The 72,089-nt window shown below is 42.7% G+C and overlaps 2 protein-coding genes across 2 annotated transcripts; both read right to left on the bottom strand.

The window, feature by feature from the left end:
- Positions 1-22,472: 22,472 nt before the first annotated feature.
- On the bottom strand, positions 22,473-35,752 carry LOC122925375 (carboxypeptidase A1-like). The gene is made up of 11 exons (XM_044276728.1): positions 35,688-35,752; positions 28,573-28,654; positions 28,085-28,219; positions 26,909-27,013; positions 26,703-26,804; positions 25,779-25,877; positions 24,446-24,556; positions 24,216-24,306; positions 23,719-23,918; positions 22,847-22,931; positions 22,473-22,660 (listed from the first exon to the last, which is right to left on the bottom strand). The coding sequence occupies exons 1-11, from the start codon at positions 35,750-35,752 to the stop codon at positions 22,473-22,475; spliced, it is 1,263 nt and encodes a 420-aa protein (XP_044132663.1).
- Positions 35,753-47,618: 11,866 nt separating this feature from the next.
- LOC122925374 (carboxypeptidase A1-like) lies at positions 47,619-57,432 on the bottom strand. Its single transcript, XM_044276727.1, has 11 exons — positions 57,368-57,432; positions 54,681-54,762; positions 54,239-54,373; positions 52,450-52,554; positions 52,244-52,345; positions 51,293-51,391; positions 49,710-49,820; positions 49,480-49,570; positions 48,195-48,394; positions 47,992-48,076; positions 47,619-47,806 (listed from the first exon to the last, which is right to left on the bottom strand). The coding sequence occupies exons 1-11, from the start codon at positions 57,430-57,432 to the stop codon at positions 47,619-47,621; spliced, it is 1,263 nt and encodes a 420-aa protein (XP_044132662.1).
- Positions 57,433-72,089: the final 14,657 nt, after the last annotated feature.

The following is a 72,089-nucleotide window of genomic DNA, read 5'->3' as shown; positions in this document are numbered from 1 at the left end:
TCTTTCAGCTGCACCTCGTCTCTGCAGAGTGTGACACATAGACATCTTAGCTTCCTCACTTTTCTATCATCATCCCCCAACCTGGAGTCTCCACAGTGTTATCCTGCTGCTCACTGTGCTCCCCAATACCCCCAAATACTATCCTGAAGAAAAATGAGTGCTGTACAGATAGCCCCTCCCCCATAGTAATAGTGCTCCTCATACAGTAGTCACACCAATAGTAATTCCATTCTAGAGTGTCCTCATTAGTAATACTGCTCCCTACAGTGCCCCCAATGGTGATAATGCTCCCCAAGAGGGCCTCTATTAGTAGAAGAGCCCTCATGTATTAATAATGCCCTCACAGACCCCATCAGTACTAATAAGGCCCCCATAGTGCTTTTCGTAGAAATAAGGTGGATCTATAAGTCACTCCTACAGAGCCCCCAGTAGTAATAAGAACGGCTAATGTCCCCTGGATTTAAAATGCCCCCACAGTGCCCCCATTATTTATATTGCCCCCTGCTGTTATAATGCTCTCCCCTGCAGTGCCCCCTGTAGTTATATTCCTCCTTTTAGTGTCCTCACAAATTATAATTCCTCAGCCCCTCCACCATACAGTCCCATGTAAATAACACTATTTCCCTCCCTCCGCCATAGAGTCCTAGAGTCTTATGTAAATAACACCACCCCCTCTCCAGCCACCATCAACATACAGTCCCATGTAAAGAACATCACACCATCTCTCCAGCCCCCTTCAACTTACAGTCCCATGTAAATACCATCACACTATCTCTCCAGCCCCCCTCCAATATACAGTCCCATGTAAATAACATCACCCCCTCCCCAGCCACCTTCAACATACAGTCTCATGTAAATAACACCACCCCCTCTCCAACCTGATCCAACATACAGCCTCATGTAAATAACATCACTCCCTCCCACAGCCGCCATCAACATACAGTCCCATGTAAATAACATCACTCCCTCCCCCAGCCACCATCAATATACAGTCTCATGTAAATAACACCACCCCCTCTCCAGCCTGATCCAACATACAGCCTCATGTAAATAACATCACTCCCTCCCACAGCCGCCATAAACATACAGTCCCATGTAAACATCACTCCCTCCCACAGCCGCCTTCAACATACAGTCCCATGTAAATAGCATCACCCCCTCCGACAGCTGCCTTCAACATACAGCCTCATGTAAATATCTTCACTCCCTCCCCCCTGCCACCATCAATATACAGTCCCATGTATATAACATCACCCCCCAGCCTTATCCAATATACAGTCCCATGTAAATCACTCCCTCCCCCAGCCACCATCAATATACAGCCCCATGTAAATAACATCACTCCTGAACTTTTAGTCCCATGATAGCATCCCTCCTTTCAGCCCTAACATACAGTCCCAGTTAAATAACCACAACTCCCAGCATTGCTCTGCCTCTCCCTTCACTTACCTCTCCGCATGTAGCAGACATCACCACAGCTTCTTCCCCAGGACTTCTCCTCTTTACTGCGGGCCTCTCCTGTACTGGTCACCTGATGGTGACATCATCGCAGGTCCTTCTCAACCTCAACGTGACTTGTGATGTCATCACAGGCCTTCAGATCTTGCAGTGCATTATATTCAATTGTATTGCCGTCCTAAGGATGGCAATACAGTTGTATCTGCCTGGCAGGCAGTACATTCGGGGCCTGGGACAAAACATCAGGGGCCCAGGACCTGAATGTTTTAGCCTAGCAACGCCCCGTGCAGCTTTAATCCCTTCAAGACAAAGCCAATTTTCATGTTTGCGCTTTCTTTTTTTCTTCCCCGCATTCCAATAGCCATAACTTTTTTAGTTTTCAGTTCACATACCAATAGCTTATTTTTTTGCGGGACAAGTTGTATTTTTTTATTTACAATGTCTTGTATTGGAAAACAGGAAAAAAAATATTTGTGGGATAAAATTGAAAAAATCCACAATTCTGACAAGGTTTTTGGGATTTTGATATTATAGCGTTCACTGTGTGCTACAAATGACATGACGTCCTTATTTTTTGGGTCAATATGATTACTTCAATAACAGACTTGTATAGTTCTTATTTTGTTTTAATACTTTAAAATACTTTAAAAAAATCTTTATTCTTTGCATCACCATTTTCTGACAGCCATTTAAATTTTGGTCTACAGAGCTGTATGAGGGCTTGTTTTTAACGGAACAAAATCTAGTTTTTATTGGTACCATTTTTTGGGTACATACGACTTTTTAATTACTGGTATTCAATTTATTGGAGGGACAATGCATCTAAATAATGGTGAATTGTGTGTTTTTTTACTTTGTTTCCATTGCAACGTACACCGCACAGGAAAAATATTTTTATATTTTAATAGTTCAGACATTTTCAGACGCGGCAATATTTATTTATTTTTATTGCTTATTTATTTTTATGTGTAAAATTGGGAATGAAGGTGATTTAAATTTTTTATGTTTTTTTTAACTTTTTTTTTACTTTTAACAATGTGATGTTGAATAATTTTGTGTTAATAAATACAACAGTATTAAGATATAAAAGTAATACGGTAAGCCTTTATAGGCTAGCCAGAAAAAAACATATTGCAAGCTTTCAGAGCACAAAGGCTCCTTCTTCAGGCCAGATTACAAATGAAAGACTGAGAAATAGGCACAATACTTATAGGATGTTACAGCAAGACATGTACATGGGGGATGCATAATTAAGATAAATGGTAAAGCTGGTCAGCACTTACTAAGTGCATTCTGCAAGGAAGAAGGAGAAATCTCTTACAATCAATTAGTAATCAATAAATACCAGCAGTTGTGTCTTTGCAATATAAATTTATTCCAGAGATGTCCTACAACCAGGACACGTTTCGGCAAACATGCCTTTATCAACAAGTACATCTTAATGAACATGCAGAGTATATATATATATATATATATATATATATATACAGCCCAAAAGTTTGGACACACCTTCTCATTCAAAGAGTTTTCTTTATTTTCATGACTATGAAAATTGTAGATTCACACTGAAGGCATCAAAACTATGAATTAACACATGTGGAATTATATACATAACAAACAAGTGTGAAACAACTGAAAATATGTCATATTCTAGGTTCTTGAAAGTAGCCACCTTTTGCTTTGATTACTGCTTTGCACACTCTTGGCATTCTCTTGATGAGCTTCAAGAGGTAGTCACCTGAAATGGTCTTCCAACAGTCTTGAAGGAGTTCCCAGAGATGCTTAGCACTTGTTGGCCCTTTTGCCTTCACTCTGCGGTCCAGCTCACCCCAAACCATCTTGATTGGGTTCAGGTCCGGTGACTGTGGAGGCCAGGTCATCTGGCGCAACACCCCATCACTCTCCTTCATGGTCAAATAGCCCTTACACAGCCTGGAGGTGTGTTTGGGGTCATTGTCCAGTTGAAACATAAATGATGGTCCAACTAAACGCAAACCGGATGGAATAGCATGCAGCTGCAAGATGCTGTGGTAGCCATGCTGGTTCAGTATGCCTTCAATTTTGAATAAATCCCCAACAGTGTCACCAGCAAAGCACCCCCACACCATCACACCTCCTCCTCCATGCTTCACGGTGGAACCAGGCATGTAGAGTCCATCCGTTCACCTTTTCTGCGTCGCACAAAGACACGGTGGTTGGAACCAAAGATCTCAAATTTTGACTCATCAGACCAAAGCACAGATTTCCACTGGTCTAATGTCCATTCCTTGTGTTCTTTAGCCCAAACAAGTCTCTTCTGCTTGTTGCCTGTCCTTAGCAGTGGTTTCCTAGCAGATATTCTACCATGAAGGCCTGATTCACACAGTCTCCTCTTAACAGTTGTTCTAGAGATGTGTCTGCTGCTAGAACTCTGTGTGGCATTGACCTGGTCTCTAATCTGAGCTGCTGTTAACCTCCGATTTCTGAGGCTGGTGACTCCGATGAACTTATCCTCCGCAGCAGAGTTAACTCTTGGTCTTCCTTTCCTGGGGAGGTCCGCATGTGAGACAGTTTCTTTGTAGCGCTTGATGGTTTTTGTGACTGCACTTGGGGACACTTTCAAAAATTTTCAAATTTTTCGGACTGGCTGACCTACATTTCTTAAAGTAATGATGGCCACTCGTTTTTCTTTACTTAGCTGCTTTTTTCTTGCCATAATACAAATTCTAACAGTCTATTCAGTAGGACTATCAGCTGTGTATCCACCTGACTTCTCCACAACGCAACTGATGGTCCCAACCCCATTTATAAGGCAAGAAATCCCACTTATTAAACCTGACAGGGCACACCTGTGAAGTGAAAACCATTTCAGGTGACTAACTTTTGAAGCTCATCAAGAGAATGCCAAGAGTGTGCAAAGCAGTAATCAAAGCAAAATGTGCTACTTTGAAGAACCTAGAATATTACATATTTTCAGTTGTTTCACACTTTTTTGTTATGTATATAATTCCACATGTGTTAATTCATAGTTTTGATGCCTTTAGTGTGAATCTACAATTTTCATAGTCATGAAAATAAAGAAAACTCTTTGAATGAGAAAGTGTGTCCAAACTTTTGGTCTGTACTGTATATATATATATATATATATATATATATATATACTGTATTTATATACAGTTGCAAAAAAAAAAAATGTGAACCCTTTGGAATAATATGGATTTCTGCACAAATTGGTCACAAAATGTGATCTGATCTTCATCTAAGTCACAACAATAGACAATCACAGTCTGCTTAAACTAATGACACACAAAGAATTAAATGTTACCATGTTTTTATTGAACACACCATGTAAACATTCACAGTGCAGGTGGAAAAAGTATGTGAACCTCTAGCCTAATGACATCTCCAAGAGCTAATTGGAGTGAGGTGTCAGCCAACTGGAGTCCAATCAATGAGATGAGATTGGATGTGTTGGTTACAGCTGCCCTGCCTTATAAAAAATGCACACCAGTTCTGGGTTTGCTTTTCACAAGAAACATTGCCTGATGATGTGAATGATGCCTCGCACAAAAGAGCTTTCAGAAGACCTACGATTAAGAATTGTTGACTTGCATAAAGCTGGAAAGAGTTATAAAAGTATCTCCAAAAGCCTTGCTGTTCATCAGTCCACGGTAAGACAAATTGTCTATAAATGGAGAAAGTTCAGCACTGCTGCTACTCTCCCTAGGAGTGGCTGTCCTGTAAAGATGACTGCAAGAGCACATCGCAGACTGCTCAATGAATAAGAATCCTAGAGTGTCAGCTAAAGACTTACAAAAGTCTCTGGCATATGCTAACATCCCTGTTAGCGAATCTACATTACGTAAAACACTAAACAAGAATGGATTTCATGGAAGGATACCACAGAGGAAGCCACTGCTGTCCAAAAAAAACATTGATGCATGTTTACAGTTTGCACAAGAGCACCTGGATGTTCCACAGTAGTACTGGCAAAATATTCTGTGGATAGATGAAACCAAAGTTGAGTTTTTTTAGAAGAAACACACAACACTATGTGTGGAGAAAAAGAGGCACAGCACACTAACATAAAAACCTCATCCTAACTGTGAAGTATGGTGGTGGGGGCATCATGGTTTGGGGCTGCTTTGCTGCATCAGGGCCTGAACGGATTGCTAACATTGAAGGAAAAATGAATTCCCAAATTTATCAAGACATTTTGCAGGAGAACTTAAGGCCATCTGTCCACCAGCTGAAGCTCAACAGAAGATGGGTGTTGCAACAGGACCACGACCCAAAGCATAGAAGTAAATCAACAACAGAATGGCTTAAACAGAAGAAAATGCGCCTTCTGGAGTGGCCCAGTCAGAGTCCTGACCTCAACCCGATTGAGATGCTGTGGCATGACCTCAAGAAAGCGATTCACACCAGACATCCCAAGAATATTGCTGAACTGAAACAGTTCTGTAAAGAGGAATGGTCAAGAATTACGTGACCGCTGGGCATGTCTGATCTGCAACTACAGGAAACGTTTGGTTGACGTTATTGCTGCCAAAGGAGGTTCAACCAGTTATTAAATCCAAGGGTTCACATACTTTTTCCACCTGCACTGTGAATGTTTACATGGTGTGTTCAATAAAAACATGGTGACATTTAATTCTTTGTGTGTTATTAGTTTAAGCAGACTGTGATTGTCTATTGTTGTGACTTAGATGAAGATCAGATCACATTTTATGACCAATGTGTGCAGAAATCCATATCATTCCAAAGGGTTCACATACTTTTTCTTGCAACTGTATATATATATATATATATATATATATATATATAAGAAAATGTACCGCCTACAAGGACGTCCAATCACCTCAGATTGAGGGGGTGGAACGATCAAGATGGTATTCAATTAAACTATAATAAGAACGTATTGGGAGAGAGCATACAAAAAAAAACAATAAGAAAAAAGAAAAACAGTAGAGAATTCTACCTTACATAGTTTCAATCACTGTCACATATGAGTATCCAAGATTCTTCACTAAGGGGTTGAAGTCTAGAAAAAATATATACAAAAAATCATGTAGTTAATGATATCATAAAGGCATCTCACAGGAATACCTATAGGTGCATGATTTCATAGTCCCTATTGAGACCTTTTGGATGTAACTTACCCAATGTGTGGATCCAATAAGCTTCTCTACGTAGTAGGAGCTTTTTTTTACATCACCCACTCTCCTCTGTCTTTTAATCTGTTCCAAGACTTGAAATCTTAGTTGGGCTATAGTTTTTTTGCATTTGTCAAAGTGGTTAGGAATAGGTAGCATCAGAATCTTTGTCCTAATAGTAGATTTATGTTTATTGATACGATCCCCAACTGTCTGCATTGTCTCCCCTATGTACAATAGGCCACACGGACATTTTATCAGGTAAATTACATTCGCTGATTCACATGTAAAAAAAACGTTCACCTCAAATGCACGTCCTGTATGAGGATGATGAAATACAGGGCCTTTAATTATATGTGAACACTGGAGACAATGCAGACAGGGAGTACCTTTACGTGGTGTGGACAATACTTTCTGACGTGAAATCTGACTCTTGCTACCCAGGTCAGCATGGACCAATTTGTCTCTATAATTCTGATTCCTCTTATTACATATCAACGGTGGATTTTTAAATTCTTTTACTTGAGGGTATGCCTTCTCCAATAAGTGCCAATATTTGCAGACTGAATAATCAAAACCTGTATTGTAGGGGTGGTATTTGTGTATAAACGTTATTCTAGATGATTTATTCTCTGTATCAAAATCTGCCTTTCTCACCGATCTTTTTTTGGCTTCCTCCAAGACAGATACAGGATATCCCCTTTCTTCAAATCTTTCTGTCATTTCATCAAGCCTGATATTCCTTATCTCCGGGTCAGTAACTATGTTCTTCACCCTCTGATATTGTGATTTAGGAATGGCCCTCTTCAAAGATGGCGGATGGGAACTAGTATAATGTAAAATACTGTTTCTATCAGTTCCCTTCCTATAGAGATCAGTATATAAATGGCCCTGTTGGTCCTTGATCACTCTGGTATCTAAATAACGCACTACATTTTTATTGTAGACCAATGTAAATTGTAGACCTGCACAGGCTGTGACCAGGGCCGGCTCCAGGTTCATGTGGGCCCTTGGGCGATAAATCCCAGTGGGCCCCCATGAGGCATTTTTTTTACATTGACATGTCCCCCTGTGGCTCCCACACGGTATAATGACCCCCAGTGGCCTCTATACAGTATAATGACTACTAGTGGCCCTTCACACAGTATAATGAACCCCCAATTCCCCCCCCCACTGTATTATGACCACCTGTGGCCCTGCATTCAGAATAATAACCCCCAGTCGCCCCCATTCAGAATAATGACCCCCAGTAGCCCCCACACTGGGGGAATACTGTATGGAGGGGACTGTGGGGGTCATTATACTGAATGGAGGGTCATTGGTGATCATTATACTAAATGGGGGACACTGGGGGTCATTACACTATGTAAAGGGCCCTCACAGTATAATGACCCCACAGTGACCCTCCATTCAGAATAATGACCCCCAGTCGCCCCCACACTGGGGGTTATACTGTATGGAGGGGGCACGAGGGGTTATTATATTTAATGGGGGCTCTGGTGGTCATTATGCTAAATGGAGGGTCAATGGGGATCATTATACTAAATGGGGGGCACTGGGAGTCATTATACTGTGTAAGGGGCCCTCACAGTGTGATGAATGACCCCCCAGTGGCCCCCTCACATACCTATCATTGCAGGGGAGCCGGCGTCCTGTCCATCACTAACCGCAGCTCCCTGCGCTCCTTCTCTCCGGCGGCCCGCTGCAGCAGTGAGCCAGGCCTGGAGGAGAGAAGGAGATGTGCAGTGATGTAGCTAGAACTGACTGGGCCCCACAGCAAATTTTAGTACGCCCCCTCCCCCCCAATGTGTGTTCACATCACGTTTTTCCTATCGGTTTGATGTATACAAATGTGCAGCACTCCACGTTTTTGTATCCTGCAGAGTCAAGTAAAAAATGCAGACGTTAACGTATATGGTTTTTTACAATGGAACTGTATGGTGAACGGACGCCACTGTACGGCATCAGTCTGAAGATTGTATGGTGAACGGACGCCGCTGTACGGCATCAGTCTGAGGCATCTGGTAACGCAGACATTTTTGGTATACATTAAATGGATGGCACAAATGGGATGTGAACCTAGCCCTAGTGTCAGAATAAGCCCCAGTACACAGCAGAGCAGCGTGGCAGAGAGAGGAGGCCGCCATGTACTGACAGAGCGCTAACTGGTCCTGGTGGTCAGGGGTGAGGACTGTGCTTCCCAAGGATCATTTTCTACTGGGAAATACAGGGCACGGTATAATACACTAGAATCTATATACTATAAAGATATTAGCCCTCCCCCGAATAATAATACAATTAGGGGGTCATTTATTACATAGAAATACGTCTATGTTAGGCTACTTTCACACTAGCGTTCGGGGCTCCGCTTGTGAGCTCCGTTTGAAGGCTCTCACAAGCGGCCCTGAACGCATCTGTCCAGCCCTAATGCATTCTGAGTGGATGCGGATCCGCTCAGAATGCATCAGTCTAGCAGCGTTTGTCCTCCCCTCCGCTCAGCAGGCGGACACCTGAACGCTGCTTGCAGCGTTCGGGTGTCCGCCTGGCCGTGCGGAGGCAAACGGATCCGTCCAGACTTACAATGGAAGTCAATAGGGACGGATCCGTTTGAAGTTGACACAATATGGCTCAATTTTCAAACGGATCCGTCCCCCATTGACTTTCAATGTAAAGTCTAAACGGATCCGTTTGCATTATCATGCAAACGTATCCGTTCTGAACGGATGTAAGCGTTTGCATTATAGGTGCGGATCCGTCTGTGCAGATACCAGACGGATCCGCACCTAAACGCAGGTGTGAAAGTAGCCTTAGGCGTATTTCTGACACAGATTGTGGCACAAAGGTCCTTAGCACCGCAATCTGTATCTTTTCCCGCTCATGCCAGGTCTAAAAAAGGATGGCGTGGGCAGGGAAGGGGATACAGTTATGGCCATGCAGTTATTGGATACCACCGCCATATAGTGATAACACCGCCATACAATGATAAAACCACCATACAGTGACCGGATAAAAGGGTATAAGAGGGCACAGTACAGGGAATGACTATGGGCACTGCACAGGGTGTGGTAAGAGGGCACAATGCAGGGTATAAGTGGGCACAGTACGGGGTGGGGGGCACAGTCACATGACCCTGTGACGTTAGAAGGTCCTTATGGTGAATGCGGTTCAGATGCCACCATAATGAGAGGCAGAGGAGTGAGACAGGGGCCCTGGATGGACAGGAGGGGTGGACACAGCAAGTAGGTGGAAGGGACCCTGAGGGGAATTCATACAAGAAGGGGCAGGAGGTCTGTGCAGGGCAGCAACAGGAGATAGGAGGGTGAAACAGGAGCTCTGGATACATGAGGGAGGAAAGGAGACAGCAGGGGCCCCATGAGGATGAGATAGGACAGGATATGGGGGGGCAGGTATCATGGAGGCAAACTGCTTAATGAAACAGTAACACAACTAAATAGAATGAAGCAGCCGATCGAAGAGTCCCCCCCCCCCCCTTCTGTCCCACAGACAAGAGACAGACAGAGTGCAGACTCACTCACAGCTCCAGCCCTCCGGTCTCTCTCCTCAGGCAGCTGTGTCCTACTGTCCTGTGTAGAGGGGGCGTGTCTGAGTCTCTGCAGCTCAGGGGGCGTGTCTGAGTCTCTGCAGCTCAGAGGGCCCCACCAAAGGGGTACTGCGTAAGTGAAGTGACAGCAGTGAGAGCTCCCATCTGTATTGATGGAAGTGCTCATAGCAGCTCAGTGGGCCCCCCCAGGAGCATTGGGCCCCGGCACTTGCCCGGGGATGCCGGGTTATGACGCCGGCCCTGGCTGTGACCCTGCCCATATGCAAAAAATATCGTCAATGAATCTTGAGAACTATTATCTATGTTTGAAAACCCTTTTTTCTTGCAGAAACTGGGGACTGCGATGGGGTCGAATGTGGCCCCGCACTATGCAAACACGTTTATGTCGTTTTTTGAAGAAACCTACGTATATAACACTGAATTATACAGGGACCATGTCCTTGTATGGAAAAGATTCATTAACGATATTTTTTGCATATGGGCGGGGTCACAGGAGACCCTATTGCTCTTCATTGATCCTTTGAACACAGCCTGCGCAGGTCTACAATTTACATTGGTCAACAATAAAAATTTAGTGTTTTTTTAGATCAAAAGGGGCCAATTGACCTTGGCAGCAGCTGCCTGTCACTGGTTTTTACTGCTTAGTTTGCTGTTTATTAAAATTCCTAGGTCCTTTTCCATGTCAGTGTTACCCAGTGTTTTACCATTTAGTATGCACTGGTGACTTGCATTATTTCTTCCCATGTGCATAACCTTACATTAAACCTCTCCTTCCACTTATCTGCCCAAGCCTCTAATCTATCCAGATCCATCTGTAGCAGTATACTGTCCTCTTTTGTGTTACTGTGGCGAAACCAACCTCGCCACTGGGTTTTGGAGGGGCCTGGCTACTAGCCTCTTGCCCCAGGATTATGGGCCCTCTCATCAGCCAGGCCTCCTTTGTTCACAAAGGACTTGGACTAACTTGAACCCCTGGTCTAATTCGTGCCATTTTGGGATGTTAAATGTCTATGTGTATTGAAAAGGGTGGGACATTGTATACGTTGAGTAGTGAGGTCTGTTCCATTGTCTCTCTGTGTGTATTGGCGATGTCCTTTGTCCTGAGAGATAATTGAATTACTTCTCGGTTGTCTCCAGGACAGAGGATATTGTGTATTCGCCTGCCTGTGATGATTGCATCAACCCAGTGTGAGGTAATTCTATCACGGGCAGAGGGGAGGATTTTGTGTGGGAGTTTCTGAGTGTATTGTACGTGGTTATTGGCTGTTTTTACAAAACCGTGTGGGTGGTAACCTTGTTGGAAGATGTGTCTAAATAATTGTTTGTGTGTTCAAATAAAGAGGCTGCTTTATACCTTCATGAAGTTTTGGCTCATGTTTGGGGAATGGGATAACTACACTCTTGGGGATTGCTATATCACAATACTCCCCTGAGTATAAGCTCTTGTAAGAGCTTGTTCATGGTTCCTGCTCTCTGGATGTAGGAGAGGTTCACCCACTGGAAGCTGAAGCCCAGTCTTGGGTCCAGGGCCGTCTTTACCAAGGGGCAAAAGGGGCAGCTGCCCCGGGCCCAGTTGCTCCTGGGGGGCCCAAGGCAGCTGCCTCTTGAGCCCTGCTAGCTACTGCCCCGGGTGTCAAGCTGTCTGTGTACTTTAATGTTGTGATCTAGGACCTTAGATGACATCATCACCATGTGACCAGTAACCTACCAATTACTGGTCACATGGTTATGAGGTCATCACAGGCCCTAGCAGGAGTGTTGCAGAAGTTAACTGTGGAGCTTTTTTGTGTGAAGATTACATCAGAAAAAGGTGACAGGGGCTGTTATGTTAATATACTGTAAACTACTGTATAGTGGGGTGCTGTATACTGTGGGGGGCTGTATATTGTGTGGGACTGTATACTGTGTGGGGGCTGTATACTGTGGGGGGCTGTATACTGTGGGGGGCTGTATATTGTGTGGGACTGTATACTGTGTGGTGGGCTGTATACTGTGGGAGCCTGTATACTGTGGGAGCCTGTATACTGTGGGAGCCTGTATACTGTGGGGGCTGTATACTGTGGTGGGCTGTATACTGTGGTGGTCTGTATACTGTGTGGGGGCCTGTATACTGTGGGGGGCCTTATACTGTGTGGTGGGCTGTATACTGTGGGGGGGGGCCTGTATACTGTGTGGGGGGCCTGTATACTGTGTGGGGGGCCTGTATACTGTGTGGGGGGCCTGTATACTGTGTGGGGGGCCTGTATACTGTGGGGGGGGTGTATACTGTGGGGGGCTGTATAGTGTGGGGGGGCCTGTATAGTGTGGGGGGGCTGTATATTGTGGAGTGCTATACTGCCGTACTGTATACTGTGGGTGCGGTATAGTGTGGAGTGCTATACTGCTGTACTGTATAGTGTGGGGTGCTGTATCGTGTATAGTTTGGGGTGCTGTATACAGTGAGGTGTTGTATACTGTGGGGTGCTGTTTACTGTGGGCTGCTATACTGCTCTACTATATACTGTGGGGTACTGTATAGTGTGGAGTGCTATACTGCATACTGTGTGGTGCTGTATACTATAGGGTGCTATACTGCATACTGTGGGGTGCTGGGGTGCACTGTAACACTAGGGTGAGCCGAGCCATGATCTCCTTTCTGCAGAGCGGTGCCCACTTCCAGCCTGAGCCCAGCTGCCCAGAACACTGATCCTGAGCTGCTGGTGTCTTCAGAACTGGAAGTATTTACAGTCATTCACTGTACTCTACAAGATGTGTAGATTTTTTGTGTGTGTGTTGTGGTGGAGGGCGTGATTGCCTGCTAAGGTGTGGGAAGGCGGGATCCAGGGGGCCCAAGTAAATTTTTGCCCAGGGTCCAATCAATATTAAAGACGGCCCTGCTTGGGTCCAGCGTAGGTGGACGATTTTGTCCCCCACTTGGTTGTGCAGGGAAGGGATGGCTCGCCTGGAAAAGTAGTGACGTACTGTGGGACAGCCACCGCCATAAGGCCTTTAAAACCATCTGTCTCCACCAGACGGAATGACAGCATCTCAAAGGCCAGTAATTTTGAAATGCTGGCATTCAGGGCTAGGGATCGCGGGTGGGTAGGGGGGTACTTCCTCTTCCTCTCCAGTGTTTGGGAGATGGAGAGCTGAACACTTCCCTGGGACATTGTGGAGATGCTTGGTGACCCAGGTGGTGGTGTTGCTGGCAGATCCTCTGCGGGGTGGCAGGTGGCACTGAAACTCCAGAGGTGGATGAAGAGGCTGAGACTGCAGCAGAAGAGGAAGCAGGAGGAGCCAGAGACCTTTCTTGGTTTTTGAGGTGTCTACTCCACTGCAGCTCGTGCTTAGCTCTTAAATGCCTGGTCATGCAGGTTGTGCTCAGGTTGAGAACGTTTATGCCTCGCTTCAGGCTCTGATTGCACAGCGTGCAAACCACTCGTGTCTTGTTGTCAGCACATTGTCTGAAGAACTGTCACGCCAGGGAACTCCTTGGAGCTGGCTTTGGTGTGCTCGGTCCAGTGCTGCGGTGGGCAGTAGCAGGCGTACTGTCTAGAGGACGGCCGCTCCGCTTTTGCACCCTGCTTCCTCTTCTGCTGTGCTGGTGGCTCTGTGCGACCACCGTCTCTTCCTCCGAACTACACAGGTCACTCGCATGACCTTGATTCCATGTGGGGTTGAGGACCTCATCTTCGTCCACATTATCTTCCACCCAATCTTCACCCCTGCCCTCCTTGTCGGTCTGCACACTTTCGAAAGCCCCAGCAGTTGGCACCTGTGTTTCGTCATCATCCGAGACGTGCTGCAATAGTCCTCCCATGTACTCATCTTGAAACATAAGTGGTGGGGCATCAGTGCACTCAATCTCTTCCACTTCTGGGGCAGGGCTAGGTGGAAGGACCTGGGAAACCCTGCTAACAGAGTCATCAAAAATCAGAAGAGATTGCTGCATGACTTGGGGCTCAGACAGCTTGGCTGATTTGCAAGGGGGTGAGGTGAAAGACTGATGGACATCGGCTGCAGGTGCCAACTCTGATCTTTCAGCAGGAGACTGGGTGGGAGACAATGTGAAGGAACTGGAGGCACTATCAGCAACCCAATCTACTATCGCCTGTACTTGTTCAGGCCTTACCATTCGTAGAGCCGCATTAGGCCCGACCAAATACCACTGCAGGTTCTGTCGCCTACTCGCACCTGAGGAAGGGGTTTCACTTGTGCGTGTAGCTGGCACAGATCAACCACGTCCTTTCCCTGCAACAGGAGCTCCACTATCAGCACCACGACCTGGGCCACGTCCCTTATTTGACTCTCTCCTCATATTTCTCAAATTTAGGATCTTGCCCTAAATGGGTGTTTAATTAATAGCAGAATAGAACAACAGTATGTACAGGGTGTATCTCACACGCCCTGATCCAGACTAGGCCTCAATTAAATTTGTTTGCCCAAAATGGCTGTATTTCAAATACCTGAATAGAACCACAGTATCTAAAGTGTGTATCTCACAATGACATATGCAGCAAAGGCTGCAAAATAAACTTTTTTTTCTGCAAATGGGTGCTTGTTTAAAAACTGAATATGACAGCAGTATATAACCCTGGAATTTCAAACGTGCTGATGCTGCAAGGGCAGAAAAATGTTGTTTTATTAATACAAAAATATAACCCCTGTATATAAAGGGTGTATCTCACATGCACTGACCCACACTAGGCCGCAATTAAAGATTTGTGCCCAAAATGGCTGCGTTTCAAATAACTGAATATAACCCCTGTATATAAAGTGTGTATCTCACACGCCCTGACCCACACTAGGCCACAATTAAAGATTTGTGCCCAAAATGGCTGTATTTCAAATACCTGAATATAACCCCTGTATATAAAATGTGTCTCACACACTCTGACCCACACTAGGCTGCAATTAACGATTTGTGCCCAAAATGGCTGTATTTCAAATACCTGAATTGAAACACAGTATCTAAAGTGTGTATCTCACTATGACATATGCAGCAAAGGCTGCAAAATGAACTTTTTCTCCCCAAACGGGTGTTTGTTTAATAACTGAATATGACAGCAGTATATAACCTTAGAATTTCAAACGTCTTGATGCTGCAAGGGCAGAAAAATTGTGTATTTTGCCCAAAAAAGGGTGTTTTATTAATAGAAGAATATAACCACTGTATATAAAGGGTGTATCTCACACGCCCTGATCCACACTAGGCCGCAATTAAAAATTTGTGCCCAAAATGGCTGTTTTTCAAATAACCGAATAGAACCTCAGTATGTAAAGGCTGTATCTCATATGCCCTGATCCAGACTAGGCTGCAATTAAAGATTTGTGCCCAAAATGGGTGTTTGTTTAATAACTGAATAGAACTCACAATGGTCAAACAATGGAGGGCACTCAGATGGATGGGTATATATATATAAGGAGTCAGGTGTGGTATATAACCATAAAATTTATTACACAATACACAGCCTTCAGCAAATCACTGAATGACTCAAACGTGCTAATTGGTCACAATTATATATGTCCTCCTATAGTTGGGAGGAAATACAAACTTGCACAGAGATTATAAAATCAAATAAAATGAAATAAGAACCTACTATTGCAGGTGATCAGTCTGCATGTAGGTGCTGCATAAGTGTACACTGGGTGAACTTGAATTAAAAAGATAAAGTTTGCACTGATGTGCAGTTGGTTATTTATCCCAAGGATCGGTGACTTTAAGAGGAGGTGGAGAAATCAAATAATCTTACCCCGTATAGCCGAATTCCAGGAGGCTATTGTAGGGGGATGTCTTTCTCTGGGAGCGCTCCGGTCCTGTGTGTCTTTGGTGCACACGTGTTCCTCTGCCTCCTCGGCGTCCTCGGTGTCCTCGGTGTGTTCCTCTGTAACCGGATGTACTCTCTGCAATACAGGAGGTTACAGATTCTAAGATCGGAAGTGACGATTTATTCCTCCGGTCAGCTGGAAGTGACGATTTAATCTATTTTGCCCAAAAAAGGGTGTTTTATTAATAGAAGAATATAACCACTGTATATAAAGGGTGTATCTCACACGCCCTGATCCACACTAGGCCACAATTAAAGATTTGTGCCCAAAATGGCTGTATTTCAAATACCTGAATATAACCCCTGTATATAAAATGTGTCTCACACACTCTGACCCACACTAGGCTGCAATTAACGATTTGTGCCCAAAATGGCTGTATTTCAAATACCTGAATTGAAACACAGTATCTAAAGTGTGTATCTCACTATGACATATGCAGCAAAGGCTGCAAAATGAACTTTTTCTCCCCAAACGGGTGTTTGTTTAATAACTGAATATGACAGCAGTATATAACCTTAGAATTTCAAACGTCTTGATGCTGCAAGGGCAGAAAAATTGTGTATTTTGCCCAAAAAAGGGTGTTTTATTAATAGAAGAATATAACCACTGTATATAAAGGGTGTATCTCACACGCCCTGATCCACACTAGGCCGCAATTAAAAATTTGTGCCCAAAATGGCTGTTTTTCAAATAACCGAATAGAACCTCAGTATGTAAAGGCTGTATCTCATATGCCCTGATCCAGACTAGGCTGCAATTAAAGATTTGTGCCCAAAATGGGTGTTTGTTTAATAACTGAATAGAACTCACAATGGTCAAACAATGGAGGGCACTCAGATGGATGGGTATATATATATAAGGAGTCAGGTGTGGTATATAACCATAAAATTTATTACACAATACACAGCCTTCAGCAAATCACTGAATGACTCAAACGTGCTAATTGGTCACAATTATATATGTCCTCCTATAGTTGGGAGGAAATACAAACTTGCACAGAGATTATAAAATCAAATAAAATGAAATAAGAACCTACTATTGCAGGTGATCAGTCTGCATGTAGGTGCTGCATAAGTGTACACTGGGTGATCTTGAATTAAAAAGATAAAGTTTGCACTGATGTGCAGTTGGTTATTTATCCCAAGGATCGGTGACTTTAAGAGGAGGTGGAGAAATCAAATAATCTTACCCCGTATAGCCGAATTCCAGGAGGCTATTGTAGGGGGATGTCTTTCTCTGGGAGCGCTCCGGTCCTGTGTGTCTTTGGTGCACACGTGTTCCTCTGCCTCCTCGGCGTCCTCGGTGTCCTCGGTGTGTTCCTCTGTAACCGGATGTACTCTCTGCAATACAGGAGGTTACAGATTCTAAGATCGGAAGTGACGATTTATTCCTCCGGTCAGCTGGAAGTGACGATTTAATCTATTTTGCCCAAAAAAGGGTGTTTTATTAATAGAAGAATATAACCACTGTATATAAAGGGTGTATCTCACACGCCCTGATCCACACTAGGCCGCAATTAAAGATTTGTGCCCAAAATGGCTGTTTTTCAAATAACTGAATAGAACCTTAGTGTGTAAAGGCTGTATCTCACATGCCCTGATCCACACTAGGCTGCAATTAAAGATTTGTGCCCAAAATGGGTGTTTGTTTAATAACTGAAAAGAACCACACTATGTAAAGGCTGTATCTCACAATGACATATGCAGCAAAGGCTGCAAAATTAACTTTTTTGCCCATAACGGGTGTTTGTTTAATAACTGAATATATATGACAGCAGTATATAACCTTGGAATTTCACACAAGCTGATGCTAAAAGGGCTGTAAAATAGTGGATTTTGGAAAAAAAAATGTTTTTAAAAACCCAGAAAATGATAGCTGTATTTCTAGCTTGCACACTGACTAATCCAGATGTTGTATATTGCAAAAAAAGTGTGTTTTTTTGTAACAGAATATGAAAGCGGTATATATTAACCACTTCAACCCCCCCTAGCTGAAACACCCTTAATGACCAGGCCACTTTTTACACTTCTGCACTACACTACTTTCACCGTTTATTGCTTGGTCATGCAACTTCTTCTCACTAATAGAGCTTTCATTTGGTGGTATTTCATTGCTGCTGACATTTTTACTTTTTTTGTTATTAATCGAAATTTAACGATTTTTTTGCAAAAAAATGAAATTTTTCACTTTCAGTTGTAAAATTTTGCAAAAAAAACGACATCCATATATAAATTTTTTGCTAAATTTATTGTTCTACATGTCTTTGATGAAAAAAAAATGTTTGGGTAAAAAAAAATTGGTTTGGGTAAAAGTTATAGCGTTTACAAACTATGGTACAAAAATGTGAATTTCCGCTTTTTGAAGCAGCTCTGACTTTCTGAGCACCTGTCATGTTTCCTGAGGTTCTACAATGGCCAGACAGTACAAACACCCCACAAATGACCCCATTTCCGAAAGTAGACACCCCAATGTATTCACTGATGGGCATAGTGAGTTCATAGAACTTTTTATTTTTTGTCACAAGTTAGCGGAAAATGATGATTTATTTATTTATTTATTTTCTTCTTACAAAGTCTCATATTCCACTAACTTGTGACAAAAAATAAAAACTTCCATGAACTCACTATGCCCATCACGAAATACCTTGGGGTGTCTTCTTTCCAAAATGGGGTCACTTGTGGGGTAGTTATACTGCCCTGGAATTTTAGGGGCCCAAATGCGTGAGAAGTAGTTTGAAATCAAAATCTGTAAAAAATGACCGGTGAAATCCGAAAGGTGCTCTTTGGAATGTGGGCCCCTTTGCCCACCTAGGCTGCAAAAAAGTGTCACACATCTGGTATCGCCGTACTCAGGAGAAGTTGGGGAATGTGTTTTGGGGTGTAATTTTACATATACCCATGCTGGGTGAGAGAAACATCTTGGCAAAAGACAACTTTTTACTTTTTTTTTTATACAAAGTTGGCATTTGACCAAGATATTTATCTCACCCAGCATGGGTATATGTAAAATGACACCCCAAAACACATTGCCCAACTTCTCCTGAGTACGGCGATACCACATGTGTGACACTTTTTTGCAGCCTAGGTGGGCAAAGGGGCCCAAATTCCTTTTATGAGGGCATTTTTAGACATTTGGATCCCAGACTTCTTCTCACGCTTTCGGGCCCTTAAAATGCCAGGGCAGTATAAATACCCCACATGTGACCCTATTTTTGAAAGAAGACACCCCAAGGTATTCAATGAGGGGCATGGCGAGTTCATAGAATTTTATTTTTTTTGGCACAAGTTAGCGGAAATTTTTTATTTTTTTTTCTCACAAAGTCTCCCTTTCCGCTAACTTGGGACAAAAATTTCAATCTTTCATGGACTCAATATGCCCCTCACGGAATACCTTGGGGTGTCTTCTTTCCGAAATGGGGTCATTTTATACTATATTTATACTGCCCTGACATTTTAGGGGCCTTAAAGCGTGAGAAGAAGTCTGGAATATAAATGTCTAAAAAATTCTATGCATTTGGATTCCGTGAAGGGTATGGTGAGTTCATGTGAGATTTTATTTTTTGACAAAAGTTAGTGGAATATGAGACTTTGTAAGAAAAAAAAAAAATTCCGCTAACTTGGGCCAAAAAAATGTCTGAATGGTGCCTTACAGGGGGGGTGATCAATGACAGGGGGGGTGATCACCCATATAGACTCCCTGATCACCCCCCTGTCATTGATCACCCCCCTGTAAGGCTCCATTCAGACGTCCGTATGATTTTTACGGATCCACGGATACATGGATCGGATCCGTAAAACACATACGGACGTCTGAATGGAGCCTTACAGGGGGGTGATCAATGACAGGGGGGTGATCAGGGCGTCTATATGGGTGATTACCCCCCTGTCATTGATCACCCCCCTGTAAGGCTCCATTCAGACGTCCGTATGTGTTTTGTGGATCCGATCCATGTATCTGTGGATCCGTAAAAATCATACGGACGTCTGAACGGAGCCTTACAGGGGGGTGATCAATGACAGGGGGGTGATCAATGACAGGGGGGTGATCAGGGAGTCTATATGGGTGATCACCCCCCTGTCATTTATCACCCCCCCTGTAAGGCTCCATTCAGACGTCCATATGTGTTTTGCGGATCCGATCCATGTATCTGTGGATCCATAAAAATCATACGGACGTCTGAACGGAGCCTTACAGGGGGGTGATCAATGACAGGGGGGTGATCAATGACAGGGGGGTGATCAGGGAGTCTATATGGGTGATCACCCCCCTGTCATTGATCACCCCCCTGTAAGGCTCCAGTCAGACGTCCGTATGTGTTTTGCGGATCCGATCCATGTATCCGTGGATCCGTAAAAATCATACAGACGTCTGAATGGAGCCTTACAGGGGGGTGATCAATGACAGGGGGGTGATCAGGGAGTCTATATGGGTGATCACCCCCCTGTCATTGTCACAGAAGTCACATGTAGTCATATTAGACATCTTATTGGCTGTGAGTCATATAAAACAATCCCCCAGCCCCCTCCAAAGCCTCTCCTCCTGAAGAAGTTTTACTGCGAAACGCGCGTAGAGGGGAAGTCCGCCATTGCGCATGTGCAGTTTAGGTATGTTATGACTTGTGAAGGGTTTCTTTGCCTTGTAGATATCGCAATGTATTATACTGATTACCTTTAAGATGCTGTTATGGGCTGATGTATTAATGATCCAAAATAGGATGTTTAACTGATAGGCCTTTGCACTATTGCTATACTTCCAATTTATGGATATAATATATTGCAGGTGATATCTTTTAATGGTTATAGACCATTGTTATAGGCATAACCTTTGATATCTGTTTGTTACTATATGTGACCGCATTTGGTATGATGCAGTAGTTTCCCTACAGTCACTATGAATTGTTATGTATTTAAAAATTATTTAATAAAATTTGTAATATTTTATAAGGACTTTGGTAGCACTCTTAGTATTTTGTGATTAGTTAAAATATCTGTGGCGTCAAAATGCTCACTCCACTTCTCAATAAATAAATTGAGGGGTGTAGTTTCCGATATGGGGTCAGTTTTCGGGGGTTTAATTTATTATTTCACCCCAAAGCCTCTACAGTTGTCAGCACAAAATGCATAAATCACCACGATATGGCTCAAATGTGCATGGTGCTCTTCCACTCCTGAGTCCTGTGGTATGTCCAGGCAGCAGAATAGGGCAACATGTATGATGTTTATAAAACCAGGAAGCACGGTATAATAATATGTGGATTTCACACTGGTACACGCTGGGCACAATACATTGGGCACCAAAATGGCATATCTGTGAAAAAAGTGCAATTTTTCACTTTGTACCATCTGCTGTGGATTAATTTTTGCAGAACATCTGTGGGGTCAAAATGTTCACTACATCCCTTGGTACATATTGTGAGGGGTACGGTTTCCAAAATAGGGTCACTTCTTGTGGGTTTCTTTTTTTATTTCACCTCAGAGCCTCAGCAGTTATCGGCCAGTGCAGTATTAATCACCAATCTAGGTCTCAAATGCACATGAAGCTCTTTCTCTTCTGAGCCATCCAGTGTGCACATACAGCAGTTTATGATCACAGGATGTTGCCGCATGCAGTAAGAAATGAGTAACAAATTGGGGGGTCCTTTTTCTCCTGTAACCCCCCAAAAAATTAAAAATCTGGGCCTAAAGGAACATTTTCTTGTAAAAAAAAAACTGAAAACCATTCCATCACAATCTGCCCTCCAAAAACCATGTGACACTCCTTCCCTTCTGATCCCTGCTGTGTGCCCAAACAGCAGTTTTACAACCACGGTTGTTTTACTGTTATCTCTTGCCTTACAGGAGAAAAAAATTATTAAAAAGGAAAATCTGCAAAAAAAATTGAAACTTTTGAAATTTCACCTCCATTTTCATTAAATGTTACGGAAACATGGGTTAATAAAGTTTGTAAAATAGTTTTGAATAATTTAAGTGGTATAGTTTCTAAAATTGTTATTTAGGGGTGGTTTCTACTATGTAAGCCTCACAAACTGACTTCATAACTGAATTTGTCCTTAAAAAAATGGGTTTGAAAATGTTCTTATAAATTTGTAAAAGCTCTTCTAAAATTCTAAGCCTTCAAACGTCCTAAAAAAACAAAATGACATTTACATAGTCTGACGGCTCTTACCGTAAAGAATCCTCTTCTATGTTTGTGTACAAACCTTATTTGTGAAAGTAGCCTTACACCTGTTTTAGACTACATTTATTATTTGCGACAATTTCAAATGTTGCAAAAAAGTTGCGACCTATGCCAGGGACACCTGATCTACTTTTACACATATAAGTGTAAACCACATTGTGGTCACGCCAAAAATATTATTAAGGTGCACCATTTCATAAATTTGGTGCAGACATAAAATGCAAAGAGAGACTTAAAACGTAGACACAAAAACAACCGCAAATGATAAATAATAAATGTTTAGTTAGTTAGTCTCAGTAAGAATCTTTATTGTATTGTATGGTTCATGTTACTTAATAAGGGTTATCACGAGTATGCTCAATGAGTTTAGTAAGGGCCAGCCAGGTCTCCTCAGCAGTTGGGATAATCTGGTTAGCTGGCAGGGCAAAACCATAACGGCCAGTATCACGAAGCTCAAAGGTGTAAGAGTACTTGATGCCCTGGTTGTAGGTCCAGTCTATGGTACCGCCGCTAGCCTGGTCTGTAGAGCAAGAATTTTCAGTGGTTAACGATAGAAGACATGAAGAAGAACAACACATATTATTCATATGTTCATAACATATCAATACAGACAGCCATTCTAGCTGATTGTCTTCAATGGAAGTAGGTTTTTACCATATTTTTAAGTAATTTCAATCACAAAATACCAAGTAAAAGCAGTACTTACAGATGGTGGTAATAATGTCTCCATATGTGTACTGTGTTCCATACAGGGATCTCAATGCATTAACTGCTTCTCTAGAAACACTGTTCTGTATACAAAAAGGTAGAGTAAGATATATAATATAACAATAAAACTAAGATTCCCATATCTTCATATACAATCTGGTTTCTTACTATAACCACTGTAGGAGAGTACCTGGGGTGGTAGTAGACGGGAGGTACGTGCCACCGGGGGTCCTGGCCCCGGTGGAGTAAGAGCCAGAAAAGTGCATTTTGCAGCGGTTATGCTGTTAACACAGCGGATCCGGGTCGGCTCTTATTGGGAGCAGGCAGATATGCGGGCGGGTGCCTGTCTCCCCACGGTCCAGGCCAGGTTTTGCAGGGAAGGGTTAAAACCTGACCAGCAACAAGGGTGTGGTGCGCAATGTGGAGCTTCTGTGTTCTCTGGCTGTGAGAGTGAGACGTGGAGGTGAGCTGGGCTGTGTGCTGAGGCCTGTGGAGGACTGTGCAGGATCCTGCAGCTGAAACCAGGAGGGATCCGTGTCCTGTGGCTAGAAGCAAGACCCATGGGACTTATTCACCAAGGAGAAAAAGGTGACATTACTCCTGGCTTTAAATAGACTTTGCTTTATGTGACTGAAACAGGCCTCAAGTAGCCTGCAGCAGGGACTTGCTGTGTTTGAACTATTATTTTGCTGTTGTGTGTGACCACCCTCCCTATGAACTGCACCGTCTTTCACAAATATGCACCGTGTGAATAAACAAAGCATCGTGTTTTACACCAAGACCATTCTGTGTTGCCTATATACTGCACTCGCTACCACTGCCTACCAGAGCGGATCCCCACACCACTAATAACATGAATAAAGAATGTACCAATTCAGCAGCATCTTTAGCAGGAGCAGTGGTGTAGCCATATGGGTAGAGGAGCATCTGGGAATAACTATGGATGGAAACAAATCCCTTGATTTTGCCATGGCTCTTCACAAAGTCAACAATAGCCTTGACCTCTGGTTCAGAATGTGCAGCACGTCCTCTGTAGGTCTCAGTGCAAGGGTTTGAGCTTGATCCACCACCTAGATTTAAAAAAGAAGGAGTTGTACAGAATTAGAAATACATGGCTGCTTTCTTCCGGAAACAGTGCCACACCTGTCCATGGGCTGTGTCTGGTATTGCAGCTCAGCTCCATTGAAGTGTATAAGGCTGAGCTGCTATAGTACACACATTAGTTTTTTTGAAAAAACAAAAAGGAATGAGAAATACTAACTGCTACATTATTGCCGTACCCAGATGATCCCACATATGAGGCGCTGCCTTTGTCTTTTACTTTTCTATTAAGACAGAATGTAAAATAGAGCATTCTGCATTGTTACCTCCAAAACCGGCATCCCAGTTTCTGTTAGGGTCAGTTCCAATACAGGTTGAGCCAGGATTGGGGGATCTGGTCTTACGCCACATACGGTCCTGTAATAAAATAATGATAATGGGTGAAGTGCTTAATTTAGAAACTCCACCGCATCTGCGAATCTGATGGCATGTAAAGGAAGAAGACATGAAACTGAGAAAATAAAGCTTTAATTATAACCAAGTATGGGATATTTACTCTGGAGTGGGTGTAAGCATAGCCATCAGGGTTGGTCACAATTTCCAAGAGGATGTCCAATTTGTTCAGGGTGGAAGTAAGAGATGCGTCACGTCCATAATCTGTAACAATCTGCAGATAATAAAATGCATGTGATAATTGATATCTCGCAATATAGATACCTTTTCTGTCTTCCATATGTTGCTGAAACCATTACATATACGGCTTTCTACTACATATATACAAGTTTCATTATTTTTCCTGATGTCCTTGTTCTAAATTTTAACTTTTGTCCCAGCATTGAAAAATTTAGGCGGTCATTTATTATCAGATATACGCCATAAGATATATCAGATATACGTATATCTGGCACAGATTGCGGCACAAAGGTTATTTGGGCCGCTATCTGCGACTTTTCCAAGCTCACGCCAGGTCTAAAATAGAGGACATGGTGTGAGCGGAAGAGGGCGGGCCGCCGAGCCCATCTCATTTATCATTTTCTAAGCCTGTTTTAGGCATAGGAAATGTTCTAAATCTATGCCAGCAGGGAAGCTGGCGTAGATTTAGGCCAGTGGTGGATGCTCCAAAGTGATGTAGAGACTGGCGCCTGTACATCACTTCAGCAGATCCACCGCCAGTGCAAGGGTTATAAAGACCGGTGTCTAAAACCCCCTTAGTGTTTAAAATTAGGCCTTTATAAAAAATATACTAGGGAAATGATAACTATGGATGCCTTTGATGGCATTTTTATTATTCCATTCTACTCATTTTGGTCTAAAATATTTTTTTTCAATTGGTCCTTATTAGACATTTTTAACAGTTTTTCTTCTTTCATTTTCTATGCATTTGCAGACTAGCAGGCTGGATCTGGAGCCCTTACCTCTGAACTCCTCAGTTGTATCTGTAGCCCTTATCTCTGAACTCCTCGGAACTTCTGACAGTTCATAAACACTCATTTATGGTAAATTGTTATCAAACTTATAAGAATGTAGCTATGGTGAGTGTTTAAAAGCTGTTAGGAAGTACAGATAAGAGATACAGATTCAGCTGACAGAGCAGTTCTCCGATGGATTCAGTATGAAGCAGAGAGCCTGCTAGTCTGCAAATACACTGTAACTGAAAGCTGTAGAAGAAACACTTTTGAAACATTTTAATAAAGAACAATTGAAATAAGTGATTTTTAGCAAAAAAGAATTGTAGAATACTATAATCATTTTTAAAATGTTGCCCCAAAGGTGTCCATAGCCTTTAAGAGGCTATGATTAAAATAACAGTTGAGGCACGATACATATTATAACACATTTTTAATTCCACAACTCATAAACACACTGCAAAATGAAATGTCATGTCATACCTTCTTAGCAAACCACAGACCACTGGCCTGAGTAACCCACTCACGAGAGTGAATTCCAGTATCAATCCAGAAAGCTGGGCGGTTAGCGCCAGTGCTGAACTAGAAGAGAATATAGAATACAGAATTAATGTAATAACCACTGAGGTTTTTCTTTTCATGAACTCCATAGTTGGCCGATCCATGCTTGTTTATGATTTGATATGAAATGAGCATATAGAATCTAGTACTACCCACCCCTGTATGACTTGAGTGTCCTATGGATTTATGTCAAAACTATACTTTGATTAAACAAACCAGCCTACTGAGAACCATCAAATTGTGCGATCCACCACTATACATAACTATAAAGCTACAACTGAAAAAGTTCAATAATGCAATCTCCAGGGGCAAACCTTGCAGAAAAATAGTGGCCTCAATGTAACACGTGTAATGGATAAGGTTAATATCATGTATGGAGAGAAAATAGATGCTTTGAGATTCGATAAAAGATGCAAAGTATGAGGAAGTTTTGGGTTGGGTCCATGGATTAGCTACTGTAATGACTTGTTCTTGAGAAGACTGGTGCGATTATAACATTAAAAGTCAAAAGAAGGGTGGAGGATTGGAGGAACCGGAAGAAAAGACAAATACGCCTTATTTTTTATTTTTATATTTTTTCTTGTTTTGTTTCTATTGGGCATGTTAAATGGCAATTTGAATGTGATATAGGTAGTAACTTTCATACAAGCTCTGATCTGTATATGCTTGAAAGCGATAAAATGTAATGTGATATATAGGAAATTAACTTGTCATAAATCATTAAAAAGAAAAAATATAGGCATCATTGAGAGATGCATAAAAAATGTCATATACAAAGTGGAGACGAAAATACACATGAACTTACGCCGTATGTCTAAATGTACCCAAATCATGGATCAGTCTTACCTTCAGAACATTCAGAGGGCGACCCTCATAGCTTCTGCCAATCACGATTTTGCTCACCAAGCCAGGATTTTCAGCCACCAGAGTGTCAATAAAGTTGTTGATCTGTGAACACATGACATGTAAGCATTACATTGTCTATGTCGGCGTGTATTTGGTGAAAAAAGAGAGCCTAAGGGCTGTAGTAATGTGCAGACATCAACCCTAACCTCATCAAAGGTGTGGTACGTGGCATAGTTGAATGTGTCAGTAGAACGGGCATTTTCCATGGCACGTCCAATCTTCATGTCTTTTCTTTCTTCATCCAACAAAGTCTGGTAAAATAGGAAAATATATATTTAAATGAAGATATTCTGTTTAATACATTCACCAGTAGATTTCACTATCAATGCTAAGACATTGTGTCTACTTTATCTAAATGCAATTGTGCACATTTTAAAATGTAGAGCAGTCGTAGCGGTAAATACACCACTAGATATAGGAAGCAGTCGGTCCTTACTAATTAACTTTTTCAAAGCGTTACTTTTAAAAGTGTTAGGGTGCATGCACACATGCGTATTACACGCGCTTTTTGTGCACCATAATAACAGTTCCAGCAAAGTTAATGTATGTATGGACAATGACATGTGATGCGGCTTTGTCAATTGTTTGCATCCACGGTGGATGTATTTTGGTTGTTCCCCATAGACTTCAATGGGGTTTTTAAAATACACAGAAAACCCGCAGGTTGACAGTTTGGTCCAGATTTCAATGCATTTCAGCAGCGGAACCACACCAAAATCCACAATAAATTGTGCAGATTTCTGTGTGTTTTTATTGCATTTTTCATGCAGATTTTGCCCAAACAAATCCCCACCATGTACATATATCCTTGGAATACTGCCACATGATGTGGTTAAACTAAATTCTTCAGCGGAATTCTGTACAAAAAACTCCAAAACATCAGTATAATACAAAAGCACCGATGTGGATGAGATCCTTATCTACATACTACAGAAAATTTCTGTAACGGAATCTGTGCATAACTTGACCTGTGGATTTCTCAATTTATGGAGTTGGTCTCACCCCTTCTTTGCAGTGCAGGGGGTGAAATCTGAGGCAGACCCGCACCAATTACAGCATGTATTCCGCAACAAAATCTGCGCCATGTGGTTTGGATTGTGCTGCTGCAGATTTGCTGCAGATACACTTTGGATTTCTCACACTCTTTGTGTAGTTGGCTTAAAGAATCAGTGAATAGCTAGACTTCGAATTTTCATACTTTTCCTGAACAGCACTGAACATGTTTATATTCCTATGTCTTTGAACGACTTATGAGGTTCAATTCATCCAAAATGAAAATGAGAACTCTAATTTTACTTTTCTATGCTGAGACCAACACCTACCTGCAGGTCTTGGATCATGATGCTGTACTGGATATTGTGAAACTCCAGATAGATCTTTACATCCTGCAGACTGAAGAATGGCACACGGATGTCAATGAATCTATTGGGTCTGGAGGGTCCCTGCCAGAAATCAATCTGTAAAACAAAACATGGTTAATTTAACCATTGAGTAGAAACAAAACTGCAGCATCGGTGCTCGGCACAAAATGCCCTAATAAAATGCTATAGAAATCTCAGAAAAGGAGATTTCTTAAGACTTTCATACTGCTCTGAAGAAGGCTTGGGGGGGGGGCTAGTCAGAGCTTATAAGGTAGTGAGCACTATAGCCCCTAACACAGGAAAACAAACAAGGAGCTATCCACCACCACTTTTTTGTAAAAAAAAAATAATTATTTTTCATCAAATTATACAAAGAATTGAATAATTGCCTTTATAAATTTCACTTATTGATATATTATATACACTTTATACTTGATTGAGTTTGTTACCGTCAGATCCTCAATGTTTTCCAGGTCCCGAACCAGGTTCACCTGCTCCTCATTGGTTGGGAGAATTCGCAGGACTTGTTGTCTGTAGAAACATTAGGGAATAATATAATGTTACTGGTATTTATTTATCAGTGTTAGCATTTCCAATGATGCAGTAAATCCAAGCAATACAATGACAATAAAAACTGAATTAAAGAATCATGTTAAAGTGAGTTTTGGTGCACATATCGATGTTATTTGGTCAGATACTGTGTGAATTCACACAACCAAATAAGTATAGTCAACCAAATTCTTAATATTTAGAACTAAACCCTTAAATTAATCACCAAATCGCAAATAGTGGGTAGCATTATAAAACTTAACATTTAATAATATCATCAAAAAATAGGCCCATAAAGTTACAAAAATAGTATTACATTGATAACAACTGCAAGCTGCATACGTATTAATTCACACAGGCAGAGTGATCAAAAGGGACCCAATTAAGGGATAATGGTAAATGATAGTTGAAGAGGAAATACTAGACAGAGGGACACAATGCTGGGTCTCTTACCCTAGGTGTCCCTAATTCTGCCTATATCAGATCCTCACTACCAAACCCTAGAACAGTGATGGCTAACCTTGGCACTCCAGCTGTGGTAAAACTACAACTCCCAAGATACCCCCCCTTGCTTGGCTGCTCTCAGAACTGTATAGAAATAAACAGAGCATGCTGGGAGTCGTAGTTTCACCACAGCTGGAGTGCCAAGGTTAGCCATCACTGCCCTAGAACATCCCTGTTGTCCGTTTTTGACTGCCCAGCTTCGTCAGACAGATGTGAAAAGGGTCCAATCACTCCTGACGCCACTGGGAATCACATAAATGGAAGCCTTGCCATATAAAGCATTTGCAACTCTGTGTTCCTGCCTAACTTGGTCAGACATATATAGGATAACACCTGTGTTGCTATACGTAACAGGGTAATAAGGTATCCCTATAATGCACAAACAAATGTCCCGACGCGTTTCATCGGCATCTGCCAACTACTCGGGGGACTAGTATGCTATTATGGCCAAATAATGCCAAGTCATGTTTCAAAAAGGGATGATCAATATTCAAAATAATGTTATGTCTTGATGATCCCCAAATCAGCTACAAGCAAGGATGATGTGATGTGATCAACCTAGGTAAGCTATAATCAATGCTCAAAAATAATATAGTAATCAATCCTGTAAACTGAATGAATCATTATGGCCAGATATCGCCAAAAAATATTCCATATACATTCAGTAAGGTATGCCCAAATGCTCAAAGCAATAGTTTGATGGCACAAGATCACTATTTTATTAGTATACTCATATGTTCAATGTTCGATCTGCATTGCTCAGAGGAAGGTGGTGCAGGTGTCCTCCATAGCGTCTTGCGTATGGCAGCGGCGGTATGGATACACTGGCGGGCCAGTTTAAAAAGCTGCACTACTCCGCTCCATCCACGCCGCCTCTACGTCACGTGACCCGATCACATGTTAGATCATGTGCTCATCCCGCGGTCACGTGATCGGACGGATCCAGGAAGTGCTTCAGATGCGACAGTGCACTTGTAACCTGGCAACTGCCTAAACTTATGACGTCGCAGGTGGGCGAGGTAGTCGCGATGGAATGGGTCAGCCTTTTGGGCAAAAGTAGTCATCCCCATGCATTGCTGAGATTGGAAACGTGCCCTGGGGGTCCGCAAGAATAGAGGTCCTCAGGGAAATATCTCAGAGTTTATTAGGCCGATTCATAGTCTTTTTCTGGCATAGCAAAAATTACCTGCAAAACGTAAATATCACAACGGCTGTTATGCAGGGAGGAAATGAAAGACAAATACTTATAGTCCAGTTAATGATCTTATGATAAATGTAGAGAATCAGGTTCATAATAGAAAACACTGATCGCTCTAAAGAATATCATGGCAGGGGGGAAGAGGGGCCTACTAAGCTGTAGGGTACACCCGTAATGATGTTAAAACAGGTTCACTCAGGGGATCAATTAAAGGTCAATATAACAGCCAAAAGACAATTGGTCATTTAGCCCCTCTGGGTGTACCGTCTTAAGTTGAAAAATCCACCACGTTTCTCTCTGTAAGACCCTCCTATCCCAATCTCCTCCTCGTCCTGGTCGCGGGACTGTCTCAATCCCTATGCATTTTAGATTTGAGAAGTCACCATTGTGCACAGTATCGATATGCTTAGTCAACAGTGTTTCTCTTTTATTTCTTATATCACCCAGGTGTTCGCCTACCCGTCACCTCAATTCACGGGTGGTTTTGCGTATGTATTCCAGGCCACAGTCAGTTTGCACCCCCTTAGTGCGGCAGTTTATAAAGTGTCTGACCTGATATTCTTTATCTGTAACATTACTCCTAAAAGTCCTAAATGTTCTAGTTTGAATCACACCCTCTGGGCCCCTGGATATCTCAATGTCTAAAAAAGGAAGAACATCCGTTTTGAAATCTGATGTAAATTTCATATTGATTTCATTGATGTTCAACTCCTGTACAAAGTCAACAAAGTCTTTCTCTTCGCCCTTCCAGATGACAAATATATAGTATATAAACCTAGCCCATATTATTACTCTTGTAAGGTGTACAATAGGTATATTGCCAAATACCAAGGTTCGTTCCCACCAGCCCAGGAACAGGTTAGCATATGATGGGGCACAAGAACTCCCCATCACAGTGCCCCTGAGCTGGTGGTAAAGGACACCATCAAACAAAAAGTAATTTGTCGTCAAAGTAAACTCCAATAGGCACAAGACAAATAGGTTATGGCCCTGGTATTGTCAGCCTCTTGTGTTGAGAAATGTCTCTACTGCTTTCAATCCTAATGTGTGTGGAATGGAGGAATACAGTGCCTCAACATCAATAGAGGCTAGAGATGTGTCATCTTCCAGTGAGACTCCCTCAAGACGGCCCAAGAGATCACTAGTATCTCACAAATACGAAGGTAGTGTTTTCACACTATACCTATTGTACAAGAGTAATTTTTTGGGCTAGGTTTATAGACAATATATTTGTCATCTGGAAAGGCGAAGAAAAATACTTTTGTTGACTTTGTACTGGAGTTAAACATCAATGAAATCAATATGAAATTTACATCAGATTTCAAAACTGATGTTTTTCCTTTTTTAGACACAGATATCCAGGGGCCAAGAGGGTGTGATTCAAACTAGAACATTTAGGAAGCCCACCTCCACGAACTCTGTTACATTGGAGTAGTCATCATCCACAGTCCCTTGAAAGAGGGATCCCGGTGGGGCAGTACCTGAGAATTAGGAGGAATTGCTCCACTAGGGAAGATTTTAAACAACCAGCTGACGATTTACGACAGAGATTTCGGGAGAGGGGCTATCCCGACTCAGGTCTTAGGTCAGCATTTAGAAGAGCATGCGACAGTAGTCGTATCGAATTGCTGTATCCTAAACCTAAAGGGACAGAAAATAGCCCCATACGCCTCATATGGAACTTCGATGGTGTATCAGCGGAGGTCAAGGAGGTCCTGAGCAAACATTGGGAAATTCTCCAACTTGATCTTGACATTAAGAAAGTGATTTTGGTGACTGCACAAGTGACATATCATAGGGGTCTTAGCTTAAGAGACCGTCTGGTCCACAGCCACTTTAGTGAGCCACCGAGTAAAACTGAAATGTGGCTCCATCGTCCTATGGGATGTTATCACAGCAGTGATTGTGTGGCTTGTCCACATAACACCCAGGGACGCTCTTTTAGGAGTAATGTCACAGATAAAGAATATCAGATCAGACACTTTATAAACTGCCGCACTAAGGCAAACTGACGATCTATAAGGCAAACTGTGACTGTGGCCTGGAATACATAGGCAAAACCACCCGTGAATTACGGCGACGGGTGGGCGAACACCTGGGTGATATAAGAAATAAAAGAGAAACACTGTTGGCTACGCTAAGCATATCGATACTATGCACAATGGTGACTTTTCAAATCTAAAATTTATAGGGATTGAGACAGTCCCGCGACCAGGATGAGGAGGAGATTGGCATAGAAGGGTCTTACAGAGAGAAATGCGGTGGATTTTTCAACTTAAGACGGTACACCCAGAGGGGCTAAATGACCAATTGTTTTTTGGCTGTTATATTGACCTTTAATTGATCCCCTGAGTGGACCTGTTTTAACATCATCACGGGTGTACCCTACAGCTTAGTAGGCCCCCCTTCCACCCTGCCCTGATATTCTTTAGAGCGATCAGTGTTTTTTATTATGAACCTGATGCTCTACATTTATAATAGGATCATGAACTGGTCTATAAGTATTTGTCTTTCATTTCCTCCCTGCATAACAGCTGTTGTGATATTTACGTTTTGCAGGTAATTTTTACTATGCCAGAAAAAGACTATGAATCAGCCTGTTGAACTCTGAGATATTTCCCTGAGGACCGCTATGCTTGCAGACCCCCAGGGCACGTTTCCAATCTTAGCGATGCATGGGGATGACTATTTTTGCCCATTAGGCTGAACCATTCCATCGCGACTATCCCGCCCACCTGCAACATCATAAGTTTGGGCAGTTGCCGGGTTACAAGTGCACTGTTGTATCTGAAGCACTTCCTGGATCCGTCCGATCACGTGACCGCGAGATGAGCACATGATCTAACATGTGATCGGGTCACATGACATAGAGGGGGCGTGGATGGAGTGGAGTAGCGCGGCTTTTTTAACGGGCCGCCAGTGTATCCATACCGCCGCTGCCATACGCAGGACGCTATGGAGGACACCCGCACCACCTTCCTCTGAGCAATGCAAATCGAACATTGAACAGATGAGTATACTAATAAAATAGTGATCTTGTGCCATCAAACTATTGCTTTGAGCATTTGAGCATACCTTACTGAATGTATATGAAATATATTTTGGCGATATCTGGCCATAATGATTCATTCAGTTTACAGGATTGATCACTATATTACTTTTGAGCATTGATTATAGCTTACCTAGGTTGATCACATCACATTATCCTTGCTTGTAGCTGATTTGGGGATCATCAAGACATAACATTATTTTGAATATTGATCATCCCTTTTTGAAACATGACTTGGCATTATTTGGCCATAATAGCATACTAGTCCCCCGAGGAGTTGGCAAATGCCGATGAAACGCGTCGGGACATTTGTTTGTGCATTATAGGGATACCTTATTACCCTGTTACATATAGCAACACAGGTGTTATCCTATATATTTCTGACCAAGTTAGGCAGGAACACGGAGTTGCAAATGCTTTATATGGCAAGGCTTTGATTTATGTGATTTCCAGTGGCGTCAGGAGTGATTGGACCCTTTTCACATCTGTCTGATGAAGCTGGGCAGTCAAAAACGGACAACAGGGATGTTCTAGGGTTTGGTAGTGAGGATCTGATATAGGCAGAATTAGGGACACCTAGGGTAAGAGACCCAGCATTGTGTCCCTCTGTCTAGTATTTTCTCTTCAACTATCATTTACCATTATCCCTTAACTGGGTCCCTTTTGATCACTCTGCCTGTATGAATTAATACGTATGCAGCTTGCAGTTGTTATCAATGTAATACTATTTTTATAACTTTATGGGCCTATTTTTGAATGATATTATTATGCGTTAGGTTTTATAAAGCTACCCACTATTTGTGATTTGGTCAGATACTGCCCCAGAGCTGATGCACTTGTTCTTGCTATCCACTCATTGAGGGTACGGGTATGGCCAAACATGTGCTACGGAGTTTGCTCTGCAGAACTTCATGCGGAAAACAGCATTTACAGTATAAACAAAGTGGATGAGATTTCATAAAAGCTGCAATGTAAACTGACAAGTGCTGTGGGTTTTCATTCTACAGCATCTCAGTTAATGCTAGGGGTTTTACTTGTGGATTTTAGCATTCATGATGCAAAGGTTGAAAGCAGAAGACCTGCTGCAATTATGAAAGCAATACCTAGTCCTTTTCCAGCAGATGAAACACCGGAGGATTTTAGCAAGATCTGCTGCACATTTTCCCTACTGTGGTCGGAGCCTATGTCGCAGATTCTATCAAAAAGACTAAAAACTTTATGTCCGGTATAAAAACAGGATCTCAAACAGAAGCTGAACAGACTCCATTGTAGTCTCGGTTATGTACCTATCACGATCGGCGTGACTATCACATACGTGACACAGAGGGAGGGAAAGAGGAAGGCCCTGCCCAAGTGAGAGGGAAGGTGGTGACCCCTGACTCACCTTGCGGCTGGCACCTGGCTGCCCTGACGTCCCTAGACGGGTTCCTCACCCGTACGCCGATCACGTGCCTAAAACCCTGGCTTTCCCTAAGATGAGCCCTAGATAGTGAACAGGGCGGTGGGAACACTAGTCCGCACCACTAGCTCTAAAGGAAAACACCAAGGGGAGGACAGACAATACAGACTCAACATATAATCCCAGGTGGGCGACAACAGGAGACAACAAAAAGCCCAACAGGGATCTGGAGGGTAGCACTCTGGAACAACAACCAGGATTCACAGCTCCAGTGGGTCAGTATAGAAGTCCAGGCAGGAAGCTCTATAACTGGCAACTAGAGAAGTGTGAGAGGAGAATATAAGGAGGTTGGGAGTGGCAGACAAGAAACAGCTGAGGAGGAGAAGCTACGGATCCCTGAGTGAGACAAAAAGGATTGCAAGGCAAACACAGAAAACAATCACTAAGAAACAACGTGATCTTTAGACATAGAGCGCTCAGCCACCCGCTGCGACTTCCTGACCCCGGGTATAACGGAGTCAGATGTGGCTCTTGACACCCTCGTGACAGTACCGTTATTTTCATTGTTCTGTTCTTCTAATAGAGCAGAACGGAAATCAGGAATGGTGTTGTCAAAGACCCTGGTCTTAGTTTGGTCTTTGAGCATTCATGGTTGGCCAGTCAGCAATTCCTGCTCACTACTGGCACGATCAGCTTCGTCAGTTACATGTATTAGTATATGAACTGCTGTTTTTATGATAGCATTTTTAAGCTTGAAAAATAAAAAGCTTTCACAGCAGGCAAAGAAAAAACATGGCTTTAGAACTTCTACATATACCTCAATGATATAAGGAGTGGACAGTATACCTAAAGACGTGGAACTTACCCGCTGTAATTCTCCATGCTGGAGACAGCTGCCACCAAGGCAAGTAATGCCAGAACACCCTTCATCTTGGAATTGCTAGCATACTGACATACAATGCACTGTATATATACTTGTCTGTCTTCATAGACTACACTGAGACTACTGTAGGATTGGTCAGTGGCTTTTGGACACCTGTTTTTATTCCCACATATACCTCATTAACATGGCGGGAACAAAGCATCTGTTCGTGTGCTTACTATATTTAAATGCTGTTTTTTTTATCAATAGGAGGCATTTCCTGCTAATGCAATTTCAAGCAATATTCTGGTAACATACGATTCTGCACTTTGCACTAAGTATAGATGTGTGTATGTGTCTGTAAAAATATAACAGTTACCGTACTTCTTTTTGGTAAACTATATTTTTTATGAATCATCTAAAAAATTTCCATTTCATATCTTTAACTTCTTCAGGACATTTTTACCTTAAAGACAGAACCTATTTTTGCACGTGTCACGTTATGTGGTAATAACATTTTTTATGCTTTTAGGGTACTTTTACATTAGCGGCAGGACGGATCCGACAGGCTGTTCACCCTGTCGAATCCGTCCTGCCGCTATTTCGGAGTGCCGCGGGACTGCCGCTCCGTCCCCATTGACTATAATGGGGACGGAGTGGAGCTCCAGCGCAGCACAGCAGTGCACGGCGAGAGGCCACCGGACTAAAAAGTCGCAGTACTTTTAGTCCGATGGCCTTTTGCCGTGCTGCGCCGGAGCTCCGTCCCCGTCCCCATTATAATCGATGGGGACGGAGCGGCAGGCTGGCGGCACAGCAAAATAGCGGCAGGACAGATCCGACAGGGTGATTGGCCTGTCAGATCCGTCCTGCCGCTAGTGTGAAAATAGCCTTACTTATCCAAGCTATTGGCGGGTGACGCTAGGGAATCTCTTCCCCGTCCCCACCTGCCATTGGCTGTTCACCCAGACACCAGATGTTTTCATCCGCGCACGGGGAGAAGCTGCAGTGGTGGTGCGGGGACCAGGTAAGTATATTCATTGTGAGGGGCCCGGGCATATAGTCTTGGATAACTCCTTAAAAGGTAAAAAGAAAAGTTGGAGACAGACATTTATAGAAAACAAACAGCGGTGAATGCCCTCCTACATGCAGAATCAGTGCACCCACTATTGATGGAATCCTCACAGGTCAGTTCCTGAGATTAAAAAGAATATGTTCTAATAAAGTACAGTATAAGAATCGGTCTATAGACCTGAAGAGACGATTTCAAGAAAGAGGATATAGAAATAGACAGATCAAATAAGGAATTAGAAATGTGCGCCAAAAAACGAGGGAAAAACTATTAGGTCCTAATGAAACAAATAAAAAGGCTAATGGACAGGAGATAAGATTTATAACGAATTACAATAAACAATGGAGACAGATAAATGATATACTAAAGAAACACTGGGAAGTTTTGAAAACAGATACTAATTTAAGAAGATGTATAACAGATAGACCACTGATGACTACAAGGAGATATTAAAATCTAAAGGACATTCTAGCTAGTCCATAACCATTATATACCAGAAACCACGGCTGGAGTTGGGGTACAAAAATTAGGCTCATACCCTTGTGGATCGTGTAAAGCAATATAGTCCACCTAGGATTAAGAGGAGGCGATAAATGGAAAAAGCTGGCACAGCTGGAAAGTAGGTGGATATTTAGATTGGGTACTGTTGCCCCTAAAGGGCTTAATGAAAATGTGGGGTTTAGTACTTTCCTTTAAGGTAGTATCTTTAATAAGGGGATTTTCTGTGTAGTTAATTCTTTTGAATTTAATAAAAAAATTATTTTATGGTTTCATATTTTTTATTATTATACTGATAATTAGAAGATTTTTCATGGAGAACAGAAAATATGGGGACACAAGTGCAGCCATTGAGACAGAAAAAAGAAGGATCTAAGAGATGAAAAAAGAAAGAAAAAAATAAGATAAAGAAAGTGCAATTATTAAAAGATTGTGAATGAAGGAGCAAATTTTTTATTTTTTTTTCACTATGACACTAATGCTGTGGTTTTTGTTTTTCAAGTTTATTGGCGATATAGCATTGAATTTATTTATTGCACTAGCATTTTAATAATTATGGAATATTGATTATATTTTTATTGCACCTTTTTTATTATTAAAGGGTTTCTGTGACTTGAAAAATGGGTGTTAAGCTGGCTGACATTAGCGATGTGCTAATGTCAGCTGAACATAACTATATTAGTGCCATCTCACTGCCTAAAGCCTTTATTAAGAAAAACTAACTTTTATAATATGCTAATTAGAACCTAAGAGCTGGGGGGGGGGGGGCATGTACCTGCTCCTAGAGGCTCCGTTTGCCCACCTCGTTTCACGCCCTTCTTCTCTTGATTGACAGGGCAAGGCAGCGCTGCTCTCCTGCCGGCCGTGTCTGCAGTGTAAATCTCGTGCCGTTCAGTATTCGGCGCAGGCGCAGTGAGGAAAGGACGTTCAGCGGCTGCTAAAAAATAAGAACTAGCCTATTTGAGCTGCCACAGTCCCGGGCACTAGAAAGGCCAGTGCTTTTTCCTATAGTGTGCAAGCATGGGCACCGCTGATGGATTGCAGGGTGGTCGTAACCATGGAAACGAGCAGTGTATAATGTGATGGAAAAATGAATCCAGCCAGCAAAGGAAGCAATATGGACAATCACAGTACAATAGTTACTGATTTGTACTAACTTTCTTTACATGAGAAATTCTATTTGCTGAAGTGACAACCCATTTAAGGTGAAAATTGGCTGGGACCTTAAATGGTTAATCTCATCACACACAAGGCAAAACATACTTGGGATCAAAACAGACTCGCAGTTTTAATCTGCTTATAAGGCCTCTTTGACACGAACATAGAAACATAGAAACCTAGAATGTGTTGGCAGATAAGAACTATTTGGCCCATCTAGTCTGCCCAATATACTGAATACTATGAATAGCCCCTTGCCCTATCTTATATGAAGGATGGCCTTATGCCTATCCCATGCATGCTTAAAGGGAACCTGTCACCGGGATTTTGTGTATAGAGCTGAGGACATGGGTTGCTAGATGGCCGCTAGCACATCCCCAATATCCAGTCCCCATAGCTCTGTGTGCTTTTATTGTGTAATAAAAAAGGATTTGATACATATGCAAATTAACCTGAGATGAGTCCTGTCCCTGACTCATCTCACTTACAGGACTCATCTCAGGTTAATTTGCATATGTATCAAATAGGTTTTTTTAGACAATAAAAGCACACAGAGCTATGGGGACTGAGTATTGCAGATGTGCTAGCGGCCATCTAGCAACCCATGTCCTCAGCTCTATACCCAAAATCCAGGTGACAGGTTCCCTTTAAACTCCTTCACTGTATTTGCAGCTACCACTTCTGCAGGAAGGCTATTCCATGCATCCACTACTCTCTCAGTAAAGTAATACTTCCTTATATTACTTTTAAACCTTTGCCCCTCTAATTTAAAACTGGACTTCTTGTAGCAGTTTTTCTTCTTTTAAATATTCTCTCCTTTTTTACCTTGTTGATTCCCTTTATGTATTTAGAAGTTTCTATCATATCCCCTCTGTCTCGTCTTTCTTCCAAGCTATACATGTTAAGGTCCTTTAATCTTTCCTGGTAAGTTTTATCCTGCAATCCATGTACTAGTTTAGTAGCTCTTCTCTGAACTCTCTCCAAAGTATCAATATCCTTCTGGAGATATGGTCTCCAGTACTGCGCACAATACTCCAAATGAGGTCTCACTAGTGCTCTGTAGAGAGGCATGAGCATCTCCCTCTTTCTACTGGTAATGCCTCTCCCTATACACCCAAGCATTCTGCTAGCATTTCCTGCTGCTCTGTGACATTGTCTGCCTACCTTTAAGTCTTCTGAAATAATGACCCCTAAATCCCTTTCCTCAGATACTGAGGTTAGGACTGTATCACTGATTGTATAATCTGATCTTTTTATGCCCCAGGTGCATTATCTTGCACTTATCAACATAACATTTTAGTTGCCAGATTTTTGACCATTCCTCTAGTTTTACTAAATCCTTTTCCATTTGGTGTATCCCTCCAGGAACATTAACCCTGTTACAAATCTTTGTGTCATCAGCAAAAAGACACACCTTACCATCGAGGCCTTCTGCAATTTCGCTGATACAGATATTAAACAATATGGGTCCCAGAACAGATCCCTGAGGTACCCCACTGGTAACAAGACCATGGTCTGAATATACTCTATTGACTACAACCCTCTGTTGTCTGTCCCTCAGCCACTGCCTAATCCATTCAACAATATGGGAGTCCAAGCCCAAAGACTGCAATTTATTGATAAGCCTTCTATGTAGGACAGTATCAAAAGCCTTACTAAAGTCCAGATAAGCGATGTCTACTGCACCTCCGCCATCTATTGTTTTAGTCACCCAATCAAAAAAATCTATAAGATTAGTTTGACATGATCTCCCTGAAATAAACCCATGCTGTTTTTCATCTTTCAATCCATGGGATTTTAGATATTCCACAATCCTCTCCTTAAGTATGTTTTCCATTATGTTCCCCACTATTGATGTCAGGCTTACTGGCCTATAGTTGTCCGATTCCTCCCTACTACCTTTCTTGTAAATGGGCACAACATTTGCCAATTTCCAATCTTCTGGGACGACTCCGGTTGCCAGTGATTGGTTAAATAAATCTGTTAACGATACAGATTGTGTAAGGATCTGTTCAGGAAAAAACTGATGGTTTGGCGTGCAAGTTCATTCAGTTTTGTCTGCTATTGTATTCAGTGTTTTTCCGCGCAGGTACAATAATTTTTTTTTGTGAACTGAAAAAGCTACATCTCCTAGCAACCATCAGTGAAAAACGCATTGCATCTGGAATACATATACATTGCATCTGGGTGCAATCCATTTTTCATACAAGCCCTATTCACTTCTATGGATCCAGGGCTGCGTGAAAAACGATAAATATAGAACATGCTGTGATTTTTCCTGAACGCAAAAATGATGCGTGCAAAACGTACACAAATGTACAACGACCCATTGAAATGAATGGGTCAGGATTCAGTCCGGATGCTATGTGTTTGCTTCACGCATCACACCCTTACATAAAACTCACTCATGTGAAAGAGGCCTAAAGCTGCTATCCACTCAGCTATAGTCAGCAGATATATTTTTTTCAAAGGACCAGGAGGAAGGTTCATTGTATGTGCTGGTGTATTTTAAATATACGGCAATTTGTAGGATATAGGGGGTGTGGGGGATAGCTCTTCTCCGGGGGGGTCATTCACACATGTGTCTTCGCCAGACACCAAGTTTCATGTCCAAACATCTGTCATGCTGGACAGGATACAACAGAATACCACCAAACAAGTGTCTAGGCAAGAAGCTGGGGATAAAGGTCACCTCCTGCCAAATCCCTACCAGCTTTCCCTAGACTTCTTTGCCTAGACAGACCCTCAAGGTGGGAATGAACGTGTCCCCGTGCCTAGGCTGAAGATTCCCTAAAATCCCTAAGATGGTGAAAGGGGGAAAGAGGCAGGCTGCTCCCTCAGGACCTAGAGGGGGCAGGCGTCTCTCTAACAGCCTAGACAGACAACCACAAGAAAAACAAAACAAACTTATCTTGTTACTGAGCAGGAACAGCAAATCCTTCCTTTCTTCCACTGAGCAAAACAGAAGCTATAACCCGCACAGGACACTGGGAGTGGGCGAGATTTAAACTCATACCAACGACCTCACCCAGTGCACCTGAAGGGAGGCGGATCCAGCTCAACTCCAAAACAAAAACAAAAGGCTACACACGTGCTGCTAACCTGGCAGACCTCCGCACATAACCTGAGCAGGGCATGACAGTACCCCCCTTCTACGGGTGACCTACGGACACCCCGGCCCAACTTTATCCGGGTGGGATCTGTGAAAAGCCCTCACCAGTCGGCTGGCACTAACATCCACAGCTGGAACTCACATCCTCTCCTCAGGGCCGCATCCCCTCCAGTGTACCAGGTACTGAAGGATACCCCGAAGAACTCTTGAGTCGAGAACCCTAGAGATCTCGAACTCTAAATTTTCATCAACCAGAACAGGGGGAGGAGGCAATGGCGATGGTTCCACCGGTTTCACATTTTTCTTCAGTAAAGACCTGTGGAACACATCATGGATCCTTCAAGTCTGCGTAAGATCCAGACAAAACGCTACTGGATTGACCACCGCAGATATTTTGTAAGGTCCAATAAATCTTGGACCCAGTTTCCAAGATGTACTCTCCGTTTAATATTTTTTAGTAAATTGCCACACCAGATCACCCACACACAGGTCCGGACCAGTCATACGTCTCTTGTCAGCCATTCGCTTATACCTCTCACCCAGCTTCTCCAAATTCACTTGGATCCTCCGCCAGATAGAAGACAAGGCAGAAGAAAATATCTCCTCCTCTGGCATCCCAGTGGAACTAGTCCCAGAAAAGGTACCAAACTGAGGATAAAAACCGTATGCGCCAAAAAATGGTGACTTACCCGTGGACTCCTGCCTATGGTTATTCAAAGCAAACTCTGCTAGGGATAAGAATGAGGACCAGTCCTCCTGATTCTCAGCCACAAAGCACCTCAAGTAGGTCTCCAGGTTTTGATTAGTACGCTCTGTCTGCCCATTCGACTGCGGATGAAAAGCCGAAGAGAACGAAAGTTGAATGCCAAGTCGAGAGCAGAACGCCCTCCAAAACCTGGAGACAAACTGCATGCCCCTATCCGAAACCACATCCGAGGGAAAGCCATGTAATTTCACGATATTATCAACAAAAATCTGAGCAAGAGTCTTGGCATTGGGCAGACTAGCTAACGATACAAAGTGAGCCATTTTACTAAAACAGTCAACAACCGCCAAAATTACTGTTTTCCCGGAGGAACTCGGCAGAACCGTAATAAAGCCCAAGACAAGTGCGTCCAAGGACGAGACAGAATAGATAAAGGAAGAAGTGAACCAGAAAGTCGAGTGTGAGCAACCTTTGACCGTGCACAGGTTTCACAACCTGCTATGTAATCCTCAACACTCTTACGTAACCCGGGCCACCAGAACCTCCGGGACACAAGATCAAAGGTGAACATACCACCAAGAACCAGGAGCCCCCTCCTGGGCCCCCAACACCTCCATCTCCAATTCAGGGTACAGAGCGGAGACCACCACCCCATAAGTCAAAATCGGAGCAGGATCCTCTGAATCACGTCCCATAGGAAAACTGCGAGACAACGCATCCGCCTTGGCGTTTTTAACCCCCGGGCGAAAAGTAACCACAAAATTTAACCTGCTAAAGAACAGTGACCATCTAGCCTGTCTAGGATTCAGACGCTCGGCAGATTGCAGGTAAGACAAATTGTTATGATCTGTATATACCGTAACGGGATGAGACGCCCCCTCCAACCAGTGACACCATTCCTCAAAGGCCAATTTAATGGCCAGCAATTCCCTATCTCCTACATCATAATTCCTTTCGGCGACCGAGAGCTTCTTGGAAAAAAAAAGCACACGGAACCCATTTGCCAGGAGATTAACCCTGCGACAGCACTGCTCCAACCCCCACTTCTGATGCATCTACCTCCACCACGAATGGCTGAGACACATCCTGCTGCACCAGAATGGCAGCAGACGCAAAACATTCCTTAATAGCCGAAAAGGCCTGCAATGCCTAATCCGACCAGACAGAGACGTCGACGCCCTTCTTAGTCATATCGGTCAAAGGTTTTACAATGGTAGAATAGTTCAAGATAAATTTTCTATATTAATTAGTAAACCCCAAAAACCGCATCAAAGCTTTCTGATTCTCCGGTCGGTCCCATTCCAGAACCGCCCTGACTTTTTCGGAGTCCATGCGAAAACCAGAGTCAGAAAGCAGATATCCCAGAAACGGAAGCTCCTGCACAGAAAACACACATTTCTCCAATTTGGCATATAATTTATTCTCCCGAAGGATCGACAAAACCTGTCTCACGTGATCCTGATGGGTCTTCAGATCAGGAGAGTAAATTAGAATGTCATCCAAGTAAACTACCACGAACCTCCCCACAAAATGATGGAAAATTTCATTGATGAATCGCTGAAATACCGCTGGCGCGTTAGTTAACCCAAAAGGCATAACCAGATTCTCGAAATGATCCTCGTGCGTGTTGAAGTTTTCCACTCATCCCCTTCCTTGATTCTGATCAGATTGTAGGCCCCTCTTAAATCCAACTTGGAGAACACCTTGGCTCCAACAATTTGATCAAAAAGATTGTAGATCAAAGGAAGGGGATACGGATCACGGACCGTAATACGGTTCAATTCGAGGAAATCCAAACAAGGTCTTAGCGATCCATCCTTTTTCTTTACAAAGAATAAACCAACTGCAACCGGAGACTTAGATGGCCTAATATGACCTTTTGCCAAACTCTATACTTCCGCATGACCTCTCTTTCAGGTTGAGAAAGATTGTAAAGCCGAGACTTTGGTAACTTAGCCCCTGGGATGAGATTAACTGGACAATCATAGTCACGATGAGGGGGCAATTCCTGAGCCCCACCCTCAGAAAAGACATCTGCTAAATCTGAGAGATACTGAGGTAAAGCCGTAGTAGACACACCAGAGATAGATGTGCCAAGACAATTGTCCAAACAAAATTCACTCCAACCAATGATCTGTCTTGCTTGCCAATCTATAATTGGGTTATGTTTTGTCAACCACGGTAACCCTAAGACTATAGGAGCGGGCAAGTCCTTCATGACAAAAGAAGACATGATCTCAACATGTGAATCACCCACCCTTAACTGAATACCATGAGCAATATGAGTGAGACTCCTTTGAGAAAGAGGGGAAGAATCAATTGCGAAAATCTCTCTTTCTAAAGTGCAAGTACTTAGACCCAGATTTTGAAGAAAAAGAAAATCAATAAGGTTTACCCCAGCACCACAGTCAATGAATACTTCAACAACAAAAAAATCTTGAGTCTAGCGCCACCATAGCTGGAAGGAAAAAACGAGTATTACAGGGAGCTTGCATACCTGCTTGCTCCACCACCCTATTCACACTACCAAGAGTCAGAGATGTTTTTTTTTCTTCTTTCTCATCAACATGCGGTTTAACAAAAGGACAAGCAAAAATAAAATGACCACTTTTCCCACAGCAATAACATAGTTTATGCAGCCTCCTAAAGTTCCTACTACCAGAATGGATAGACACCTGACCCAGCTGCATGGGTTCCTCCCCTACCCCAGAGTTTTATGTCATATCACCCTGGGGAGCAGGTGAGACGAAACCCCTCACAGAAGGGATCCCTTGCGCGGAGGGAACCTTACACCTCTCTCTAATACGTCTATCTAACTTAGATTCCACTTTCGAGACCTGATCTGGATCATCATAAATTAATCCCAATTCTTCCACCGACCGGAGGGCCGAGAACCGGACGGCAGAGAAAAGGCCCAGGATTGCGCGTCCCCTTTAAACAGGGAAATGATTATCCCTACCCTTTGACTCTCATCACCGGACGAAGATGGACGCAGCCGAAAATACAGCTTGCATGACTCTTTAAAGCAGATAAAGTCATCCAAACCCCCTGCAAATCTATCAGGGAGAGCGACTTTAGGCTCCCCATAAATTTGACCTTCTCCTATTGCACCTGATGCCAGAGCATTCTGACACCGTGTGACCGAATTACCCAGATCAGCAACCTTTAGGGATAATCCCTGCATGCGATCAACTAGTGCATCAATTGACTCCATCTCAAAACAGCTGAGAAATGGCAGTCAAAGTATTGGCAGGTTATAATGTCATGCTGGACAGGATACAAGATAAACAGAATACCACCAAACAAGTCTCTAGGCAAGAAGCTGGGGATAAAGGTCACCTCCTGCCAAATCCCTACCAGCTCTCCCTAGACTTCTATGCCCACGTTCAGACCCTCAAGGTGGGAATGAACGTGTCCCCGTGCCTATGCTGAAAATTCCCTAAAATCCCTAAGATGGTGAAAGGGGGAAAGAGGCAGCCTGCTCCCTCAGGACCTAGAGGGGGCAGGCATCTATCTAACAGCCTAGACAGACAACCACAAGAAAAACAAAACAAACTTATCTTGTTACTGAGCAGGAACAGCAAATCCTTCCTTCCTTCCACTGAGCAAAACAGAAGCTATAACCCGCACAGGACACTGGGAGTGGGCGAGATTTAAACTCATACCAATGACCCCATCCAGTGCACCTGAAGGGAGGCGGATCCAGCTCAACTCCAAAACAAAAACAAAAAGCTACACACGTGCTGCTAACCTGGCAGACCTCCGCACATAACCTGAGCAGGGCATGACAACATCGCTTTATTTGGCACCTCAGCAAAACAAACATAAATGATACAAAATAAACACCTGCCCAGCTGGGCTCTAACTAAACATAACATAACCTGACTCACCTAAAGCACCGTTCACACAGGGTCATAACATGCAGCTTTCCCAGCCCAATGTCCATCAGCCTCCTGGCTGTACAGAGCACCGTTCACAAACAGTCTAAAGTCCAGTGCCGTTATAAGGGAGTGTGGCCCAGTAGTCCTCCCGACTCCGGCCTTGTGACTATTTGTGCCCAAGCGTCACAGTGTCCCCAACAATCCGGCTAGCACCTAGCCCCGTGGCCCCTCAGCCAGCCCAGCTGAGACCACTTTTCCAGAGCCTCCAGCAGGACTGTGTATCACAAAAACTCTGTCTCCTTCCCCAGACTGGGAGCCACACCCAAGTCCAACAACAGGATTAAATACCATCCCTGGACATGGGCATATTCCAAAATCCCGGACTGGAGCATGGGGAACAGGCACCAACCCAACACATTGCCTGTTCCCAGTAAAAGCCCGCCCCAGACTAGCTGGAGCCAGCTAAGCTAACTGTCTTGGTGTCCACCAACTAACTTGGTGGCCACCTATATCTAGGGCCTTTACTCCACCACGGCCGGGCCCCTTGGTGACACGCTCCTGGTGCAAACACCCCTTTTTCATGTTTCCCCGGGGACTTTACTGCACCCATCAATAGTCACATTACCACAGGGGCCATGTATTAATAGATTTATGGCTCTTTTTGGTATATATTTGTCACATGAAATGCCGCACGTAATTTCTTTCAGTACAATTTGCAACATTTGCCTCTTTACGCCACTTGAAGACACTTTTCACAGTGTTCTATGTTTATAAAAAGTGAATGTGTTAAGGCTACTTTCACACTGGCGTTTTGGCTTTCCGTTTGTGAGATCCGTTCAGGGCTCTCACAAGCAGTCCAAAACGGAGCTGTTTTGCCCTTATGCATTCTGAATGGAAAAGGATCCGCTCAGAATGCATCAGTTTGTCTCAGTTTGCCTCCGTTCCGTCTCCATTCCGCTTTGGAGGCAGACACCAAAACGCTGCTGGCAGCGTTTTGGTGTCCGTCTGACGAAACTGATCCTAAAGTCAATCGGGACGGATCAGTTTTCTTTGACACAATTTGGCACAATAGAAAACGGTCCGTCCTCCAGTGACTTTCAATGGTGTTTAAGACGGATCCGTCTTGGCTATGTTACAGATAATACAAACGGATCCGTTCTGAACAGATGCAGACGGTTGTATTATCTGAACGGATCCGCACCAAACGCGAGTTTGAAAGTAGCCTTACACCTGTTTTACACTACATTTATTATGTGTGACAATTTCAAATGTTGCAAAAAAGTCGCGACCTATGCCAGGGACACCTGGTCTACTTTAACACATATAAGTGTAAACCACATTGTGGTCACGCAAAAAATATTATTAAGGTGCACCATTTAATAAATTTGGACATACAATGCAAAGAGAGACTTAAAACGTAGACACAAAAACAACCGCAAATGATAAATAATAAATGTTTAGTTAGTTAGTCTCAGTAAGAATCTTTATTGTATTGTATGGTTCATGTTACTTAATAAGGGTTATCACGAGTATGCTCAATGAGTTTAGTAAGGGCCAGCCAGGTCTCCTCAGCAGTTGGGATAATCTGGTTAGCTGGCAGGGCAAAACCATAACGGCCAGTATCACGAAGCTCAAAGGAGTAAGAGTACTTGATGCCCTGGTTGTAGGTCCAGTCTATGGTACCGCCGCTAGCCTGGTCTGTAGAGCAAGAATTTTCAGTGGTTAACGATAGCAAACATGAAGAAGAACAACACATATTATTCATATGTTCATAACAGATCAATACAGACAGCCATTCTAGCTGATTGTCTTTAATTGAAGCAGGTTTTACCATATTTTTAAGTAATTTCAATCACAAAATACCAAGTAAAAGCAGTACTTACAGATGGTGGTAATGATGTCTCCATATGTGTACTGTGTTCCATACAGGGATCTCAATGCATTAACTGCTTCTCTAGAAACACTGTTCTGTATACAAAAAGGTAGAGTAAGATATATAATATAACAATAAAAATAAGATTCCCATATCTTCATATACAATCTGGTTTCTTATTATAACCACTAATAACATGAATAAAGAAAGTACCAATTCAGCAGCATCTTTAGCGGGAGCAGTGGTGTAGCCATATGGGTAGAGGAGCATCTGGGAATAACTATGGATGGAAACAAATCCCTTGATTTTGCCATGGCTCTTCACAAAGTCAACAATAGCCTTGACCTCTGGTTCAGAATGTGCAGCACGTCCTCTGTAGGTCTCAGTGCAAGGGTTTGAGCTTGATCCACCACCTAGATTTCAAAAAGGAGGAGTTGTACAGAATTAGAAATACATGGCTGCTTTCTTCCGAAAACAGTGCCACACCTGTCCATGGGCTGTGTCTGGTATTGCAGCTCAGCTCCATTGAAGTGAATAAGGCTGAGCTGATATAGTACACACAATTGGGGACAGAGGTTTTTGGGGGGAAAAAGGAACCATGTTTCTCTAATTCTCTACAAGCTATTAAAAGGGGTTTTCTCCTAAACAATATTCATCCACAGGATAGGAGATATATGCATGATTGCATGTATGATTGAAGTTCAATTGTCATTTTACAGCATTGCTATACCCAGATACCTATTTTTGAATTTCACTCTAGGTTTCCAGCTCCCTTGTACTCAAGGTTTCTTAAGATTTATTTTATCATGCTTACATTATTATTACACTCTCACTATAGTAGCTTTTAGATGTATTGTCATAAGTCATTGCCCTGAGCCACCTAAACATGTCCTAGATGATTTTAAGCCCAACTATGTACTTTGATCTGGATATTAAGGTTTCAAATATGGTATATTCCTTATACCAGCATGTAAGATATGCAAAAGGAGGACTCGAAGTACAGGTGCTGTCACCAGGAAGCTTGGAGTCAGAAGCATATGGAGATATAATTATTTTATTAGTCAACTCGCTTCAAGGACGCATGTCCCTCTTCGTCAGGCACAATAAGATTAATGATTCATTTTATAGTGCCTGAGGAAGAGGGCTATCTGCTCCCGAAATGTGTTGGATAATAAAGGAATTATATCTTCATATGCTCCTGACTCCAAGCTTCATGATGACAGCAGCTGTCCTTTTTGCATATCCCTCAGTTTGAGCTCCCGGCTCACTGCCTACCTTGCACAGCCGGAGGGTGAACCAAGGCTGCCGTCCCAAGCATCCGCTTACTGTGCGGACCAAAAAAATAGCACGCTTTTAAGTCATTGTGACTCTCACAGCAATAAAAGGTACGCGCAATACTAACTGCTACATTACTGCATTACCCAGATATGACGCGCTGCCTTTGTCTTTTACTTTTCTATTAAGACAGAATGTAAAATAGAGCATTCTGCATTGTTACCTCCAAAACCGGCATCCCAGTTTCTGTTAGGGTCAGTTCCAATACAGGTTGAGCCAGGATTGGGGGATCTGGTCTTACGCCACATACGGTCCTGTAATAAAATAATGATAATGGGTGAAGTGCTTAATTTAGAAACTCCACCGCATCTGCGAATCTGATGGCATGTAAAGAAAGTAGACATGAAACTGAGAAAATAAAGCTTTTATTATAACCAAGTATGGGATATTTACTCTGGAGTGGGTGTAAGCATAGCCATCAGGGTTGGTCACAATTTCCAAGAGGATGTCCAATTTGTTCAGGGTGGAAGTAAGAGATGCGTCACGTCCATAATCTGTAACGATCTGCAGATAATAAAATGCATGTGATAATTGATATCTCGCAATATAGATACCTTTTTCTGTCTCCCACATGTTGCTGAAACCATTACATCACCAAAAAATGAAACTGACTTTCGTATATATGAAAATCCAAAAGACTTTATTATAAATATATACTCCTTGGGTCCTGCTCCTCATCTGTGTGTCCTGCCTTGTGCTGCCTTCTTTTATCATGCATGTATGTATTGTTCATATATATTTATAATAAAGTCTTTTGGATTTTCATATATACGAAAGTCAGTTTCATTTTTTGGTGATTATTATGACTCCTTGGGGGTCAGTTTTTTCGATTTATTCAATATTTATTCTGTCCGGTTAATATTGGTGAAACCATTACATATACGGTATACAGGCTTTCTACTACATATATACAAGCTTCATTATTTTTCCTGATGTCCTTGTTCTAAATTTTAACTTTTGTCCCAGCATTGAAAAAATGTAAGCTGTTATTATCAGATATATGCCATAAGATATTTCAGATATACGCATATCTGGCGCAGATTGCGGCTCAAAGGTTAGACCCGCTCACGCCAGGTCTGAAAAAGGGGACATGGTGTGAGCGGAAGAGGGCGGGCCGCCAAACCCATCTCATTTATTGTTTTCTATGCCTGTTTTAGGCGTAGGAAATGTTCTAAATCTACGCCAGCAGGGAAGCGCCAAAGTTATGTAGAGACTGGCGCCTGTACATAACTTCGGCAGATCCACCGCCAGTGCAGGGGTTATAAAGACCTGTGTCTAAAAACCCCTTAGTGTTTAAAAATAGACCTTTATTAAAAAAAAGTATACTAGGGAAATAACTGATAACTATGGATGCCTTTGATGGCATTTTTATTATTGCATTCTACTCATTTTGGTCTAAAATAATTTTTTTCAATTGACCCTTATTAGAAATTTTTAACAGTTTTTCTTCTACAGCTTAAATTTTCTGTGCATTTGCAGACTAGCAGGCTGGATCTCTAGCCTTTACCTCTGAACTCCTTGGTTGTATCTGTAGCTTTTATCTCTCAACTCCTCTGAACTTCTGACAGTTCATAAACACTCATTTATGGTAAATTGTTATCAAACTTATAAGAATTATGGTGAGTGTTTATGAGCTGTTAGGAAGTACAGATAAGAGATACAGATTCAGCTGACAGAGCAGTTCTCCGATGGATTCAGTATGAAGCAGAGAGCCTGCTAGTCTGCAAATACACTGTAACTGAAAGCTGTAAAAGAAAAACTTTTAAAACATTTTAACAAAGAACAATTGAAATAAGTGATTTTTAGCAAAAAAAATTTGTAGAATGCTATAATAATTTTTAAAATGTTGCCCCAAAGGTGTCCATAGCCTTTAAGAGGCTATGATTAAAATAACAGTTGAGGCACGATACATATTATAACACATTTTTAATTCCACAACTCATAAACACACTGCAAAATGAAATGTCACGTCATACCTTCTTAGCAAACCACAGACCACTGGCCTGAGTAACCCACTCACGAGAGTGAATTCCAGTATCAATCCAGAAAGCTGGGCGGTTAGCGCCAGTGCTGAACTAGAAGAGAATATAGAATACAGAATTAATGTAATAACCACTGAGGTTTTTCTTTTCATGAACTCCATAGTTGGCCGATCCATGCTTGTTTATGATTTTATATGAAATGAGCATATAGAATCTAGTACTACCCACCCCTGTATGACTTTAATGTCCTATGGATTTATGTCAAAACTATACTTTGATTAAACAAACCAGCCTACTGGGAACCATCAAATTGTGCGATCCACCACTATACATAACTATAAAGCTTATATATAATCATGCTACAACTGAAAAAGTTCAATAATGCAATCTCCGGGGACAAACCTTGCAGAAAAATAGTGGCCTCAATGTAACATGTGTAATGGATAAGGTTAATATCATGTATGGAGAGAAAATACCGGTAGATGCTTTGAGATTTGATAAAAGATGCAAAGTATGAGGAAGTTTTGGGTTGGGTCCATGGATTAGCTACTGTAATGACTTGTTCTTGAGAAGACGTGTGCGATTATAACATTAAAAGTCAAAAGAAGGGTGGAGGATTGGAGGAACCGGAAGAAAAGACAAATACGCCTTATTTTTTATTTTATTTTTTTCTTGTTTTGTTTCTATTGGGCATGTTAAATGGCAATTTGAATGTGATATAGGTAGTAACTTTCATACAAGCTCTGATCTGTATATGCTTGAAAGCGATAAAATGTAATGTAATATATAGGAAATGAACTTGTCATAAATCATTAAAAAGAAAAAAAAATAGGCATCATTGAGAGATGCATGAAAAATTTCACATACAAATTTGAAGTGGAGACGAAAATACACATGCACTTACGCCGTATGTCTAAATGTGCCCAAAGCATCGATCAGTCTTACCTTCAGAACATTCAGAGGGCGACCCTCATAGCTTCTGCCAATCTCGATTTTGCTCACCAAGCCAGGATTTTCAGCCACCAGAGTGTCAATAAAGTTGTTGATCTGTGAACACATGACATGTAAGCATTACATTGTCTATGTCGGCGTGTATTTGGTGAATGAAGAGAGCCTAAGGGCTGTAGTAATGTGCAGACATCAACCCTAACCTCGTCAAAGGTGTGGTACGTGGCATAGTTGAATGTGTCAGTAGAACGGGCATTTTCCATGGCACGTCCAATCTTCATGTCTTTTCTTTCTTCATCCAACAAAGTCTGGTAAAATAGGAAAATATATATTTAAATGAAGATATTCTGTTTAATACATTCACCAGTAGATTTCACTATCAATGTTAAGACATTGTGTCTACTTTATCTAAATGCCATTTAAAATGTAGAGCAGTCGTAGAGGTAAATACACCACTAGATATAGGAAGCAGTCGGTGCTTCAAAATGAAATATATACAGAAGGATGTGTCAAATCTACCATGAAACCATAAGACAATTGCAGTCTTGTAATGCTAATTTCGCACAAGCGATTTTTCTGTCTAGATGTAATGCGTGTAGGGAATGGATAGCATCCAGACTGAGTCCTGACCCATTCATTCCAATGTGCACATGAGCATTGTTTTTCTGATTTTCACAGCATGTTCTGTATTCTGCATTTTTCACTCAGCTCTGGCTCCATAGAAGTGAATGGGGCTTGCTTGAAAAACGGAATGCATCCGGATGCAATGTGTTTTTCACTGATGGTTGATAGGAGATGTTGAGTGTTACTCTTCAGTTTTTCTTCACAGGCGTGAAAAGCTTATACAATCCAGATTGGGGGAAAAAATCTCAAGCACTGAACGCAATCACAGACAAAACAGTTTCAACTTCAGTACAGAACCATCAGTTTTTTCTTGAACAGATCCTGAAACAATCAGTATTGTTCTTATAAAAAGGGAATGTGGATGCAGGGAACGTGTGATCTTCCAGATCCTCACATTAACCAACATAGGTTTCATCTCATGATTGCATTATTGTATACAAGCATCCAGTCTTGTTGGCCAGAATACAGCTTTATAGTCCACCTATACTAATTAACTTTTTCAAAGCTTTACTGTTAAAAGTGTTAGGGTTCATGCACACGATGCGTATTACACGCGCTTTTTGTGCACAGATTTTCATGCAAAAAGTCAGCACCATAATAACAGTTCCAGCAAAGTTAATGCACATTTTGTATGTATGGACAAGGACATGTGATGCGGCTTGTCAATTGTTTGGATCCACGGTGGATGTATTTTGGTTGTTCCCCATACACTTCAATGGGGTTTTTAAAATACACAGAAAACCCGCAGGTTGACAGTTTGGTCCAGAGTCCAATGCATTTCAGCAGCGGAACCACACCAAAATCCACAATAAATTGTGCAGATTTCTGTGCAGATCCCCACCATGTCCATATACCCTTGGAATACTGCCACATGATGTGGTTAAACTAAAATCTTCAGGGGAATTCTGTACAAAAAACTCCAAAACATCAGTATAATACAAAAGCACCAAAGTGGATGAGATCCTTATCTACATACTACAGAAAATGTCTGTAACGGAATCTGTGCATAACTTGACCTGTGGATTTCTCAATTTATGGAGTTGGTCTCACCCCTTCTTTGCAGTGCAGGGGGTTAAATCTGAGGCAGCCCCGCACCTATTACGGCATGTATTCCGCAACAAAATCTGTGCCATATGGTTTGGATTGTGCTGCTGCAGATACACTTTGGATTTCTCACACTCTTTGTGTAGTTGGCTTAAAGAATCAGTGAAAAGCTAGACTTCAAATTTTCATACTTTTCCTGAACTAGCAAATATTACAGCACTGAACATGTTTATATTCCTATGTCTTTGAACGACTTATGAGATTCAATTCATCCAAAATGTAAATGAGAGCCCTAATCTTTTCTATGCTGAGACCAACACCTACCTGCAGGTCTTGGATCATGATGCTGTACTGGATATTGTGAAACTCCAGATAGATCTTTACATCCTGCAGACTGAAGAATGGCACACGGATGTCAATGAATCTGTTGGGTCTGGAGGGTCCCTGCCAGAAATCAATCTGTAAAACAAAACATGGTAAATTTAACCATTGAGTAGAAACAAAACTGCAGCATCGGTGCTTGGCACAAAATGCCCTAATAAAATGCAATAGAAATCTCAGAAAAGGAGATTTCTTAGGACTTTCATACTGCTCTGAAGAAGGCTAGTCAGAGCTTATAAGGTAGTGAGCACTATAGCCCCTAACAAGGGGCTATCCACCACCACTTTTTTGTTAAACAAATTATACAAAAAATTGAATAATTGCCTTAATAAATCTCACTTATTGATATATTATATACACTTTATACTTAGATTGAGTTTGTTACCGTCAGATCCTCAATGTTTTCCAGGTCCCGAACCAGGTTCACCTGCTCCTCACTGGTTGGGAGAATTCGCAGGACTTGTTGTCTGTAGAAACATTAGGGAATAATATAATGTTACTGGTATTTATTTATCAGTGTTAACATTTCCAATGACGCAGTAAATCCAAGCAATACAATGACAATGAGTTTTGATGCACATATCGATGTGATTTGCGATTTGTGATACTGCCCTACAGCTGATGCAGTTGTTCTTGCTATCCACTCATTGAGGGTACGGGTATGGCCAAACATGTGCTACGGATTTTGCTCTGCAGAATTTCATGCGGAAAACAGCATTTACAGTATAAACAAAGTGGATGAGATTTCATAAAAGCTGCAATGTAAACTGACAAGCATAGGCTTCCATTATAGAAGCTCTCATTAGTACCGGAGGACCAGGAAGTGGTGAACGCTCTGTACTTACTGCTTCCTGGTCCTCGGCTGTGCAGGGCTGCGCACAGCGTGAGGCGATTTGTGACGTCACGCTGTGCGCGCCAGTTTAGAGCGCACAGCCGAGAGCCAAGATCAGGAGGAAGAAAATGAGAGGCTTAATGGGGGCTAATGATAGGCATAATGGGGGCTAATAAGAGGCATAATGGGGATAATGAGAGACATAATGGGGCTAATGAGGCATATGGGGCTAATGAGGCATATGGGGCTAATGAAAAGCATAATGGGGGCTAATAAGAAGCATATTAGGGGCTTATGAGAGGCATAATGAGCACTAATGAGAGGCATAATGGGGACTAATGAGGCGTAAGGGTTGATAATGGGGGCTAATGAGGCATAAGGGCTGATGATGGGGGCTAATGAGGCATAAGGGCTGATGATGGGGCTAATGACAGGCAAAATGGGGCTAATGAGAGGCATAATGGCTGATAATGGGGGCTAATGGCATAAAGGCTATATATATGTACATATATATATATATATATATATATATATATAGTCCAGAAAAATTAACGGCACTCCAATAGGTTATGAGAAAATAACTCCTATAATCACCCGTGCAGTGATTTTAGGAGTTATTTTCTTATAACCTATTGGAGTGCCGTTCATTTTTCTGGACTATAATTGGGGTAAGAAGCCTTTACCCTTAAGGACGTGTAAGGTTGTGATTTGGTCAGATACTGCCCTAGAGATGATGCACTTGTTCTTGCTATCCACTCATTGAGGGTACGGGTATGGCCAAACATGTGCTACGGATTTTGCTCTGCAGAATTTAATGCCGAAAACAGCATTTACAGTATAAACAAAGTAAATGAGATTTCATAAAAGCTGCAATGTAAACTGACAAGCATAGGCTTCCATTATGGAAGCTCTCATTAGTACCGGAGGACCAGGAAGTGGTGAACGCTCTGTACTTACTGCTTCCTGGTCCTCGGCTGTCGGCTGTGCAGGGCTGCGCACAGCGTGAGGCGATTTGTGATGTCACGCTGTGCGCGCCAGTTTAGAGCGCACAGCCGAGAGCCAACATCAGGAGAAGGAAAATCGCGGGTGGCGAGGAGCGGCGGCGTCCAGGAGCAGAGAGGTAAGTGGTTTTTATTTTATAAAAAATGAGGCTGCTGGGGGCATAATGGGAGCTAATGAGAGGCATAATGGGGGCTAATGAGAGGCATAATGGGGACTAATGAGGCGTAAGGGTTGATAATGGGGGCTAATGAGGCATAAGGGCTGATGATGGGGGCTAATGAGGCATAAGGGCTGATGATGGGGCTAATGACAGGCAAAATGGGGCTAATGAGAGGCATAATGGCTGATAATGGGGGCTAATGGCATAAAGGCTATATGTATGTATATATATATATATATATATATATATATATTCCAGAAAAATGAACGGCACTCCAATAGGTTATGAGAAAATAACTCCTATAGTCACCCATGCAGTGATTTTAGGAGTTATTTTAGGATTTTAGGAGTTTTTTTCTTATAACCTATTAGAGTGCCGTTCATTTTTCTGGACTATAATTGGGGTAAGAAGCCTTTACCCTTAAGGACGTGCACCCAGGCTTGCCTATTAGCCTGTGCCGCCATTTTTCGTTGAGATATATATATATGTATATATATATATATATATATATATATACATACACGCGCGGTGTGTGTGTGTTAGTGCTTTTGGGTGCACACCCTAATGCAATAAGCTGCGCACGCCTATGCTTGCAAGTGCTGTGGGTTTTCATTCTGCAGCATCTCAGTTAATGCTAGGGCTTTTACTTGTGGATTTTAACATTCATTATGCAAAGGTTGAAAGCAGAAGACCTGCTGGATCTAAAAAAAAAACAGGATCTCAAACGGAAGCTGAATAGACTCCTTTGTAGTCTCGGTTATGTTCCGTTATTTTCATTGTTCTGTTCTTCTAATAGAGCAGAACGGAAATCAGGAATGGTGTTGTCAAAGACCCTGGTTTTAGTTTGGTCTTTGAGCATTCATGGTTGGCCAGTCAGCAATTCCTGCTCAGTACTGGCACGATCAGCTTCGTCAATTACATGTATTAGTATACGAACTGCTGTTTTTATGATAGCATTTTTAAGCTTGAAAAATAAAAAGCTTTCACAGCAGGCAAAGAAAAACCATGGCTTTAGAACTTCTACATATATCTCAATGATATAAGGAGTGGACAGTATACCTAAAGATGCTGTACTTACCCGCTGTAATTCTCCATGCTGGAGACAGCTGCCACCAAGGCAAGTAATGCCAGAACACCCTTCATCTTGGAATTGCTAGCATACTGACATACAATGCACTGTATATATACTGGTCTGTCTTCATAGACTTCACTGAGACTCCTATAGGCTTTTGGACACCTGTTTTTACTCCCACATATACCTGATTAACATGGCGGGAACAAAGCATCTGTTAGTATGCTTACTATATTTAAATGCTGTTTTTTTTTATCAAGAGGAGGCATTTCCTGCTAATGCAATTTCAAGCAATATTCTGCTAAGATACAATTCTGCACTTTGCACAAATATTGATGTGTGTATGTGTCTGTGAAATATAACAATTACTTCTTTTTGGTAAACTATATTTTTTATGAGTCATCTATAATTTTCCATTTCATATCTTCAACCTCTTCAGGCCATTTTTAACTTTAATGACAGAGCCTATTTTTGCACGTCTCACGTTATGTGGTAATACTGTTTTTAATGCTTTTACTTATCCAAGCTATGGGCGGGAAATGCTAGGGAGGCTCTTCCCCATCCAGACCTGCCATTGGCTGCTCCTCCAGACACCAGATGTTTTCATCCGCGCACAGGGAGAAGCTGCAGCGGCGGTGCGGGGACCAAGTACAGTCGTGGCCAAAAGTTTTGAGAATTACATAAATATTGGAAATTGGAAAAGTTGCTGCTTAAGTTTTTATAATAGCAATTTGCATATACTCCAGAATGTTATGAAGAGTGATCAGATAAATTGCATAGTCCTTCTTTGCCATGAAAATTAACTTAATCCCCAAAAAACCTTTCCACTGCATTTCATTGCTGTCATTAAAGGACCTGAGATCATTTCAGTAATCGTCTTGTTAACTCAGGTGAGAATGTTGATGAGCACAAGGCTGGAGCTCATTATGTCAGGCTGATTGGGTTAAAATGGCAGACTTGACCACCTGTTAAAAGGAGGGTGATGCTTGAAATCATTGTTCTTCCATTGTTAACCATGGTGACCTGCAAAGAAACGCGTGCAGCTATCATTGCGTTGCATAAAAAAATAAGGATATTGTGGCTACTAAGATTGCACCTCAATCAACAATTTATATCATCAAGAACTTCAAGGAAAGAGGTTCCAGCAAGCGCCAGGATCATCTCCTAAAGAGGATTCAGCTGCGGGATCGGAGTGCCACCAGTGCAGAGCTTGCTCAGGAATGGCAGCAGGCAGGTGTGAGCGCATCTGCACGCACAGTGAGGCGAAGACTTTTGGAAGATGGCCTGGTGTCAAGAAGGGCAGCAAAGAAGCCTCTTCTCTTAAAAAAAAAACATCAGGGACAGATTGATCTTCTGCAGAAAATATGGTGAATGGACTGCTGAGGACTGGGCCAAAGTCATATTCTCCGATGAAGCCTCTTTCCGATTGTTTGGGGCATCAGGAAAAACGCTTGTCCGGAGAAGAAAAGGTGAGCGCTACCATCACTCCTGTGTCATACCAACAGTAAAGCATCCTGAGACCATTCATGTGTGGGGTTGCTTCTCATCCAAGGGAGTGGGCTCACTCACAATTTTGCCCAAAAACACAACCATTAACAAAGAATGGTACCAAAACACCCTCCAACAGCAACTTCTTCCAACAATCCAACAACAGTTTGGTGAAGAACAATGCATTTTCCAGCACGATGGAGCACCGTGCCATAAGACAAAAGTGATAACTAAGTGGCTCGCGGACCAAAACGTTGACATTTTGGGTCCATGGCCTGAAAACTCCCCAGATCTTAATCCCATTGAGAACTTGTGGTAAATCCTCAAGAGGCAGGTGGACAAACAAAAACCCACTAATTCTGACAAACTCCAAGAAGTGATTATGAAAGAATGGGTTGATATCAGTCAGGAATTGGCCCATAAGTTGATTGAGAGCATGCCCAGTCGAATTGCAGAGGTCCTGAAAAAGAAGGGCCAACACTGCAAATACTGACTCTTTGCATAAATGTCATGTAATTGTCGATAAAAGCCTTTGAAACGTATGAAGTGCGTGTAATTATATGTCACTACATCACAGAAACAACTGAAACTAAGATCTAAAAGCAGTTTAGCAGCAAACTTTGTGAAAACTAATATTTGTGTCATTCTCAAAACTTTTGGCCACGACTGTACATAATTGTTTCATGCGCTTTGTTACAAAGGAGCGTACAACACGTCATTTTTTCTAAAATTTGATTGTTGGAGCGGTGTCCGGCTGAGAGACAAAGCCGGAACACACTGCTCTGCTGAGTGCGGTCATGTGACTGCAGCGGCGGTTACGTGACTGCTCCATCACCCAGCAACAGGACACTACTCCTCCTGCCCTGTTAGAATGTATGGGCGGGCGGGAGGAGGAGGAGCGCATCTGAGGGAACAAGCGGTGTTAATAACATCCAAACTGCTAGTGGATGAAAGCGGGAGTGCGGGAGTGGGGGAAATAAAATAAAAGGAGAAGGGGAAGGGAAGGGAAGGAAACGCTCGGGGGAAATGATAGGGGGAAGAGGGAGAGACAAGAGGCAGGGCTGACAGAGATGGGTGAGGAGTTTGGGGATAAAAACACCACCCATAGCATAGCACATATGAAGAGTAAATGACGATAAGCATGAATATAAATATAAATAAATAAAAATAAATCTAAATATAATTAATAATAATAAATAGGCATGAAAAATATACAATTGAATCGCAAATAGATGATAATTTGATGTTGAATAAAATGGATGCTAAATGACCTGGACACTTAAAATAAGACTAAAATTATCAATATAGTAAAATTAATTCCCCAGATTAACTATATAATCATAATCACAGGACAGGATAAACTAGTCCCTAGAGGTAACATACGCATTGAACATGATAAACTGTGATAGTATCAGTATGGTGGTGACTGCAAAGAGCGAAAAAGAATATAAAGTGAAGTGATGTATAAAATGAGTAGGATAACTCAATGCAAGGCTACAATAGGGGCACTATAGTCAGAATATAATAAAATCAGGAGGTTGAATGTCAGGGCATGGGAAGAAAAAAAAATTTGAAGAACAGGAATTGATATCCCTTTCATAAATTAATCTAAAATGCTTCATTGAGACCACGTGGATTAAAATTGTTGAGCTTATAGATCCAAAAAAATTCTCGTCTCCGCAAGGTTTTGATAATGTTGTAGCTATTAGATTTGATCGGCTCTATCGGGGTAATGGTAAATCCAAGGAATGAGCCTTGATGGTGTTCAGTGGCGTGCCTGGATACTGTGTTTAAGAAATCTTTTTTTGACATTGGATCTATGTGTAATCAATCTAGTGCGGAGAGTCTGGATGGTCCGCCCCACGTACTGGAGGCCACAAGGGCACTCGAGTACATAAATTATGTTCGAAGAACCACAAATTAAATGTCCTTTAATCGAAAAGGTATTGCCACTGGAGTTGAGAACCGTTGTAGTAGTGCGTATACTTTTGCAGCATAGGCACTTAGGCTGCTTACACTTAAAGTTTCCAACTGGACCAGTACTACCTGAACATAAATCGAGACTCAGTTTTGGTTTAATTTGGCTGGGTGCCAATAGGTTCTTCAAAGACTGGGCCTTCCTAAATGTCATACGGGGTCTCTCTGGTAGAATCTTGTTCAGGATTGGGTCTCGTTTGAGGATGAACCAGTGTTTGGAAAGGATCTTTTTAATCGTGGTATGATTGCTTTTAAAAGTGGTTAGAAAGTTGGTACTATAACCTCCCATGGAAGGGTCTTTCTTGGTGGTCAAACTTTTTTTTATCTGGTAGGCAATCTTCCTGTGTAAGTGCACGGGCTCTATTAAAGGAGCCCTTGGAGCGCGGCGGGTGGTGATCGGAACCCGGTGCCTGCTCAAATCATTGATTTTGATCAGGGCCCCCCGTGTAGGCGATCGCAGCAAACCGCAGGTCAATTCAGACCTGCGGTTTGCTGCGTTTCCAGGTTATTTAGGTCTCTGAGGACCCGATAACCCAGAACAGGATGGTGATCGGTGGTGTGATATTACACCACCAATCACCATCCTGCGATCCTGAGAGGTGATGTGACATCACCTCTCAGGATCGCCTCTGATTGGTGGGTGGGCGGGCGGCTGAAATCCTAGCAGCCGCTGCACATCGTCGTCGCATCTCAGCACCCCCATCTGTCCAGGCATCACCCCATCTGTGCCCAGCACCCGATCTGTGCCGCAGCACCCCCCATCTGTTCAATCAGGTACCAGAGAAAGGCTAGGGAAAGGTTTGTAAGAGTACCTCAGGGTACACTTACAAGTTTCGTGTGTACGAGGGGCGAGATTCCCGTATTCAACCCCCAGAATGTCCCCCCACTCTGGGGGTCAGCGGGAAACTTGTGTGGGACCTTATGCACCCACTGCTAGATAAGGGTTACTAACTGTACGTGGATACATTTTATACTAGTATCCCCTTGTTCCAGTCCCTCGCCGCTACATCCACGTCCACTTGTGGGACTGTGCGGAAAAATCAATGCGGCCTCCCTGCCCACCCCCTCGAGGTACCTATCCCCAGGGGTGAGACCCGAGCCCTTACCAATGAAAACCTGTTGCTGGTCAGATATAAGGACAAGAGGGATGTCTTTGTACTGTCCACAATTCATGGTAACGGCATCACCCCTGTCCCTGTGCGAGATACCACGGCAACGGTCCTCAAGCCCGATTGTATTGTCGACTACAATCGGTATATGGGAGGAGTTGATCTCTCTGATCAAGTCCTCAAGCCATATAACGCCATGCGCAAAACCCAGGCATGGTACAAAAAAGTTGCGGTCTACTTGGCGCAGGTTGCCTTGTACAACTCTTTTGTGCTGTCCCGGAGCACTGGCAACACAGGGACATTCCTTCAGTTCTATGAGGCAGTCCTCAAGGCACTGATATTTTCGGACTGGGAAAGAGCAGGCCGGAGTACCTCGGGAACTGGCCGACACTTTCCTGGTGTGGTCCCCCATACTGGAAAGTAGGGACGGACCCAAAAAAAGTGCAGAGTGTGTCGCAGGACGGGGATACGGAAGGACACCACTACTCAGTGCGACACGTGCCCCGATCATCCGGGCCTCTGCATTGATGGTTGCTTCAGGGAGTACCACACTTCCATGGAGTACTAAATTTATATCCTAATATTTAGCCACTGACAATCGGATAAAAAAAGACTCTTAGACTATGGAGATACTAAAATGTTTTTGGTGGTTTATAAAAAGATAATATAGTGTAAAACATAAATAAATAATAAATAAAAAGTAGACATATTAGGCATCGCCGCGTCTGTAATAATCTGCTCTAAAAAAATACCCCCCAACTCCTCAGATGAACACGGTTAAAAATAAAAACAGTGCCAAAGAAGCAATTTTTTGGCAAATTTTCAATTTTAATCAGTTTTTTCCAATAACAAAGTAAGGATTAACAGCTTACAGAAACACCCCATATGTGGTCGTAAACTGCTGTATGACCAAACAGCAGGGCGCAGAAGGAAAGGAACGCCGTATGGTTTTTGGAAGGCAGATTTTGATGGCCTTTTTTTTTTGGCACCATGTCCCATTTGAAGCCCCCTTGATGCACCCCTAGAGTAAAAACTCCATAAAAGCGACCCCATCTAAGAAACTACACCCCTCAAGGTATTCAAAACTGATTTTCCAAACGTCGTTAACCCTTTAGGTGTTACACAAGAGTTATTAGCAAATGGAGATGAAATTTCTGAATTTCTATTTCTGGTAACCTTGCCTCACAAAAATGTAATATAGATAAACCAAAAATAATATGTACCCTAAAAATAGTCCCAACAAAACTGCCACCTTATCCCGTAGTTTCCAAAATAGGGTCACTTTTATGGAGTTTCTACTCTAGGGGTGCATCGGGGGGCTTCAAATGGGACATGGTGTAAATAAACCAGTTCAGCAAAATCTGCCTTCCAAAAACCATACGGCGCACCTTTCCCTCTACGCCCTCCTGTGTGCCCGTACAGTAGTTTACGGCCACATATGGGGTGTTTCTGCAAACTACAAAATCGGGGCAATAAATTTAGCATTTTGTTTGGCTGTTAACCCTTGATTTGTTACTGGAAAAAGTGGATTAAAATGAAATTTGAGAATTAACATTTTTTTGGCAAATTTTCCATCTCCATTTGCCAATAACTCTTGTGTAACACCTAAAGGGTTAACAAAGTTTGTAAAATCAGTTTTGAATACCTTGAGGGGTGTAGTTTCTTATATGGGGTCACTTTTAGGGAGTTTCTACTCTAGGGGTGCATCGGGGGGCTTCAAATGGGATATGGTGTAAATAAACCAGTCCAGCAAAATCTGCCTTCCAAAAACCATACGGCGCACCTTTCCCTCTACGCCCTCCTGTGTGCCCGTACAGTAGTTTACGGCCACATATGGGGTGTTTCTGCAAACTACAAAATCGGGGCAATAAATTTAGCATTTTGTTTGGCTGTTAACCCTTGATTTGTTACTGGAAAAAGTGGATTAAAATGAAATTTGAGAATTAAAATTTTTGGGCAAATTTTCCATCTCCATTTGCCAATAACTCTTGTGCAACACCTAAAGGGTTAACAAAGTTTGTAAAATCTGTTTTGAATACCTTGAAAGGGTGTAGTTTCTTATATGGGGTCACTTTTAGGGAGTTTCTACTCTAGGGGTGCATCGGGGGGCTTCAAATGGGACATGGTGTAAATAAACCAGTCTAGCAAAATCTGCCTTCCAAAAACCATACGGCGCACCTTTCCCTCTACGCCCTGCTGTGTGCCCGTACAGTAGTTTACGGCCACATATTGTCACAACCAGACATCTTAGAAGCTCTGACAGATGCCTTTCAGAACCTCCTCCTTGAGCTATTCTTTGTTTTGGTTTTCAGTTCTTCATCTCGTTAGCCTCTCTCAGCTGTCATGTAGTTGGACTGATTGCATCCCTTTAAATTCCTCCCCATAATGCATTAGTGTGCGGCTTATACAACTTCCTGGAGTGTGTGTGCATGCTGATCCTATTTCCCAGTCTTCTACAAGATAAGTGTTACATTCTTTTTTGATTTCCTGTTTGCTGGATCCCAGGTGACCCTGACTCCCTCCGTGTCTAGTGTAGGGAGCCGGTGGTCGTGTCCCCTCACTATTGTAGGGTGTTCAGGTGTTATACAGTCGAGGTACGAGGATATGCGATCATCTACCATTGGGATTTTTGCATAGGCTGAGCAGTCAGGGAGAGTGCCAGGTCTTATGCAGGGGTCTCCCTTTTGTTCCTTAGTTTTGAATCCAGTGAGTCATACATTCATTTTGCATTGCCTTGTTACCTGTACACCTTACGTGACATTATAAGCCGCCTAAACCGTCTCAAGTATGGATCCGGTTTCACTTTTGACTGAACGCTTTCAGGGTGTTTCATTGGAGGTAGCTGATCTCCGTAAGACTCTTTCTCAGTTTCTAGTGACCGGTTCAGCTTGCGTTCATGGAGTTTGTTCTGAGCCTAAGATCTCGCTCCCCGATACGTTCTCCGGGGGTAGTGAGAATTTTGTGCGTTTCAGAGAGGCTTGCAAACTCCATTTTCGCCTTCTTCCCCATTCCTCTGGTGATGAGGAACGGAGGGTGGGGATCATTATATCGCTGCTCAGGGGTAATGCTCAGTCGTGGGTCTTTTCGCTGCCGGTGGGGGCACGGCCCCTCCGTTCAGTGGATGAATTCTTTTTAGCCCTGGGTCAGATATATGATGATCCGGATCGTGTTGCTTTGGCTGAGTCTAGACTACGTCTGTTATGCCAGGGTAAACAATCCGCAGAGATATACTGCTCAGAATTTCGGAGATGGGCAGCTAATACTGGTTGGAATGATGCTGCACTCCGAAGTCAATTTTGCCATGGTCTTTCTGAGGGATTGAAAGATGCATTTGCTTTTCATGAGAGGCCTATCTCCTTGGACTCTGCTATGTCTCAGGCCGTTCGTATTGACAGGCGTCTTAGAGAGAGAGGAGAGATCTCTCCTTCCTGTCATACTCAGTCCCAGGACAGTGCAGCGGTCTCATTCTGTGCGCAGGGGTCTCAGTCACTGTCAGCCCCTTCTGAGCAGGAGCCCATGCAGCTGGGGTTGATTGCCTCTGACAATAGAAGATTCAGCCCGCATGGGAAGGTTTGTTTTTGTTGTGGAGGTATAAATCATTTGGCAAATGTTTGTCCCTCTAGGAGATTCAGGCAGTTTTCTGGGAGTAATAAAGAAACAAAAAGGGGAAAATCTTTTAAAAATGTTCCATCTGTTACTATTGGCAGGGTTGAGGCGGAAATTGAAGGTTTTCCGTTTGCTTGTAGTTCCCGTTTTGTCCTCCCTGCCAGGGTGGCGCAAGAGAGCAAGAACATTTTTTGTGAGATTTTTGTAGATAGTGGAGCAGCTGTCAATCTCATTGATAATCATTTTGCGATAACTCATGGTTTCCAGGTATGCACTTTGGGAAAGGATATTCCTGTTTTTGCTATTGATTCCGCTCCACTTTCTCAGAAATCATTAAAGGGCATAGTTCACAATATTCGTTTAATTGTGAGTGATGCTCATGTTGAGGATGTGTCATGTTTCGTCCTTAGCGGATTACCTACTCCTCTTGTGTTGGGGCTACCCTGGCTCACTAAACATAACGCCACCATTGATTGGCAAGCGAGGCAAATAAATGGTTGGAGTGACTTTTGCAGAGAGAATTGCCTCACGACATCTGTTTCTGAGGTTTGTACTAAGACTGTACCATCTTTTCTCTCTGAATTTTCGGATGTCCTCCGATTATGGTTGATGGGAATCTTGAATTTCAGGTCTCCAGGATTGTGGATTCTCGTGTTGTCCGCGGTTCTCTCCAGTGCCTCGTTCATTGGGAGGGTTATGGTCCTGAGGAGAGGATGTAGGTCCCAGTGACGGACATTAAGGCCACTCGTCTCATCAGGGCTTTCCATAGGTCCCATCCTGAGAAGGTGGGCTCTGAGTGTCCGGAGTCCACTCGTAGAGGGAGGGGTACTGTCACAACCAGACATCTGAGAAGCTCTGACAGATGCCTTTCAGAACCTCCTCCTTGAGCTATTCTTTGTTTTGGTTTTCAGTTCTTCATCTCGTTAGCCTCTCTCAGCTGTCATGTAGTTGGACTGATTGCATCCCTTTAAATTCCTCCCCATAATGCATTAGTGTGCGGCTTATACAACTTCCTGGAGTGTGTGTGCATGCTGATCCTATTTCCCAGTCTTCTACAAGATAAGTGTTACATTCTTTTGTGATTTCCTGTTTGCTGGATCCCAGGTGACCCTGACTCCCTCCGTGTCTAGTGTAGGGAGCCGGTGGTCGTGTCCTCTCACTATTGTAGGGTGTTCAGGTGTTATACAGTCGAGGTAAGAGGATATGCGATCATCTACCATTGGGATTTTCGCATAGGCTGAGCAGTCAGGGAGAGTGCCAGGTCTTATGCAGGGGTCTCCCTTTTGTTCCTTAGTTTTGGATCCAGTGAGTCATACATTCATTTTGCATTGTCTTGTTACCTGTACACCTTCTATGACACATATGGGGTGTTTCTGCAAACTACAAAATCGGGTCAATAAATTTAGCATTTTGTTTGGCTGTTAACCCTTGATTTGTTACTGGAAAAAAATAATTAAAATTTCAAATTTGCCAAAAAAAAATAAAATTTCATCCCCATTTGCCAATAACTCTTGTGCAACACGTAAAGGGTTAACAAAGTTTGTAAAATATGGGATGCAGAGTCTAACAGCTCCTTGATTAGTTTTTTATGTTCCGCCTGGGTTTTTTCCTCTAATCTACTATAGTATTCCGTGTCCGACAGAATGCGATGTGCTTCCTGAACGTAATCGGTCCTTTTTTGCAGCACTATTCCTCCACCCTTGTCTGTGTTCAGAATGATTATTTCCGAATTATCCTGTAGCTGTTTGATGGCTAATCTCTCTTTGGCACTCAGATTGTGTTTCAATATGGGTGTCTGATCGATGGTCCGGAAATCTTCCATGACTAAATCATAGAATGTCTGTGTATGAAATTACCCCTATGATGTAAGGGGTAGAAATGAGAACGTGGTTTCAGGTCCGACAAGATATACTGTGTGCCAGAAGCTGGGATGGCCCCACTGGTCCCCATGTTACTTGTTTCCCTGATGTTGCCTGGTAAGTTGAAATGTCTTCTTAAAGTCAGCTTTCTAACAAAATCATGTAGATCCAGGAATATACCGAAGCCCTTAACTTTGGACGATGGACAAAATGAGAGGCCTCTAGATAATATTGCAATCTCTGCGGGGTTTAAAACATAAGTGGACAAATTCAAGATTTTTATTTCTTTAACTGATGGCTCTGAAAAGTTCACATTTTTCTTTTTGCCCTTGCCTCCTCTGCGGTCTCTTCTGAGTTTTTTATATTTGCGGGTCTTGTCCCCAATGAATGGAAGTAATTTGTTATTGTCATCCCTGGGCCTTTCAATATTGGATGCAACGTCACTGGGTCCAATAAAGGGGGTAGGGATAAAAAAGATGGTGGACAAATGCTGGTTGATATTGATAAGTTGGAGTGATCTTCCAGTACAGAATTGAGACATATAGTGTGACCCGTGGACACGGGGGCAGAAAGGGAGTTTGAGATGGGGGGTGGAGACTCACCATGAAGGGTGATGAGTGAGTCCAATTTAAAAACAACACATGTGGTGGGAGAACCCAGGGTGGGTGCTGTGGGTGATATGCACCCAGGTCCGGGTCTGTGGGTGGTAATTTGAGGGGGGCACAGTTTGAAAGGACCTCCTGTCCAAACAAATCGAGTTTTTTAACTGCTGGAGGCTTGGTAATGAGAGGCACATGAAGTCGATTATTGTGCTGGGGCTCTAAAGGGGATGGCACTAAATGGGAAGGGGGAATCCTAGCTGTAGGTGTGAAGAATTGAGCTTCAGGTGTGCCTGGTGGTTGGCGTGCTGCTGGTGTGTGGTTCCGACATCTCATCAGGCTAGGATGCGGGTCAAATAGAGACTTGTTGGTGCGGACTGTATGAAGATGGGACTTGTGGGGGCTGTGCCTGTTGCTATGTGTGAATGTGACCTTATGTTGTGGTCTGGTGAAGGCTGGACCGGCTTTGGGTGGATCAGCAGGCTTAAGGGTGGCTTGTTCTTTAAGCCAGAATTTGATGTTACCCTTGCGTTACCCTTGCAGAAATCCACCCGATCTCTAGAAAGTTTGCCCGCTTTCCTGTTCAAAATATCTTTTTCAAGCTGAGTGACTCGTGTGGTGATAAGGCGGTCGAATTTCAGGAACGCAATATGATCCCTATACTTTAGGATATTGGTAGTACCCTCAGTGATCTTCGACCCAAGTTCCTGTGCTATGGCTAGCCTCTTGGATTGTAGTCTAGACATCAGGCCTTTAGCACATTCTAATAAATAATTGTCCCAATCGTCACTGAAAGCTTTATCATCTACAAACGAATGTTTGAACCGCAAACGCAAACCTCTGGGAACCAGACCTTCCCCGAGATACAGCCCCAGGAATTTGGCATCAAGTTCATGTTGAATTTCATTGAGCATATTTCTCTCAAGTTCAAAGAAAAATGAAGATAGTGTTTTCTCATCAATACTTTCATGAACCAGATGCGATTCCTCCGGTGGGTCCTTGACCGCCAGAGGTTGAGGTTGCGTATATTGCTGGATCAAGCGTTCTCTTTGTTCGAGACAGTTCAGGACATAATTCATCCTGCTGAGTGGTCGAAGATTCCTATGTGCTGCCGTAAAGTTCCCGGATAACTGGTATACAATTCAACGTAACAGGCAGTGTTTCTCTATGAAAAACACAAAAGGCGCACCATAGGGTAGTACAGTCCAGTTAGATAAACAAACATAAAATACTCCAGATTGGAGGTTCACCTTAATAGGTTGTGCAATCAATAGGCACAACACTACTGAAGGCTTGGAAGGGGTCATAATAGGCCCCCAAGGCAGATGGTCATGCAGCCAGGGATGTATGCACTTCCACGTAGGGATGCCTGGAGTCTCCAAGAAGGCGGATAGATCCAAATAGAAAGAAGAAACTCCCACGGCGCAAATACCAATCTTTGAGGTGATACAAACTTGATTTAATAACTTAGCAGGTGGTACAACGTGTTTTGGGGCAGAAAACACCCCTTCATCAGGTACAGACTGCTCATACAATACACAACTTCAAAACACACTTAAATACATAAAAAAAACTCCAAAATGGCATAGAAGGGGGATTGGAGGGGGAGGTCCTGACCCTTCCACATGTCAAGTACTGAACCTGCAATATAGCTTGCAAATTAATACAATCTTTAAATGGGGGTCACTGGTGAATAAAACACCGGACACCACTCCAACAATCTAATTTTCAAAGCAAGTCTGTCTTTATGATTTTTTTGAATACACCACGCTGACCACCAATGTTTTATTCACCAGTGACCACCATTTAAAGCCTCACTTTGCGCTTTATACTACTTCCTGGATGAGGTGTTTACTGCTGGAGGCTGCTTCTGCTGTTTGTTCAGATAAGTCGTATACTTTATTGTGTTTTCTTGCTGGCTTGATTCTAGGTGACCCTGACTCTGTCCTTATTAAGTGCAGGGAGCCAGTGGTCGTGTCCCCTCACTATTATAGGGTTTTCAGGTGTCACACCTGATTAGGTATGCGGGCATGCAATCGTCTACCATACAGACCCTTGCATGTGCATAGCAGTCAGGGAGAGCTCTTAGGGTTTTATAGGGCTTGTCACAGATGATCTGCGAGAATATTGAACCATCCTCACAATATTATCAATATTTCTATCCCTTACCGATCAATGGGCCTATTAAACAGTCCTTATTTCCATAGGGGCCCCCAGAGCTTACAATCTGATTACTCAGAGTGTCTCCTTCTATGTACCCAGAGAACAAAAGGGTCCTTTTGTTCAGATCAGTCAATAGAGGCCAGCATGCTTCAGACTTTCTACAGACTGTCTGTCACAGCTAAAACTGGGAATGGACCGAATGCTAACTTCATTACGGCGTCCTCTACAATTAACTGATCAGACTGTGGCTATTCGTCTGCATCCCTGGTAAATAAGAAGTGTGAAGTCACTTTCCTGAAAAGGAAGTTACCTGGGTGAAACTATAGACAGTCAGGCACCGCGATCTGAGATATGATTTTTACCCTTTTTAAGAGAGACCATGCATCTTACGGACATAAAAAATTGTCCCTCAGAATTCACTGGACATTTACATATGACAAACATAACTCTAGGAGATGCCCAGGTAAAGTTATGGCGTTACCCCATCATAAAACAGGTTATAATAGTCATATTTAATATCCCTGAACTCCATATTTTGTGGGGAATGTGAATCTGTGCTCGTTACTTATGTACAGCGGAGACATCCTGAGATATGGCACATACCATATTTCAGAACTGGCATTCATCTCAGAAATACAGCCGGCCCCAGCAGGTGGACTCTCAATTCCCTGCCTTGATTCTGGGATCCTTATAACAAGGGCCTAGAATCTGCTAAAAGAGTTCTCCACTTTTAACAACACCTGAAGAGGACCTCAGCCAGAGAACCAGTGGGCTGTAGGCATATTTGGATTATTACAATCTGGACAAAGGTTTCTTGGACTTTATCCCTGCAACGGACTATTATACTAACGGACATCTTTTCTGCGGAAAATAAGTATTTTCTTTCTTTTCTCCCTTTTTGTTTATTGGACTATACTTTCCTTAATCACTGCACATATTGAGAAGTTGTATTGTGTATATATATAATAAATGTCCTCCAAGTCATTTCTCTAGCCATATGCCTGCTTTCAAACACTGCAAAAACTTACCCTAGCCTCTCCGAAGAGAAAGCTACTCGGTTCTGTTATCCAGATAGTGGGTTCCTTGCTCCCATAAATTGCAAGGTGGTGGCAGTTAAACTACCCTGTGTGTGGTTCTGGTCCGGTCGCTCACACGCTTACTTGTGGTCACTCTGCAATACAATCCCCGCGCTTTCAGCCTATCGACTGTACGGACTCAAGTTAGACTGTCGGTGTGCTGAAAGTGGCTGGGAGGCCTGTTTGCGGATTGACCACTAGGGGTTTTGTGACGTATTGTGGCCGCGGCGGTCGCAGTTCGTCACAGTGCTCACCTATAAGCTCCTTAGTTTGGGATCAAGCCAGTCGCTTGTTTATTTATATGTACCAGCTATCTGCTAACTTCATCCGTGACATTATAAACCGCCATAACCGTCTTAAGCATGGATCCGGTTTCAGCCTTGATTGACCTCATGCAAGGTCTTTCGCTAGAGGTAGCAGATCTCAGTAAAACTGTTTCTCAGTTTCAGTTGACCGGTTCTGCTAGTGTTCATGGAGTTTGTTCCGAGCCTAAGATCTCGCTCCCGGATATGTTCTCTGGAGGTATTGAGATTTTTGTTCGCTTTAGAGAGGCTTGCAAACTCCATTTTCGCCTACTTCCCCATTCCTCTGGTGATGAGGAGCAGAGGGTCGGGATCATCATCTCGCTGCTCAGGGATAACGCTCAGTCTTGGGCCTTTTTGCTGCCGGTGGGGGCACAGCCCCTCCAATCGGTGGATTAATTTTTTGTAGCCCTGGGGCAGATATATGATGACCCGGATCGTATTGCTCTGGCTGAATCTAAACTGCGTCTTTTATGCCAGAGTAAACAGTCCGCAGAGATTTATTGTTTTGAATTTCGGAGATGGGCAGCTGATACTGGTTGGAATGAT

The sequence above is a fragment of the Bufo gargarizans genome, chromosome 2, assembly GCF_014858855.1.
Source record: "Bufo gargarizans isolate SCDJY-AF-19 chromosome 2, ASM1485885v1, whole genome shotgun sequence".
Taxonomy (NCBI): Eukaryota; Metazoa; Chordata; class Amphibia; order Anura; family Bufonidae; genus Bufo; species Bufo gargarizans.
Note: the sequence above shows the minus strand (reverse complement) of the source record. Positions and strands in the feature narration are given on the sequence as shown.

Bases quoted from the DNA above. Each gene is read 5' to 3' on its own strand.
- LOC122925374 (XM_044276727.1), bottom strand. From the start codon at position 57,432: ATGAAGGGTGTTCTGGCATTACTTGCCTTGGTGGCAGCTGTCTCCAGC. The intron at 54,763-57,367 runs GTAAGTACAGCA...ATGTTTCTACAG, and splicing joins AGCATGGAGAATTACAGCGG to ACAACAAGTCCTGCGAATTC. The intron at 48,395-49,479 runs GTAACAATGCAG...TTTGAAATCTAG, and splicing joins CTGGGATGCCGGTTTTGGAG to GTGGTGGATCAAGCTCAAAC.
- LOC122925375 (XM_044276728.1), bottom strand. From the start codon at position 35,752: ATGAAGGGTGTTCTGGCATTACTTGCCTTGGTGGCAGCTGTCTCCAGC. The intron at 26,805-26,908 runs GTTAGGGTTGAT...ATGTGTTCACAG, and splicing joins CGTACCACACCTTTGATGAG to ATCAACAACTTTATTGACAC. The intron at 23,919-24,215 runs GTAACAATGCAG...TTTTAAATCTAG, and splicing joins CTGGGATGCCGGTTTTGGAG to GTGGTGGATCAAGCTCAAAC.